The following is a 72,089-nucleotide window of genomic DNA, read 5'->3' on the forward strand; positions in this document are numbered from 1 at the left end:
AGCAGACTAGGTCACACCCAACAACTCTCTTTTATCAAGCCCCATCTAAAGAGGTTGTTGATATTCTGTCAGCCCAATCCCCCTCCCCCTCCCCACAGTTTAAAAATAGCTATTACTGGACCACAACCACGATCAGGTGACCGTGTTACAATGAATCAGGTGATACGTTTTGCTGAACTCGCCCATTCATTCTTAAAAGTACACAGAGTTTTATTGAATAGTTCACAATGTTGAATAGTACAGTAGTGGAGTATAATGCATTGGGCCGTGAAAATGCTTTTTTGCGCTCTTGAATGAAATTGTTGGAAAGCATAAACAATTTGTAGTTTTGTAAATTCCACAAATTCTTGTTAAATGCTTCATGACAAATTTACTTTATATATACTAAAATATATACTTTTAAAAAAACTTTTCAAGGCATTTCTACAGGTTTGATTATGTAGTTACAGGTGTATTTGTATGTAAAATTATCTATACAGTACACAGGATAGTGCACATACATGTACTGTACACCTGTAAATTTATATTTTCACCTTTTCAGTTTGATTTTTTAACATTCTAAGAAATACATAATACAAGGAACAATTGCAAACTACATACATATGTACCCAAGTAAATTTTGCACTGTGCATATTTATAAAGGCCTGTAATTCCTTTAATATCAATTTCTGTGTAAATAGTATGTTTGTTTACCCTCTCTGTTTTGGAGATGGAAGAAAAAGAAATTTCTTCCTTTCCAATCAAAGTAGAGCATTCTACCAAACAATTTGCAAAAAAAAATTTCTGAGAAAGAAAATTATGAAAGTAATGAAACATATTATTGTGTGATATATCAACATTTATCTGATTTTTTTTTCTTTCAAGTTTTGAGCGATGAATGACTAGAAGCATTTCCCCATTATTTTTTTCTGTCCTTTGCTGATGCTGGCTTGACACTGTTCAATACCTGTTCAATACAATATACCTGCATTAAATTATTTGTTAACATATTGTTGACAAACTAGAGCAATCCAAACAAGTGATGTACATGTACAGTTTGTTTGTGTATCCAAATTTGTACATAAACTCTATCCTGCCTTATGCTAGTACTGTACAACTACATTATTTGGTGGACAGCTTTACATGTTTGTATATCAATATAATGAATACAGCATTAACACTGAAGGCTTTAATGCAGTTTCAAACTTTAAGATGAATGTTTTGTGCAAACGTTAAATCTTACACAGGAGTGAGAGTTTATATCCCATGTACTTGTACAGTACACAGATTTCTTCATGTGAGCTGCATGTTATGACAGTCATGTGCAATACATGTATCACTCTTTTAGAGTACACTGTACATACATGAACCGGTAGGCTACATGTACATTGGCATGAATGCAGATTCTGGGGAATGTTAAAAATTTCTGTTCATTTTTTCCTCTTTTTTTTTTTTTTGGGGGGGGGGGCTAGACCCATATTGCTTTCATGAGTTTTATTGATTTTTCACTCTCATTTCACAAAATGCCACATGAGGCCTACATTGTCCATTTACAGTAGAAATACATGTAGACTACATGTACATGAATCAGAAAAATAGAAATTCACATGCTGTTGTAATGCGAACTGGATCAAAATATCAAGTGGTGCTCAAGACAATCTCTATTACCTGAATTGCTCCAAGGTTTGTCTCTTCATTTCAGTATATAAATGAATAATACATTCCCATATATTAAACTCATAGGGATAAAGAGCCTTAAATGCAATGTTTTGTCCCTTTTACACCACCCTGATCAGGAAAATACTTTTTTTGATGATTTTTTTTTTGTTTACAATTTACATATATATATATTTTTTACTTCATATTTCTTTTAATAACCTCTTATTTTTCCAATGTGAAAGTGATGCTGCTAGAAAATTGTCCAATCTGTAAACTAGCAGGTCATCCATGGAGGTAGGTATTGTTAAAAATAACAGGAACTTTTGCAGGGATGTCCGCATTCAACAATTGACAAACAAGAAATTTATGCAAAAAAGGTCATTGATAAAAATAGCTTGAATGCAATAAAGATCTCATATTGTTACTTGGGAGTTAAAACTTCATATAAGTTAAAGTATCTCAATTAAAAATGTATTAAAGGGCAGCTCATAAAAAGCTGAATTATCATTTTATTGCAATGGTGAATTGTTGATACATGTACATGTACATAGGCCTACATGTAACCTCATATTTTATGAAACCAATCTTATTCCTGTTATAGAGAATTCTTTCTAAATTCTTGGCAAAAGACGGTTGCTTTGCTACACGTAAAAAAACTCTAAAAACTATTAAAGCTTTTTTTTTAGCTGTATAATAAAAAAATAATTTTTTGATGAAGGTATGAGTTAAAACTACCTTTAGAAATAATCCGATTAATTATTTATGTCAGTTGCACTTGTACGCAAATTTGTACAGCCCAAATACATTCTTTTAATAGTACTTCCTGGGTCAAGTACTGCACAGTGGCTGGGCTTGAGAAAGGGAGAATCATAGATGGGTTCAGCCCGCCTCAAAGTTCGTCAGTTCCAGGTATTTTCTGATCGGGAAATTTACACCAATCAGAAAATATCAGGTAATTTTGGCAGTGTGAAAGCAATACTTGTAATCTCCTCGAAAGAAAATACCCGCTAAACAGTAAGTACTAGTCAAAATTCCAAGAACTTTTGCTAGGATTTTTTCAAGGTCACAGGTACGTGTAGTTTGGCAGTGTGAATGCAACTTACAAGAACTTTTAGCCCAGCGTGTTTTTGGGTGCGGGTGTGGGTGGGTGCTGAGCTAGTGATTTTGAATCTCGCGCCTTGCTTGCTTATCAGACTATACCGCGCTTGCTTGTAACTTCAGGAACTTATCCCGAAGCGAACATAAACATGTATGTTTCGGGGCAATGTGAATACACAAATAATTAACAGGTGTTTTTTAGCCTGTTAAATTTATTATTACTTTGTGACTGAGGCGGTTTGAAGCCACCTATTCATAACACATCAATCGAACGCTATTTAAAGCTATCCCAGAATACATGTTATTATTGTGATTGATTTGAAGTTTGAACGATACTAGTGATTGTGAACACACCCATTGTTGTTCAATTTCATTAATTACCGGTAGCAAGAAATAGGGCTATCATTTACTGTATTGCACAATGGGACTGCCTCAAGAAATACAGTCATTTCCATAATTGTAGGTTGTATTTCTTGATTTTCTTCCTCAGGTACAAATTGAAATTTCATCAGTATGTATGCTACTCCATAGCAGTGTTGAAAATACGAGCCAGCAATTTGCCAAAATTGGGTCAAATTTAAATCAATTTCCTTTATCACACATTTTGGGAGTACTGAATCTGAAGAAAGCATATACTGGGACATTTATTCAATGTGCACAGGGGCGTAGACAACGGGGGGGATGAGGGGGATGGCATGTACAATCATCCCCCCCAGGTTTTGGGGAATGATATTTGGTTACTTAATAAGTCATAATGATGATAATAATAGTAATAATAATAATGATAACAATTATAATATTAATAATAATAATAATTATGATGATGATAATAATAATCCTCATCATTATTGTAATTGTGTTTATTGTTATTAGCCGCATTCACACGGTGAAAGCCAATTCAGACGGTAAAAAAAAGAAAATCTTACAAGTATTTTGTGGTTATCTTGTGGTTTGGAAACCACAAGATAACCACAAGATTAATCGCGCATATTTTGCAGTGCGCGCAATCTCGTGGTGTGGAAACCAAAAGATAACCACGAGTTTTGCGTGTTCAAATGGGGCAAACCACAAGATAACCACAAGATACCTCTAAGATTGCAAACCACAAGATAACCACAAGATAACCACAAGATTGGCTTTTAACGTGTGAAAGAAGCTATTGAAAATCAGGGATGCGGATTACGAGCGTACGCCGTGTTATGTGCGCATTACGTGCGGGGAGAGAAGGGACGCGCTGTTAGCTAGAAAACAAAAACACGTGGTGAGTCCTTAACTTTTTAAGGGGGAAATGCATGTGAGTGTGTCACTTACATAATTCACAGCGTGAATTGATTTTAGGATTCTAGGATGGCTCATATAAAGAAGTTGAAAACATCAAAGATCACTTCTTTTTTCAAGCATAATGAGAAAGAAGAACGTGATGACGAACAGCCGTCTACATCAAAATCGGATGATGTCGGAGATAGGCCTGTTCAGAAGAAAGTGCCGTTGAGGGTGATGGAGCATTTTCATTCATAACCACATACCCATATCAAGACAACAAAGACTATACCTGCGTGTACACAGTTGACATTGGTTTTTTTTCTGAAGAGGTGTAACAGCAAAATTCACAGAGATAAATAAATACGTAGTGCGGTTCAATATGCAATACTATGTGTCAGTCCATTCTGTATTCGTATGCCACGGTGTGTAGATCTTGTCGATGTATGTCTGTCCATTCAAGGCGTAGTATGTGTGTGGTGCGCGCACCCGTGTGTGTGAGGGTGTGTGTGTGTGTAAGGGTGTGTGTGTGTGTGAGTATGTGTGTGTGTGCGTGCGCGCTTGTGTGTGTTATTTTACCTCATTAAGTATGCATCAGATTGCACGATTTCAAGTTCAAAATTGCAAAAGCTCCCTACCGTGGGAGGGGCGACACCCCCCTCCCACACCCTCCCCCCGCTCGGTCACTTCGCTCCCTCGCTCGGGCGCTTCGCGCCCTCACTAGCGTTGGCAGCCCAGTCATCCCCCCCAGGTGTACGAAATTGTCTACGCCACTGAATGTGCATGCTCGTACCATAACATTATAAATATACTAAAACACAAAATCTATTTATACATGTACAGCCATTCTTCAAGCACTTTTTAATACATGATGAATAAAACAAGAAGAAAAATGATACAGATCAGTAGCACCTGACTTTGACAATACGTAGAAGAATGGAACATTTGGCAAGAGAAGTTTAATTGTTCCAGGCAGAAGCCTGCAAGCTTCTTACTTGAAAAATCAAGGCGATTGAAAGGATTAATTGGCCCACAAAACAGATGATGACAAGCACCCTTAACGTAATCTGTATATTCAAAGATTAATGGTATACCATGTTTATTTGTGCACGAATTTTGAATGATTCATGAATGCAAATTTTATGAGGTCAATGTACTGTTTTATGTGTTCTCAGACAGGCTACAAAATGTGTCGAGAAATAATCTGCATGTGAATTTCTCAACAAATTAGATAAGGTACCTTTAAAATTCTGGCAGCAGTGGATAGTCTAAAATAAGGAGGTAAATTTTCTACAGTGATGATGAACTTTCATGATTGTACGTATGCATGGAGGCTACAAACTGTATTGACATACTGACAAATTAAAACTGTATACATTCTTGGTAATTTTTAGCGAACATATAGTGTCAATTAAGTTTGAGTACTTGATACTTAACAAATTAAAGCCCTTGCCTCTACAAATCCATGTTTGTTTCTTCTGTTTTTGTTTAATGCTTGTTTGGAAGGACCACTCTACACCTGAATTTTCTTATTTTTAGCAGAGGTACATGTAAATGTACAACTCATATCTGAGATTTTAATGAAAAAAAAGAATGTCCCCCCATCACATTCACTTGCCTCCGGCAAGCTGGTTTGTTGTGCCTTAAAGCCTTTCCAGGTGTTCTCTTTAAAGCAGTGGATATGTAGCTACAGAGCACTTTATTCTTTTTTAAAGTTGCACTTTTTTAATAGAAAACACCATGACCATATAATATATTGTCTAAAAATGCAATTTACAGTATCATCTCCATGAAATGACCAAACAAAGATGCACTCAATTTTTTTTTTTTTTTTTTTTTTTTTGGGGGGGGGGGATGAATCTAAAGCACCAATCCAGATATACATGTATGTTTTGAAATAAAACATTTTTTTTAATACATATTTTTTCAAATTTATCCAACAATTTTATAAAAATGCCAAGATATATTATAGGCAGGCACATGGTTGTTTCCAATAGATTTAGAACAAAGACATAATTCTCAAATATGTTTAGGAAAATCCTGAGCCTTAGGATAGATTCAAAATCATAGTGATACAAGTAGCCTATTGTTTATTAATTCAATTGTACTACGTGTGTGAGCTCTAAAATTGTCTGAACTCTGTTCTTTATCTGTAAATCTAAATCCAGAAAAAAATGGATTACTGAAGATGCATGTGTGTACTGAATCGCTTTCCACAGAACCTTTCTTCTGTATTGATGGCTTTCATGTAGGATTTGCATCCTAGATACTTTACTTGTGGCCAAGGGGGAGACATCTGTCTGCATAATTGTGCACTGGACAAGATCAATGTCAGAATATTCTAACCAAATTTGCTATTCACTGACCAAGGCATTGAATAGTAAAAATATTGCACCTTACTGCTCAGGGCAACAGATGCATACCACATTTACAGTAGCATGAAGAGTGGCACTTAAAAGATTTTCTTCAGTCTTTTTAAAAGGATTAACATTGGAAACGGCACATATTCAATAAGCTTTGAGGCTCTGTTTACTTTCAGAAGTTACTTTATTGGAGACATACATATTTGTACATGTAGTGCAATTGCATTCATTGTTCTATTACATGTATCATAATCATTATTAGTTTACCAAATTGTTTTGAAAGAAATTAGGAAATCAAGTTTTCTGAATAGTAATGTTCACAAACGGGATTTCAATATTTTTAGGGCATTACCACAATACCACGAGGCAAATTTCAATAATGAAAATTCAATTGTTGGGGAATAAAATAAGGCACAAGAAATCTCCAAGGACAGTCAGTGGGTATCCGCGGCCACAGCCATCGATAGCTTTCAATTTTTTTAGGCTTATATAATTCAAGCCCTGCAAACATTACTACATGATGTACATGTATGTACCCTGTATGATGTAGGCTTTCATGTCTACAATAGATGCAATATAAATTTAGGTCTTTGAATTAGGCTTACGTGGGCAATATTGCAAGCTGGTTGCATAATATACATGTAAATCCTCCAATATCTCCACACTATCTACAAATATATTGCAAGATCACATGGACAAACTGATCAATGTCTGAAGGTCATCTTTTTTATAATACAGTTAGTGAAGATATCTGGTTCAGGAAAACACCCTGTGTGTGTGGCATACGGTTATGAGTCACCACCCTGGCAATGTAATGTACAATGTATTGTTATTAGACTGGGACAGCTTACAATGTGGCGCAGTAAAGAACATGGAATGCACAGTAGACAGGCCAAACTTGAAGTGGGGGTGGGGTCATACATTCATGTACATGGTATATACTGTAGTGCCTGCATCCCACTTCTGTAGTAAACGTCCCCTGCAAACTGTGAAACAATATGTTTTTGTTACAGAGAGTCAGAGGCAAAACAAAAGGAATGTACAATGTATTGTTTGTATACCTGGGACATCAAAAACAGTATGCATTTACAATGTACAGTAGTTCAGTATTGATGCACACATTATCCAGGCCAGTATGAATGCTTTACTCACGTGACACAATGCCTGCTTCCAAGCTCAGAGAAAACACAAAATTAATTCATATGACGGAGATGAAACAAAAGGATAGCGCAGGAAAAGCATTTTAGCTTTCTTCTATTTGCCCTTCATCAGAAACATCTAAAGACAGACTGCAGGGAAAATCAGAGCGATATAGCTCCTAACATAATAAAAAAAGCCCTGGAAACTAATAAAAAGAGCTCTCGAATCAATTAAAAAGAGCGCTGGAAAATCCCCATTCATTACAATGAGCTACATGTAAGTGAATATTGTAGATTTATACAGTAAGTTGTAAACAGAAGCCGCCGAAAATAACAGATGCATTGTGAATCATACTGTCTTCCTGGAAGTCTGCACACGAATATGAAGTTCCCTAGACACTGTTTTTCTCTGAGTAATAGATTATAGTTCCCAATACCTACATTTTCTAAGACTGCATTTTGAGGTTTTGTGAGGCACATCCAAACAAATTATTATTCAAGTACCCCCCCCCCCCCTGCTACCATCATTACCAGGTCCCTCGGACAGGACAAAAGCCTTTGGTTCTCTGATTGCTGCATGTAGCTACATGTATGCAAGCATTCATGTTTTCTTTTTATAGCCATCAGGTAAAAATTATATTAGTACCACCATTTGTACGGATCATGTTTGGTTTTGTGTGTACAGAGCACTGGCCCCGTCTTACAAAGAGTTACGATTGATCCGATCAATCCCAAGTATATGGAAATTCATCAATGTCATAATTTTTCTTTAGGAAATTTACTCAATGTCTTTTGAAAACAACTAGCATACTGAATTGTCAAGAAAACAGTGAATGTATGAATGTACATCATTTCTAGAAAATATTTTGAACAAACATGCAATTTTAGATGTTGACGTTGCTGGCTGTCCATAGTTGTGTTTGATCGGATCGATCGCAACTCTTTGTAAGACGGGGCCCAGGTCAGCCAACCAGTAAGATTTTAATAGATTTAAAAGATTTTTTTTTTCTTTCAAATTAGCAAAATTAAAGCAAAAGTCAGATTATTTGAAGTATGAGTCATATACTTTTGATAGTGTGTACATGTAATTGCCCCAAATAAGATTTGTTTTTTTGTTTCAATAGGATTTTTAATTTCTAAAAAATTCATATCTCCATTTACAAAAATGAGTACAAAGTTTCCCTTTCTTTTAATAGCGATGTCGTTTTCAGTTTTCTTGTTACTCATTAAGTATTAAAGGGTTTTATCCCTTTTTCATTGATTCTGCAGGTGGGTTTGCCCTGGTCTTCCTGGTCAAAGGTCGCAATGGAGTACACTACGCCCTCAAGAGGATGTTTGTCAACAACGAGCAGGATTTGGTCGTCTGCAAGAGAGAGATCAAGATCATGGTAAGAAAGGAGAAGTTGGCCTCTCTTCTTCCATTTTTTTCTGCCAATAATACATAAAGTATGGTTGATTCCTCATCTTCAAGATGTGAAAACAATATCATACATGTACATGTATGTAATTCAATGAAAACGCCTTTACTGTCGGGTCTTTAAAAAAAAATTATTTCTCTCTTCCTTTGCTCTCTCTCTCTCGAGTAAAATCCATTACCATAAAAGTGCATATTCTTGGGGCCATGTTGCACTAATTCGATTATGATAGAACAATCAATTTTACCACAAAACACAGTTTTGCCCCCTAGTATTCTGCGCAGTTGAAAGGCACATGTATATGCAATCAGACAGTACATTGAGCCCAAAAAAATGAAGGTGGTATAAATTTTGATTTTTATTTGAATAAATTTTTGATGAAATCTTTTCAGAATGAAATGAAATATAAATCTTGCAATACTACACACACATTTCGTATGAGAGATCCTCTGTTCCACACTCTTCAAACATGGCTTTTTAAAAAGTCTCCCCCACAGAGATTACCTGTACACTGTGTGTAGCGTGGTATAATTTTTTTTTTTCCTTCAAAATTTTCTTGTAAACTTATGAAAACTTTAACAATATTTTGTTATGTACAGTTGAGGACAAAAGTTTACATGTACCCATGGAATTCAGTGAAATTCGTCATGATAGCACAAATATTTTATACATGTAAGATACAATAAATTTTATGATGTTTGGCAAGTGTCAACTTTTCTTCGAATTTCCTGGGTGTATGAAACTCTTGGCCTCAATTGTACTGCTTTTTTTCTGTTTGAAAGATTTCCAAGTCTTGATCATTACATGAAGAAATTATTATTATACCCACATGTTTATTTCAGGGAGAAGCTATCGTAACAAAACTGCTTTTACTCTGAATGTTTTATTATACTGTATGCTGAGCAAAAACTCTTGGATCAATAGAAAAAAAATCCACAAACCTGCCATCATGAAAGAAGTAACGGGGGGGGGGGGGGGGTTTGAATAGAATCACACTTGATTTTCGTCAGATACATGTATATCTTTGCTCGATAAAGTCATACATTGTACATCAAAACTCGGTCTTTATAAATTTCTCCTCAATTTCTTGTAGTGTGAATGGGTTGCCTATTAATGTTTCGCAAATCTGTTAGTATGTGCTTCCAGGCAAACAGGACAGCTTGAGCCTGGGTATCTTGGGAAATGTCTTTTCATGAAACCTGAACTGTTTTTCTTCCCTCCCCACCCTTCTCTCTGTCTCTGTCTCTCTCTATCTTTCCCTGTCTCTCTACATCTTTCTCTGTCTCTATATATCTTTCTCTGTCTCTCTATATCTTTCTTTGTCTCTCTATATGTTTCCCTGTCTCTCTATATCTTTCCCTGTCTCTCTATATCTTTCTGTCACTCTCACGCTTTTTCTCTGGATATGTATGTTTATATATCTCCTGGTGTCTTTCTCTTTCCATCTCTATTTTTCTCTCCGGCTCTCTCTCTCTATTTCTTGATCTAGTCTACACTGTCGGGTCACAAGAACATTGTGCCCTATGTCGATTCCAGCATCACACGCAGCAACAGTGGAGTCTATGAAGTCCTCATTTTGATGGAGTATTGTAGAGGTAAGCCAATTTTTTTTTGCTATTACCTTACCTGCTGTGGGAGATTAAAGGGGGAAGTCCACTCTGACAGGTTGGTTTTAATCATAAAAAAAGAGTGGTTTATTGTTTTAACAAATTCAATTGTACATAGTCAAGAGTGACTCTTTTCTATGCGAGTATGGCCCTCCTTTTTTACATTTGTTTTTGCGGGTTGACAAATTGCATCCTTTTGGAAGGTTGTGTATTCCATGTTTTATTTTGCATGTATATTTCATATCGTTTAGTATTTTTTCATATTCATTTTTATCATTACTTTTCCTTATAATGAGGCCCAGTTGCGGACCGTGACCCGGAGGAGACAATGATTGGAGGGGCACTGTATTGTTTGTGAACAATGCTGTGCCCCTCCAATGCTTTGTCTCCTCCGGGTCACGGTCTGCCACTGATGAGGCCTATTACTTTTTATCATTACTTTCGTATAATTTTTTAGGGGGGCGTGTAGCAACTTGTCAGAAATTTCTGAAGTTAATCGACTATATTCACGCCCCTGCCATTTATGAAAAGCTAGATCCATCCATGTGGTGCACTATTTCAACAATTTAAATAAATATTTTAATTGACCTAATTTGTATTGAAATTACTTTGGAAAAACTGAAACTTTGACCTATAATTTACAAGGGTAACAAAACTGTACCTTGGCAATTCCATAAAATATGTACGTCCGACTCCCTATATGTGGGACTTTAAAGAATTTTTCTGTCTCTGATTTCTTGTTCTTTTGACAGTTTGTAATGCTCTCAAATGACCATGACTTGGTCGGTTTATGAAGTGAAATAAAACTTGAGAAAATGGGGGTTGGACGTACAAAAGGTTGACTATTTTGTGGAATTGCCCACCTAGAAAAATTATATTTTTTCAGAATTAGGTCAGTTTGCAGATACTGATCATACATGACACATACCGTGTACATGGAGTCTACAAGTACAGTCATACATGTAGCAAATACAACCAAATCTTTCCAAGAGATATAGGTTACAATGCTTACAACCTAATTCATTTCACCAGGTCTTTCTCCCCGTAACGCATTATGCATATGTACCTACAGAACAACATGAGAAAAGTTTGTTGCCCTTTGCATTTGTAGATAGTCTTGAATCCAAACTTGAATGCTTTGAAAAGAGCAGGAGTTGGTCTATTGCATACATGTACAGTATGTGAGTTGAGGCAAATGAACTAAAAGCCCTGGTTATCTACACATCTAATGAACCTTTTTAGGAAACTCAGTTTATTAGCTCCTTAAATTTGAACTTATCCACTAGGCAACCAATTTATTCGTGGCCATAATTTGTTATGATTAACACATTCAACCTTTCCGCCCTTGGAAGTACCTAACGCAGAAGTGATTAGGTGGAGCATGATGTTGAGTTTTGCCTTCATTGATTTTCTTCGGTTTATTCAGCTTGCACCATCACTTAGTCTATTCTTTGAGACCAGACTGTGTATGTTATTTAGTACCAACATGTACAATGTACAAAAAAATGTAAACTTTCATACACATTAGGATTTATTTGTGATTGCAGTACATGTATATATAAAGAGATGAACATTAAATTATGATATTAAAAAAGATTTTTTTTCGGGGGGGGGGGCTATTTTTCCTCCACATGTAGGTCTACACGTTGAACCCATACAAGTATGAGGACTCTGCTATAGTACTTGACATTTTGCAGCGTACAAGGACTATAATTTTTGTTGATTTAAAAAGGACAAATTAGTCTTGCCTGCTGTTTTCCAGAGGCTATCATTTTCAATTGAAAAAAAATCTATATTGAAACATATCTTTAGTATATTTGCTTTTCAGCAAAAAGCAGTTCTTAGGTGCATCTTTAACAACTTTTTGCAATCTTTTTGAGACACTTTCCTTGATTACAGGTATTCAAGTTCAAAACCAGTGCTTGTAAATACTAGTAATGGTAACGATCTCAAAATGAGTTCGAAGAGAATCCAATAAAATTACCACCCAACTGATTGTATAAATAAAAACTATGTGCCTTATGTCTATTAAAAGCATAAAAATGATGGAAATCGTACAATGTCAAGCTGTGAATTGAGATCACTCCAGTGTGAATACATGTTAGAAACAGGCCTGTCATGGGATTCCATGGTATTTGCTCCGGCGACAATTGCGCTGCTGTAAATTTCATACATGAATGGAATGACCAAGTTTAACCCTGTATATAACACTATGCCCTATCCTAAACCTAATATAAAACCCTATTATATTCCTAACCCTATACATGTCCCTTAGACGAAATAAAGTCCGGAGCAATTGTCGGCGGAGCAAATGTTGTGTCACCTACCATGGTTCTACACTATTTGGGTTATACACGTACGTGTACACGTCCATGGCTTACCCAGGATTTTCTAGTTAGAAATTATCATGTTTACCATTCTGTTATCACTCTACCTGTATGTACCTTTAAATTCCACTCCATTATCGGATTGCCCCTTTGTGGTATAGAGGTCAACTCAAGGTGCAACAACAAATTTTATGAAGGGATGCCTGTATTGCCATAAAAAAAGTTTTGCATCATCAGCTGAATTCATAACAAATGATTTTGGGGAATAACCTACATGTAGGCTATATCATTCCAAGCTTCAGGGTTTTCATCCTTGCTTCATGTGCACTTGTTGTGTTCAAGCAGCCATTTACTCCAGAGAATGTTGGTTTCCAAAAACGTTTCTGCTTAAGTTCAAACAAGGTTGTGTTCATGTTCAAAGAATTTGTTGATTGTTGTTATAGTGAAAAAATTCTTTAAAAAAATGGGCAATTCCATAAAATGATAAACCTTTTTGTACGTCCAACCCCCATTTTTCTAAAGTCTTACTTCACTTCATAAACTGACCAAGTCATGGTCCTTTGAGAACATTACAGACTGTAAAAAGAACATGAAATCAGAGACAGAAAATTTCATGGAGGTCCCACATATAGGGGTTGGACGTACATATTTTATGGAATTTTTATGCTTAAAAAATGTAAACATTTCTCTAGAATTATAGTTGGTGAGTATTACGTATTTGAGTTGACTATTTCTTCCTAGGTCAAACTGAGCAGTAATGTGTGTAGTTGCACATCTTGAAATGAAAATAGCATTTAATTAATAATGCTCTCCTGTAGTAACTGCTCTTGATTTGACCTAAGTTATTACTTCCTGGGTCAAACTTAGTGGTATCTTGTGTAGAGAGTGGCCTGTCTTGAAATGAGGAAGAACCAGCATTGATTGATAACCACTTGAACTGCATGTGAGTTGACCTCAATGAATGGCCATTTGAATGTGTGTTCATACAAATTTTTTAACTCATGTTTGTGATTGTAGCTTTAAAAAATTGTTTGAACACACCCTCTTCTGACCAGCTGGTTTATGAAACAAACAACAAATCAATATCATATTCCGGAGGGTCAAGAATTTGTTTACTTGGTGCAGGAACTCTGTACATGTACTTGGTAGGACATTATACTGTAGGCTACAGTACATGGTAGCAAGGGATATCATGTGAAAGGTTTTATCAAAACAGGTATAATACATTTGATGCAGCAATAGACCTACATGTAGTACATTATGTTACTTGGACACTGTACATGTAGGCCTACAGTAAAATGAAATAGAAATTTCTGTCCTGGAGGAGGTGGGCGCTCATTTTTTTTAATTGAATTTGAAAAAAGAACAGTATGTTCGTATTGTACATGATGTAGTTCATTCCTGCAGTCTGCAGGCCTGCAAAATGATTGTTCAACAAGCTTTGTATTATTAGAAATTATCGCAAGAACTCAGAAAGACTCAAATCCTTCGATCAGGATATGATATGCCACATGAATCATGGAAAGGAAAGCTTGAAAATTTGGTCAGATGTCAAAAATGATCAAGGTTTTACCATTATTTCAGTATTCCTTTCGAGCTACATGTACATGTATGCATGAAGCAAGGACAAATTGTACCCTTCTCTGTGTCTCTTTATTTAGAATCATGATTAATATAGTATTGATATCTGATATTACCTACATTTATGTATGATTTTTGCCTGAATACATGTAGTATCATATCATTTACAAACGCCGAATATAAATTTGATATGGGAGTTGTATTTGATCACTGACAGGGATCAACATGAGAAGCTGCGAGTGATGACATGAGTAACGTGCAAATACTGATCTGCATGGTGATGAGTTTCATTCTCATGCCGACAATACTTTGTGAATCGGCATGTACATTTGACTTGCACATGCATGACCCCATCTGACTGTCAATTGCTGTCAATATAAATGTTGATGCAGATCTATGTTTAGCTATGGGCCCAAAATGGATTTAGACATGACTTTACATATGTACATATTATGTATTAAAATTAAAATATAGAATGCACAAATTGAAGTGTCAGCCCAAAGTAAACCCATATTCCCTCCTTACATTGGCAAATTTTACTCCGGTCTAACGGTTCTAACCCCACCCCATCTCCCACCCACCCTTGAAACGTCCATCCGTATCCTTGGGCATACTGTACATGTACATGTATGTGCTTTAAATATTCATGAAATCTTAGAATCTGGTATCAAAGACTAGCATTGACACATCTTGAGAGCTTCCAAACCACCTTGGCAAGTTCATTGCCTCTGTGTTCTTGAAAAGATAAGCCACAGTGGAAGCAAATTATCTTGCTTGGCCTTCCCAGGGAAATGTTAATGCATGCGTGAGGATGGACAGCAGAGGTGGGATGGTGCTGTCTTGGGATGCGTTCACTCGACCGTTGTTCAGCTTTGGTTTGCGGGGTTTTTCTAAGATGATGTTTATAAGTGTTTGTGTTATTTTCTGTGGTATGATGGTGGTCCCCAAGTCTGCGCACCTAACGATTTGAGTAAAGATTTAAAATGAACTTCTTTTTATTTCACAAAATCTTTCTGTTAATAATGTTCCTTATATTATCAGGAGTAAGTGTACCAAATATCTCATTAAAATTTGAAAGAAATATAAGATTTTCTTTGAAAAAATCTCGGGCAGTCATTTTCAGATTGAAAAAAAAAAAAGGTACCCCATGTCTGCGCACCCATTCACTTTGCACACAATTCGGGTATTTTGATGAGAAAGGCAGCATTTTGAGGCCGTCACATGAAATGCCAAAAATTCATTATTTTTCCATCATTTTGAGTCGGATTTCTTAATGAAAATCTGTCTATGTGGTGCATGTGTAAATTTTGTGTTCGTTGCGTATCTTCTTTTACTAGAATCACGCAGATACGCATGTGCGCAGACAAGGGGGACTGCGCAGACTTGGGGGAACTTGCCATACATGTAGTTCTTATGTTTTTTTTAATGCACCTTTCTGAATCCATTTGACATTCAAATGTGTTCATACAATAAATGAAGAATAACAAGTTATAGCAGACCTGTGTTTTGCTCAAATCACTGGTATAAATTGTACGCTTTTCAACTTTTCTCTTATAACAATATTATATGATAAAATAGACTTTAAGAGTCCCCTGTTTTGTGTTATCAATTTAATATTAGCATCAATCAATTCAAGCTTATTACATACTCTATGGTTATAAAGATGATGCTTTTTCTGTATGATTTAACTAACTGCATATTGGAAATTCTTTTAATGTATGTAAGTTAGGGCCTACATGTATATGGGAAATGAATGGATATCAAATAAAATGTAATCTAATGTTTTCTGATCATTACAGACGGCCATGTTGTCCAGCAGATGAACGAGAGGCTTTCGATAGGGTTCACGGAGCAAGAAGTCCTGAGAATATTCTGCAATGTCTGCGAGGCTGTCTCAAGGCTTCATCATTGTCAGACACCCATCATCCACAGAGACCTCAAGGTGAGAAAAAAAAACACCCCTTATAATCACAGTGGATCGGTCCATTAACCTATGTACCCCTTGTAATCACAATGGATTGGTTCACCAACCCACAAGCCCCCAGTGATTATGTAAATTGAGGTGTTGAGGCTCAGTGGATAATTCTCTGCACTTTGAACCACAAAGTCTGGGGTTCAAATCAAATCCCGTCCTTTGGCAAGGTGTTTATCTACATTTGCCACTCTCCACCCAGGTGTAGTAAATGGGTACCTTGTAGGAAGGAATTCCTTGAATGCCCCAGCGTCGGATCAGGATAGCTGTGCTAAAGCAGGGGTAATGTTACGCAGTGCTTTTAGAAACATTTGTAAAGCATTATATGAATGTCACATATTATTAAAATCTAGGCCGAGTCTGCAGTTTATTATTTTTGCTGTTATGCAATAAAACTGTAAGAAAAATGTCTGATGCGGAAGAGCTGTATAGTAGCCACTGCTTATACAGTGTACATGTACATGTAGATGCACTCGTGTCTTGTGTTAGTTGTTGTTTTCTTTTTATCGACCTTGATTCGGTGTGGGTTTCCTGTTACAAAACTCTGCCACTGGACATTCCTCGATTAAAAGAAAACAACAAATAAAAGCAAAACTGGAGTGTGACGCGACCATGCGTACATGTCGTCTTCCGCATCAGATGTATAACTGACGTTTCATGTTACGTTATCAGACTCGTAAAGGCAAAGACAAATGCTAGAGCCTCCGCCTAGATTATAGGCTAACACACACCCTGTAATAAAAATGGAATCATCCACTAACCTACACTCCCCTTGTAATCACAATGGATTTGTCCAATAAAAACCTTCAAGTTCAATAGCAATTAGCCCATTGCACCCATTGTCCAAGGACTTTTATGGAAAATGTGTTTTATACTGAAATAAAAACAGATTTTTGATGGTAATTAAAGTTTATAATTTCTTTAGATATAATAGCCAATAATGAATTTCTCTCTTCAACATAGCACTAGCACAAAACTACATGTATCTTTACATTAATCCAAGAAACTACACTCTATTTGATATTTTACAGGACTATATTCAGTTGATCCATGTACTGTACGTAAAAGATAATGCTAGCTTTTAATAGATTCTTGGATGATTTATTTTAAAGCTTCGCTATTGTGAAAAACTCATCGCCTTTTTTTATGATATAGATTGTGGCCTACACTATGAGTAGGTCACATCTGCACAGGCCATTGAAAGGCCATTAGACTACAGATCAAAAGGCTGATTAATGATCAAGATAACTGAAGAAAAGCACTAAATGAAACTATTCATCTTTGTATACATGCAAATCTCTATTAATGTTCCGAGAGGTTCATTGAGCCGGCCAGGGTCCTGTAAACAGAAAGGAATAGCGATAAATTGTACACTTGATTTTCATGATTAATTATGAAGTCAATGCAATCAGTCATAAAAAATGTTCTACAGTGATTGCTAAGCTTTGTGTTACAGGTCCCTGGTTTCCTTCTTGTTAGGACTTTCTCCCAGGGTACACTTCCTTCTCCTTCACATCTTTGTTTGCCATTTTGGGCTATTTATAACACGCTCTGAAACTTGCCTTGATGAAGACATAGTAGCCCCACCTCCATCAACCAGAGTTTTTTGATATTCCTGATCAGATAAATTATGTAGATTATTTATGAATGAAGATGCAAAATTGCAAATCATTCAACATTTTGAGTGAACTTATTTTTATGATTTTTTTTAATTTCATTTTCATTACCATATATTATTTATTTATCTTAATTTTATCATTTTTGTTTGTTTTTTGTTGGTTGATTTTGTATTACTATTTATGATATTTCTATTTTGTATTATTTATTTATTTTTATTTTAATAAATATTGATCTATTTTTATTTATTTATTTGTTTATTTATTTATTATTATAATTTTTTTTTTTTTTTTTTTTGGGGGGGGGCTATAAATCTAGAAATAACAGAAGAGAAATTCTTTAAAATTTTGTGGCAGCTGTATATTACAGGAATTTTGAGGAAAAACATTGTCTTCCGAAATGGATTTTGAGGATTTGGCTCATTTCGGGAAACATGTACAGTATGGCAAGTGCAAAATAAAATACATGTGTCATGTGTGTCAGCCTAGGCTGCATGTATCTTTTGATGTTGGCGCTAGACAATGCTGCTTCTGCAGCTTAACTAGTTTGCTCAATCCTGCAATTCTATCCCAATCAGCCGGAATGGGGGAGTTCTTTCTTGGGCTTGGAATATAACCTTTATGGAGCATGTGTAGTTTGGTTACCCCAATTGATTGACATGGTTTCATATATTTCCCCATTCCCAATCCGAAGTGCGTCTTCACTTGCCTATATTAGCTGAATAATTCATTAAGTATCATTTCACAAAAAATAATCATTGATTAAAAACAAGCCTGTTGATTGCATCTGCATTACAAATGTATGGCTTCCTCTCTACAGTGTTTTGGCATTAAACAAAATCCCTTCTACTTTAATATGAGCTCTAGAATAAATCAATTTGATTATTAATACATTTATTTTGTATACTACCCATTTTACATGAAAGCTCTAAATTAAGCAAGTATGTGTAATTTCATTATCATACTATGTATAGCATGCTGTAGTTGGGTATTTGGTGGGTATGTAGCTAATTATTGGTTTCATCCAGAGTATTCAAATTAAAGCTGATCAAACTGTAATTCTAGAGATTCTTCCCAATTGTCTCAAAATAACTACAATGAACAATTATGCGACATAAAAATACACATTTCTAAATCCAGTGCATAATGTGCTATTTTAGTCTTTCTGTGGGGAAAAGATAAAGAATCTATCTGTATAGGAAGGAGGAAATCAAACCTCTAAGATCACTGTTTGCACAGCAAACAAGAACAAGATTTTATGAGAAAATTTGCATAATGAACTACAGTCTAGCTCAAAATGACAGCCTGTACATGTACATCGCATGTGCTTTGTAGCCTCCATTTTAGCTTGATAATGATGATCAAGATGGAAAAAGAAAGGCTTTTTTCTCTTTGATGTGAAGAGCGGGGGCATACAATTTTACAAATCTACATGTATGCATGTATTGTACTGATGTACATGTACATGTAGGTCAAGTCCACCCTAACAATAATTTGGTTGAAAATTTAGGATGAGAAAAATAACCAACCTAAACACCATAAATGTCATCAAGTTTAATAATAAGAAAGGAATCAAATTTTAAAGTCTCATCAGATTTTATTAAAAAAGGTTACTATGCAGTGAAAAAGCTGAAGACCTCTGACATGCAATCAATATTTCTTTTATTCAAGTTTAATGTTTGTAGTCAAAAGTAAGAGTTGGGGCCACCCCTCTCCCTGTTCTACTGCTCTAAATCCACTGTATCCTCCTCCTCCCCTTATTATTTCTCTCAATCCTATGGTATTCATTTTTTCTCACTTTTTATTGTTAAATAGTTTCCATATTCTTTTTTATTTCTTTTGAAATTGTTTGACCCAGGTTGAAAACATCCTGTTGCATCGGAGTGGTAACTACATGCTTTGTGACTTTGGCAGTGCTACGGGACGTGTTCTGGATCCTAAGCTCCACAGTATCAATGACATTAAGGATGAGATTGAGAAGTAAGTAGTTCAGTTGTAAATGTCAGTCTTGACTTTTCAAATCATTAACGTGCGTAGTAAGCAGAAGACTGGTGACTTTCTGAGGGACTACAGCAGTGCTACGGGACGTGTTCTGGATCCTAAGCTCCACAGTATCAATGACATTAAGGATGAGATTGAGAAGTAAGTAGTTCAGTTGTAGATCAGTCTTGACTGTTATTAAATCATTAATATATGTAGTAAGCAGAGGACTGATGGCTTTAAGGTCTTTTCCGAGGGACTTTGGCAGTGCTGCCGGACGTGTATTGGATCCTACGGTCCACAGTATCAACGGCAGTAGAGATGAGATTGAGAAGTAGCTTTAATAGTTTGTGGATATTGGTCTGACTGTTAAGAAATGATCAATGTATGTAGTGAGCAGGGGACTGATGGCTTAAGGTCCTTTCCGAGGGACATGGTTATGAGTATAAATAATAATGATACAAATGCCATTGGTGGCTACATGCTGTGTGACTTCCCCAGTGCCACGGACCAGTGTCAATTTGACCTTTTCTCTTGGGTCAACGTAGCTTGTTCTCGGTTACAAAAATAAGTACAGGACTCGGTAGAAGTTCATTGATGGTGAGTGTTTATGATGTGTGTTTCAAAAATGCTCATTCTGCCATCACAAGGGATGCACAAATACTTCCCAAAACACATGTTTTAAAACGTCTCACTGTATAACATTCAAACCACAGATTTTGACCATGTCTAGACATACATGTACATGTAACCACCGGTAATGCAATCCAGGAAGTTCTATAGAGATATATGGTGTCATTGATTAATGGCATGGGTTAAATGACCTAAAATCATTGTTTTACTCTTTGTGTTTGCTGTCTGAAGTAGATCCAAAAATAAATGATTCCCTGTTTTAAAATTACCTGCCCCGGCTCTTGGGTTGAAATTTGATGTACCGACAGGCAAATTTTTTTTTAACAATAGAGCTAAAATTTGCTGAATATTTACAAGCTAGGAAAGTCATAGCTTTTACACAATGCACATCCTGCAATCATTATTTTGCCAAAGACGCTCAACATCGATCTTAAGAAAAATTATTTAGTTGTCTATCTTTTCTTATTTTATACCTAGCAAGCATTTTTGCTAGATTTTTAAGGACACTGTGTGGGGTCAATAGCAGTTGGAAATAGTAAATTCCCAAAATAGGCTGAAATTGTACTGTATTTGGAGGCAGCAGAGAACTATTTTAGAACATTAGATGAAATTTGCATGAACCATGGTTTCGACCATTGATTCAAATACAGGAGATACATGTGATACAAAACCCGATTACAAACAATAACAATATTAGCACACAAAACGATCAGACATCACGGCCCAGACATCTGGAATGATTTGCCCAATGATATTAAACTCACTGCATCTATCTTTTCTTTTAAAGCTTCATTAAAAACATATCTTTTATCGAAGTATTCTTAAATATCACACCTGCACGTTCACCCACTTGCACACACGCACACTTCATTTCTTCATTTATCTTTCTCCTTTTCTGATGATTTGTGACGTAACATTTTCTTCCAGACCTATGGAATATACATGTACTTGGTTTCCATGTAGCCCCTTCTCCCTATTGGCTACTGTTATTCAAGCATTTATTTTGCTTATATAGTTTGCCACTGCATTTGTTTTCACTACTTTGTCTTATCCTTAAATTGTATTCATGTCTAAATTTTGTTATCCCACTGCTATAAATTGTCACATTACAATGTACTTTAATGTCATACTACGATTTTGTTTATGTATTGTAAATTTACTTTGACTTTACAATAAATGCAGAAACTCCTGCAAAAAAAAATACAAAAATGTCGAAAGAATGCAACCTGAGAGGGAGGAAGGAGGGAGTGGACGAGGAAATCCTTGGCCCGAACCATCAAACTTTTCTGGCTCATTCTCAATTTTGTTATACATAGTATTGCAAAGTTTGAAGTGTCAGCCTACGTGTGTAAAGCTCCACAAACTACATTATATTCAATAATATATTCCTTGATTGTCTTTTATTTGCAAAATCAGCTCTCTTTAAGGTCAATATTATTTTCTTTTGTTCTTCAAATTGGCAGCAATGACTAAATTTCTGTTCGTTTTCATACTGTGAAAAAATATACATGTATATGGAACGTGAGCCAAAAGTAATGATAAAAATGATTTCAATGAAAAGTTGCCAATTTGTATTTTAAAATAGTGATTTTGTTGTGTTTCATTTTGTTGCTAATTCTATTGTAGCTCAAGTTGATTTTATTTAGGAATGGCCTCACATATTGCTCTAGAAATAGTGTCAATTTGATGTACATGTAGAATTTTGTTCTTAAGTTTCAAAATGAGACACTGTACACCTACATGTACATGTTCGTCTATGGTTTATTATAGATTTAATGAGAATGCTCAGTCCCGCATGGTCAAAAAGATGTGATTAGGCTTACTTTGCAAAATGCTTTATACCTAGCATTCGGAATACACATAACGCACCACTCATCAAAGTTGTTATTCCTTACCATTGACCTTGCTACAGCCACACATGACGAGTGACTTCCTATGAAAGCATTGTAGTGTACCAGTAAATATCTTCTATATCCACCTCAAGAGTGTGTCATAATAAGTGCTATTACATGCACCTTCTCTTCTGCCATTGTTTTTTCATGAAAAGCCAGACGAAACCACAAATTTCTTGTGAAAGAATATCTGGATGTTATGCAAATACTGCAAGGCAGCGTGCACTGTAAGCTGCTGATTGATGATATTTTGAGACTAAGTGCTTGTGCTTGATAAAATGGGGCCCATTAGTCTATTTTAATTGCCTCAAGAACATTTTGATGATAATGGTCGGGTTTTACTTGGCTAATCTAAGAACTCCCAGAGTCTAATTGAACATATTTCTTCAAAAACAAAAATTTGACTGCACTGGTTTTATACCATTTGAATTTTCAAAATTGAGAATTTATGAATATATTATAATCTGCAGATGTATGAATATGATAAAACGTTCTATCTTCTGAAGTGTCTCTTCATTTTACACTTCAATTGAAACCTTCATGTTAAATCATGTAATCAATGGCATCCAGAATTTGGAAAAACGGGGGGACAAATTTATAAATAGAAGGGTGAGCTCATCTGGATCTGCTATTGTCAAAATGCATGTGAAAAACTGAAATTATGTATTGAAATTTTGTAACCATCTTTTATCTTTCATTAACTATTTGTTATGTCGCAGATACACTACCGTGTCCTATCGTTCTCCAGAAATGATTGACTTGTATTCAGAGAAACCTATTACAACCAAAGCAGATATATGGGTAAGTAGAAAACCTAGTTGAAAGAACTTTATTTTATGGGTAGTTCAACCCGCCTTTACATTTGTAACGCTGGTTATGGGGCTTATTCATCCATTAGGAAAAATAACCCTGTAACAAAAAGCCCAGCTATTGATCCAATGGGCGATTTCTATGGTTGATTGTATTTGATTAGTGTGTATGATCAATTGTAAAATCAAACCCTGTTATCAATCGCTAAACTTTGTGTTAAAGGGCCCTGATACCGATACCTAGGAGAACAATCCCAAACCATCTTGCTGGTTTAGGTCTGGGCCCCGTCTTGCAAAGAGTTACGATTGATCCAATCAATCACAACTTATTGATCCAATCAATCACAACTATGGACGGCCAGCAACGTCAACTTCTAAAACTTATGTTTGTTCAAAATATTTTCTTGATGTATACATTCACTGTGTTCTTGACAATCCTGTATGCTTCTCTTTGTTTTCAAAGGTCCTTGTGCAAATTTCCTAAAGAAAAAATTATGACATTGATGGATTTCCATATACTTGAGGTTGAGCGGATCAATCGTAACTCAGTGTTAGATGGGGCCCTGAGCGAATTCTCAGAATTGACAGATATTTTCATGGTATTTTAGCATTGTGAAAGCAGGTTACTTTTGATATCCTGAAAGAAAATACCTGCAAATTATTTGGTAATTTTCAAAAGTTGAGAGTTAATGATCTGCATGTTATTCGAGTAACGAGGTCATTTGTCCTATCCTGTCTGAATGCAAACAAACTGCACTGTTTTTTGCCATGCAATATGGAAGCATAATTGTAGTACATGTATATAGTGTAAATTGGTTTATTTCATAAAGGTTTTGTGGATCAGTGGATAAGTCTCCAGATTCTTAACCCCTAGGTCCCGGGTTCAAATCCCACTATAGCACTCACATCGTGTGACAAGAAGATTATCCACATTTGCCACTCTCCACCCAGGTGTAGTAACTGGGTATCTGAAGGAATTCCTTGAATGTTTGAGCCCCTGATAAGGTTAACCTTGCTAAAACTGGGTTTATAACATGCAAAGCTTAAAACATTCCTAGTGCTATTCAAATGTTGCATACCATTATTATTATTATTGTTTTCATTTTCATACTTTTGTTTGTATGTTATGTCTTGCAGGCATTTGGTTATATGCTGTACAAATTGTGTTTCTCTCCTTATTTTTATGATATCCATCATTTTATCTACATTTTATATTTTGTATGCAGTTGGATATACATACTGTACAAGTTTTGGTTTCTCATTTTACGTTCCATCCTTTCTTACCTTGCAGGCATTAGGGTATGTGCTGTACAAGTTGTGTTTCTTGACTTGTTTAAAATTTTATCTCCATTTTATGTCTTGCAGGCATTAGGATGTATGCTGTACAAGTTGTGTTTCTTCACTCTCCCATTTGGAGAAAGCAGTCTAGCAATACAGAGTGGAAACTTCACGATACCGGACAATTCCAAGTACTCAAGGGAGATACATGCTCTTATACGTAAGAAGTTTTGTGCGTTTTTCGGTTCGGAGACTTGGTTTAAGATATGGAACTGGTACCAAGTGATTGATCATACAGTTCATTGGTATGTGGGGGCGTCGTGGTCTAGTGGTTATGACCCCCGTCTCTCAATCAGAGGGACGTAGGTTCGAATCCCAGCCAAGGCGTGTTTTCCTTCAGCAAGTAATGTACCCACGTTGTGCCCCACTCCACCCAAGTGAGGTGAATGGGTACCCAGCAGAATTAATTCCTTCAAATGCATTGAGCGCAGGAAGGCTGCTTGAGCTAAAGCTGGAGTAATGATAATAATAACAATGCACCTCGGAATAAATTATTTCTAGATAGATGGCAAAATGCCTATTATTATTATAAATGATGTACATTGTAAATAATACATTCAATGTTATCAGTCATAAACATCAGCCCTTTAAAAGTCCTAAGCTTAGTGTTACGGTTCCTTTGGAGGCTATTTCATAAATAGTTAGTTTTAACTTTAAATTTCACTTACATGAAAGTCCCATTTGTGTGAATCGTTTTAACACATCACTGCATATTTCAGATCGCTTAACCAGATTTGATGGGAGAGGGGGGTATTCTCTTGGAAGTAATTTCGGTTTCATTATCAAGAAGGGATATGCTACGGATATCAAAGAGACTCTTATCATGATACAACACTTATTGTACATGTAGGCTGATAACTAAAACCACATCTAGCTATATTCCTGTTAAGACATAATGTATCGAGGATACTGGTGAAACAATTCAAATTCATTTATTTCGACATCTCTAAAACACAAACAAGTTACAGTACATCAGGATAAAATCAATGAAATTATTCCATAATGAAGTAAATGAGTAATGACAATTGTGAAATATTGACAAAATAACAAAATGAATGGGATGTGAGGGAGTAGCAAAAAGCGTAAGATATCAAATCAATGATTCAACTAATTGCTTATAAATGATTATTTGTATTTAATTTTCTATTTTAAGGATTCATGTTGGAAGTGGATGTTGAGAAAAGACCAGACATATTCCAGGTTTCCTACGTAGCATTCAAAGCTGCTGGCGTGGATACACCCATTCAAAACCTACATGTGAGTACTCTCTGTTATACCACACAGTCACAGTCAAAACCGACTCCAGGGCCAAGTTACATAAAAGTTACTATTATGGTAACTTTGCCATCCAATGGTAACTATCATGGTAATGCTGATCACCAACCAATCAATATCAAGGATTCCAGACAAGTTACCATTGGATGATAAAGTTACCATAATGGTGACTTTTATGCAATGCGGCCCAGACAGACCAAAGCTATTATCTTATTTCTATTAACAAAGCATCTGTTGTTTTTAGTTAGTGTTTGCTTGTATGACTGAGTCATTAGTGATAGTATGTTACGTGACTGCTGAAAAAAGCATCAATTCTAATCATAATGCTGTAGATCCCCTCCAAGGGTCCTGGGAAACATTTTCATCTGACAACTTTTTCTTGATTTTGATTGGCTGAGAAGCACTGTTACGATGGATAACTGTCGGATAGAACAGGACTTGCAGATGAATCATCCGACAATTCCGTTCAGGAAACGCTCACCTGGTAACGAGGACTTTAAAAAAAATCTTTTGTACTATTTTACAAAAAAAAAAACAAACTGTTGCACTCAAGGAGTTATTACACATTTTTTAAATGATCTTGATATTGATAGCTGCTGAAAAGTAGTGATCTTGATAATCTGACCAGAAAAATCCTTTTAAAAGAGGGAAAGAAAAGGGAATTGAATAGACCTTGGGAGCATTTCATGAAGCAAATATTTATTGAATTTCTCTGATTATTGTTACAAGCTACTGGGAATCCTTGCATCTGATTGGTTGAGACCAAATTAGCCAGTAAAAATCAATGACAAAACTGTTTATGAAACGCTCCCCTGAATTACCAAGAGCCTTTGTGAAGAGTGTTTCCATCACAAAAGGCACAAGGCTTGTATCACTCACAACAATAAACTGCACTTCCTGGGTCCTTACTCTTTCAGAATAGTGGATTAATTTCCATTTTAATTGACTTCCTGGGTATTGTATTACCAAGAAGGGTTTATTGATTTTTCTCAGTTGTGAAGTGTTGAGGTGATGGAGTAGGATGTTGAGGATTTCATGGACTGACAAGATGAACAAGTCAATACTTATAAAACTGAGCTACTCCTTTGAGGCTATGGTTGTAAGACAGAGATTAAGATTTTTTTGGACACATCTGATCAAGAGGTATGGAGTAGGAAATCATGCTTGGGAAGGTACAAGGCAGAAGGAGAAGAGGAAGACAGAGGAATAGATGGCTGGAAGAAATTACTAAAGAAACTGGAAAATCATTGAGAGAACTGAGCTTGCTTTTACAGGGATTCCATGACATTTGCTCCGGTGACAATTGCTCAGATGGAAAATATGCATGATAAGCCAAATATAAAAGCTAACCTCCAAAACTGAATAAACCCTAACCCTTATCTTTACATTATTCTGAACCAAGAACTCTAAAACAATCCTGACTCTAACCCTGTACCCTCTGAGATATTAAGACAGGAGCAAATGTTGCAGGAGCATAATGTGTCACCTTCACAGGATAGAACAGTATGGAGAAAGTTTGTCTGTGGGGTCACCAGGGGCCCGTAACACAAAGCTTAGCAATGATCGTAGAACATTTTTCTACGATTAATTGCATTGACTACAGTGTACAATCAATCGTAAAAATCAAGCGTACGATCAATCACTAACCTTTATGTTACGGGACCCAGGAGTCGAGACCGACTCGCTGGCACTTAAAATCATCATCATCAAGATGGTGGCAACACAGAACATTTTATTTACCAAAATTTTTTTATCTATGGCAGCCATGGAATAATATACAATAATACACAATATCAAGGGCATTATTAAGAATTATGCACAGGGGTTACTTTTGGAACAGTTCCAACAGGCCTGAGGCATAGCTGAGGGCATTGGGCTGTTTCTTTATGATATGCATTGACAGTCAATGGCCATTATGGAGCATCAGGTGAGCGTTACATGGAAGTACATGTACTTGATAGATGTTTTATCCGAGAGTTACAATAGGAACTGTGCTTCTGAACCAATCAAAATGAAGGAAAATTGTCAGACAAAAAGACAATGTTGATAAAACGCTCCCATGAGAAACAATAGAAAAATGTAGTTTTTGCACAAAATCTACTATCATTCATTGAGAATCAACATAATAAGCAACCTAGAGGTCTTATATATGAATATATAAAGGTCACATACATGTAGTTCAAATCACCAGTATAGCAAAAATACCAAATCAGTTACATAATTCGAGTCATAAAATGATATAAGCAAGTAAATAAAGCAAATTGCATTGATAACAAAAAAGGAGGGTGGCGTAGGCAGTAAAAGAAGTACAGATGTACCCGTAATTAATTTTGTATATTTTACTTCTCCCAATAAATATAACTTCCTTTGGTTATCAAGAATTATTACATTATGAGTATGAATAATTTATAATAACCTGTAAACATGTGAATATTGTTTGTAAGTAAATAAATCATAAAAAATCATAATAATTGTTAATGAATGTTGAATTTGTTGTTTCCTCTCGTGATTTGTTTTTCTTAGAAATCGCCAGTACCTGATGGGAGCAAGCTTCCCCTCCCACTGACCGAAAGCGAACAGAGACAACAACATTCCAGGAATAAAACAAACAACCAAAATAGGTATGAAATCAGTATTAATATTCTGGTGCACTCTTCATGATTTGAAGTTGTAATAGCATTTGATATAAACATTCCAATAATATTCAATGTTCTGAGAAGTGTTATGAATACTTAACTTGAAATCCCATTCTTATACAAACCTTGTTATGTTATAGGAATAAAAGTGAATTCAATTCAAAATTGTAGTGATGACATAGCAATCTATGATTTGAAGCTAATTTGGGCTTTACTCCGACCACAAGGCTTGCAGTAGAGCAGAATGTTTATGTTAGTATTCCTAGCATGCATTCAAATAAAATTATATTTTTCATTTGAACGTAAATATGATTTATTACAAAGTCAGGTCGCAACAGATGATATACCCAGTTGTCTTTTATCCGGACCAGACAACAATTCCAGGAACTTTGTGTTCTATATTTAAAAGATTGTTTGAAGACATTTGAAATAATTTTACAACAAATAAACTTTCTCAATTGTATCTGCTCTTGGATGCAATTATGTTGAGAAAACCCAGATCAAATGTTAATGATTGTATCTGCTTGAAGTGTGTAGACATTGGACCCCCCCTCTTATAGAATAGAATGTGTTTCTATATATCCTCTATCAAAATCAAATTCCTTTCAAATGCTTTTGTCATGGTATAATTATCTCCTTGTTTAACAGAACCCCAGCTGGTCCCATGGAGGTCAGTACCTCTGTCACCCCCAGGCAGAGACCGAAGGCATCTCAACAGGGCATGGCCCCGGCCGCAGGGGGCCTCTCACTCCCGACCCCATCCTCCATCACCAGGCAACGATCATCAAAGCATGGGCAGCCACCGACGGGAGCAGCGGCGGCAGCAGCAGCACAGAGTGAGTCAGAGATTCAATGTTTCATGTCCCGTGTTAGTGGGAGCCACATCATTTGCACTTTAAAGGACAAGTCCACCCCAACAAAAAGTTGATTCGAATAAAAAGAGAAAAATCCAACAAGCATAACACTGAAAATTTCATCAAAATCGGATGTAAAGTAAGAAAGTTATGAAATTTTAAAGTTTCGCTTAATTTCACAAAGCAGTTATATTCACATCTAGTCGGTATGCAAATGAGGAGACTCATGACATCACTCACTCACTATTTCTTTTGTATTTTATTATGTGAAATATGAAATAATCCAGTTTTTTCCCTGTTGTCGTGTGAAACAACGCTTAATTCCCCCTGAACATGTGCAATTAGCATTGTTTAATACTATATGGTTCAATCAAGTTGGTCCTTATTGTCAAATCTGTAAAAAATGAAATATTGTATAATTCAAACAATAAAAAACAAAAGAAAGAGTGAGTGAGGAACATCATCGACTGTCTCATTTGCATGTCAATGAGTTGTGCATATTGCTGTTTTGTGATAAATAAACGAAACTTGAAAATGTCATAACTTTCTTGTTTTACATCCGATTTTGATGAAATTTTCAGCATAATGCTTGTTTGATTTTTCTCTATTTATTCAAATCAACATTTTGCTGGGGTGGACTTGACCTTTAAAGAAACTACTTCTCTGTTCAAACAGAGTAGGGAATCTTTCCCGGTGAAGCAGTTCACTTTCATAGTGTCATTAAATCTCAATCAATCAATCCAGAAAAGAGATTGATTTGCTTCATGAAGGTTCTAATTAGGAATTAAAATGACATATCCTTCTTACTGTCAGTAAATAATCTTGAAGTTCTTCTGTAGTAGTGAACCATTTCAGCGTGTTAGAATTAAGAATTGAAATGACTTGATGTGGTTCTGACTGTAGGTAAATGATGTTGAAGTTCGTCTGTAGTCATGAACAATTTCAGAGAGTTGGCTCAGTAGGTGAAGTGCCTGCCTGTCGAACCTAAGAGGATGGTTTTGAGTCCACCCCGGGTGGATGACTGAAGCCTGTGTTATGTGTGTTAACGTGTCCCTCCCATGTTCCATAGATTCAGCCTAGGCAACTCTATGTAATGTCAAAAACACTCTGTCCCTCCCATGTTCCATAGATTCAGCCTAGGCAACTCTGTGTCATGTCAGAAACACTCTGTCCCTCAGATAGGATGTTAAATTGAGGCACCATGAAAAGGGGAGTCCTACTTTTGCACATTAAAAACCCACTAGCATAGGGGGAAATCTTCGAGAAGTGGTCCACCTGGACACCCCCAGTCAGTCCCGCAGGTATTAGTGATTCAGTATGCATTTCACTTCCTAGGCACAGGTGATCTCAAACAAATGATATTAATGAAGTTTATTGTTTTTATGAAGTTTATCGTCAAGTTGGCCAAATTGAAACATGGTTTTATGAAATCCACACATATACTGAGACATACTGTGGATGATCTCAGTTATTTTCCTATTTGTACATTTGTGTTGGAATGTGTATGGATTGACAGAGCTATTATGACATAGCAGGTAAGATTTAAAATAATTATGTTATTAATTTCTGTTTGTGTTCTATCTTTTTCATTCCTTAGGGATCAGTCCCCCTCAAGTTCAAGCACAACAAGCAGCGCAGCAACAGCAACATCAGCAGCAACTGATACAAGAACAACAGCTTGCCCAGCAACAAAACAAACAAAGACTCCTTGCTCTTGCCCAACAACAGCAGCAGCAGCAGCAACAACAACAACAGCAGCAGCAGCAGCAGCAACAACAGCAGCAAATGGCATACAATAATGCCCAAGCCCCAGTTGCTTATGGACCACAGCAGCAGCAAGTTGCTGGGTTTGGGCAGGGGCAGCCACAGCAAGTTGCTTACGCCGGTCAGCAAGGTTTCCAACAGCCTTTCCAACAGCCACAACCGACTCCGCAGCAGCCCGGGTTTGGGCAACACGGTGCTTTTTCCAGACCCCCGCAACTTAGCTTCGAGCAACAAGCAAGCATTCAGGCACAGTATGCGCAGCAACAGGCTGCCTTGCAGCAACAGCAGCAGCAGCAACAACAGGCAGCACTTCAACAACAGCAGCAGGCAGCTTTGCAACAACAGCAACAGGCTGCTTATCAACAGCAGCAACAGGCTTTGTTACAACAACAGCAGCAGCAGCAACAGCAACAAGCAGCATATCTCAGTCAACAGGCTGCTTTAGAACAACAAGCTGCATTACAGCAACAGGTTTGTATTTACGACGTATATTTCATGCCAAGCATTAAGTCAACCTCCATAATCCAATAAAAAAAAAAATAATTTGTCTACATTTGCTATCTGTATCAACCGTGCCTTATAACAAAAATTTTTGGTAAAACCGTATAGATGTCTTCAAATAATCTAATACTCAATAACATATTATTTGAATGTTCATTATAAACTTAAACCTTGAACAGAACATACCTATTATTTTTAATCATTGGGTAAACTTATATAAACCTTTTATTCAACATCCTAACTTCTTCTTCAGCAGCAACTAGCATACCAGCAACAGCAACAACTAGCTGCACAACAACAACAACAGTACCAGGCCTCCTCGCCACCTCCGTACTCCCAGCCGCCACAGTTCATACCACCCGAGCAACAGGCGATGTACCAACAGCAACAGTCGGCTTTACAACAGCAACAGGCGCAACAGCAGCAGTTCCTTCAGGCCCAGGCCTTGGCCCAGCAAGCCCAGGCTGCTGGGGCCGTTGGCACCTTGGTAGAAGGTAGGCTGGACGATATCAATGTGCCAGTCTTGGAGGGGAAAAACAAATGTAATTATCACACACTTTTCAATTCCGCCTGCATGATCCTTCGACCGACCCTAACCTCTGATCCACCTTGCGGAGAGATGTCGCCTCGGCTCTAATCCACACGGGCATCTTGATTTGGTTTATATATAGGCACTTGGTCCAGTACCTAGGGACCTATTTCACAAAAATTAATCATAACTCAAGCTTGACGCTGCCATCTCTATGGAAAGCGTAACTGGACAATACGCTGATTGGACACAAAGCGAATGCATTGACTTTGTATATGGGTAGCATATGTCTGTTCACGCACAATTAAGTCCAGCTTGGTTTTCCATAGAGATGGCGTCAAGCCAGTGTTAGAACACTTTCATATGAAACGGGCCCCTGGCCTCTTAACACAAAGCTTTACATTGATTGTACTTTTCATTTTCATGATTGATTGTAAGTAGTAATCTACGCAATTGATCGGAAACATCATTCATATCAACATCACAAGTCTTGTGCATCTTGGCCCAAGGGAACACTTTTCATAAAGCAATTATCTTAGTGATTGTCCATGACAGCTGTTATAAGCTATTGAAATCCTTGCAACGGATTGGCTGAGAGCAAGTTTGTCAGTGAAAATCGCTAACTTAATTGTGAAACGCTCCTCAGTTTGTCTAATTCACACCAATATAACTAAACTCATTTGGGCCCAGTCTTATAAAGAGTTACGATTGATCCAATCAATTGTAACTCTATTGAAATCCATCAGTGTCATAATTTTTTCTACAGGAAATTTGCAAAATGTCCTTTGTAAACGAAGGAGAACACACCAAATTGTCAAGAAATCAATGAATTTATGGATATACATTTATATCTAGAAATTTTTTTGAGCAAACTTGCTTTTTTTTTTGGTTGACTTTGCTGGCTTTCCATAGTTGCGATTGATCGGATCAATCGCAACTCTTTGTAAGATGGGGCCCAGGTTTATATCAATTTGGTCTAATTGCCATCAAGTCTAACCGTCACTTCTGTCTAATATCCACACAGGCTTGTACTCACTTGTGCTAGTTGCACTTTGTTTTCTAATCATCAGTATAATCACCACTTTGCCAACTTAATTGTCCCAGTGCATCTATGAGTGATAAGGTCTATTACCAGTTTGTCTTATTAGGCTTTAATAGGGGCATCATTGTGGGACGAAATGGGCATAGCCAGCTTGCTTAGATACGTAAAACTGAGACAAAATCAAGAAATTCACAGAATTTCATGGATACCATATTTTTACCGGCCTATATATTGAATGACAAAAAATACAGTGAAAGGCCAGAAAAACAAAGCAAAATCCAATAAAATATAGCTGCATACGTTAAATATCTGCCCCTCGAACTGGTCTGCACTGTTTTGCATGTCTTTTACCTGCATGGAAACTTGTTTTTCTAAGAATTCTGATATTTACAATTATAAATACAATCATATTTACATTTTTGTAAATATTACCAAAAGAACACTGAATATAATGTTGAGAATGCCAAAGAATACAGAACTGGCACTTCAGGAATTGAAAACTGGATTCTATGTTCATATTAGATAGACTAATTGCCATAAGTGGGTATAAAACAAGATGAACTTAGCCCAACTTGAAAATAAAGGAAATACTGCAATGACGGAGTGGCAACTAGATCAAATGGTTATTTAAAAAACTGGTTTAAAGGAAAGTAGAAATGTTGGTTGAGATTGAATGGGCAGAAGATAAAATGGGGTTAGACCAAATTATGCTTCACCTATTCTCGTCACTTCGATTCTTAGCTTGCATTTTGCTGTGCCTGACTTATTAAACAGGTCATCCTGCAACCAAATTCTTGAGCTCAGTTTTTAGTTTTACCTTAAGTACTTTCATTCCCTCATACCGCATATATCCTCTGGTTTGGGAATGGTTCATTTTCATTTTTTGTTGTTACAAAAAGCCATGATATCACTCTTTGCTTCCCCTCCCCTTTCCTGAATTTTTGAAAAATGTGGTGTTTTGAGGAAATGAGAATGCATTGTGGGAAGGTTTCATGCATGTGTGTACGGGGGGAGGGGAGTTACTTTCAGCTGGAGTCAATTGCAATTGAGATAAAATCAATTTCATGGGATGCCAATGGTTCATATTTCCTAAGATTGATTTCCGCTGTTAGGAATACCCCAGATTATTCTTATATGAGGAGTATGATCAGTTGCCGATTTGGGAGAGGGGACGCCCTAAAAATAATTTTTAAAAGGAGTTGGGATCAAACTCCAACACTTCTTTCCTGTTTACCAGAGTCGCACAAGCAGGACAGTGGCGGATCTAGGCGGGGGGAGGGGGTAGGACGAATTACTTTGCAGCTCATAGTTTTTGGGTCAAACCAACTTGTCAACCCCCCTCTAAGCAAAAAGCTAGATCCACTACTGGTTATTGATTTCCAATGACATGCTTTCTTAATGAAATATCTATACTATATCGATACTATTATTCATCATCTATAAAACAAATTCCAAAGCATGTTCAAGAGATAACATACATTGCACCCATGCATCATTTGCACGATTTGAACTCATTACAATGCTTCTCTTTTTATGCCTCTACTTTTCTTTCTCAATTCTATTCATCATCACAGGAATTGAAAAATGAATTAATGATATTTTAACATATTGTTTTGTAGAACATGATACAAAACCAAATATTATCACAAGGATTATTTAAAAAAAAGTTGCAGAAAGTTCAGCAATTTTCATAATTCAAATAGAGATCTCACATTATACATAATTTTTACGATTTTACCTGTAACATAATAATCACATCTGGGAATAATTATTCCATACATATGGAAACTCTTTAGATTACATACATTAATATAATTTATTAATTTCTATCCTATTTGCTGCCTTCTTTAGTTGATGGTGACCATGTGAGTCCTGTCCAAGACCTTGCAAGTCCTACCAACCCATTTGGTCCGCAGGCTGCCATCTTGGCCTCCCAGCTTGCGGCAGGCCCGGGAGACGATGAAGATCTAGACAGTGAATTTGATCAACTAAGGAAAGTCAGTCCAGGTAAAAAACAAAAAACAGCCCCATCTTTTTGAGTGATATCATCTTTATGAAGAAATTTGAAAACTGTCTTTGTGTTCTACTGGTTAATGCATTGTTATATCACAATTTTGTGTTCATTTGTAATGGAAACATCAATGGTGAAAATCATGGTTCCTTCTAGATGTTGATGTTGAGGTTCTTGATCATGCATGGTGGTGGTGGTGATGGTGGTGGCGGTGGCAGAGATGATGATGGTGATGATGATGATTTTGTTGTTGATGATGTTGATGGATTAGATGATGATGATGATGACAGTGACAACAAGGATGATGACAATGATGATTTCATTGATGATGATGATGATGGTGGTGATGATGATGATTTAGATGATGATAATGTTGATGATTTAGACAATTTAGATGATGGTGATGGTGATGATGGTAATGATGATGATGATGATGGTGGTGGTGGTGGCGATGATGATGATGATGATGATGATTTAGATGATGATGATGTACTACAAAGTTCCAATTTGAGAAACTAAACTAGTTTATTTTACTTTTTGATTGGTAATCATGAAAATCTTTTATTTTTTTTTTTCAGAAACAACCACCAATGCCACTCAGCCACAGACGCCGGGAGTCTCCAACCCTTCCCACACTACCGATGTCTTTGGTGCTGTCCCATTTAATCTTGGTGAAGGTAGGTCGCAAATCAATTACTTTTGTAAATGATAACATATAAAATATGATATATCAAAACACAAAATGCAATTACAAATATTTTATTAAGATAACCACACAATATGCTTGAAATTTAGATTGCAAAAGTAATCTCGATTGGAAGTGGTGTAGGTTTAGGGATTGGGGAAGGGTGTTTCTGTAAAGTTATGATGAAGAAACAGAACAGAAATGCCTTGTTAAATTGCTCTCACCTTACAATTTCTTTATCTAAATGCTTTAAAATACAAAAAATATTTGAGTATGATAGCTGTTTAAAAAAATTTGATAGGCAAAAGACCAACATTACTGACAAAGAACAATGAAAATATAACTGAGCAGTAGATGAACTAAATGCTTCCTTCCAAACTTTTGTTTGACGATTCACTGTGCCTGGCCACAAAGGCTGCATTTTCAGTCTACATTCCATGAACCTTGGAATTTTGGATAAATCAATTTGTTATTATTTTTACCTTTTTGATGATCCGATTAACATTTCTTTCCAATGCTCAGGACGGCCTCACTCTGGAGGTGCAGCTGAGATGGAGCATATAGCCAGTGGTGCCGCTGGACAGCAGACCCAAGCCCAAGGGCACGTCATGGAGTCCTCACCGCCTCTGGTTGTAGGAGCAGGGGAGCCAAGGAAAGTGGGTGGTACGGTGGACGTCTTCGGAGCGACGCCTTTTGGTCTTAGCGGGGGCAATCAAGCTGCGCAGCCCTCGCAGACATACCAGCAGCAACGGAACATGAGCCCCCAGGAAGCCGACCTTCTAGGAGCCATGGCTCTCGAACCACAGCCAGAGTCGGCATCCACCCCTCGCATCAGGGTCGGGTTTGAGGATGACTTTGTTCGGGAGGGGAAGCAGGACGGGAGGTCGGAAAGACTGACCAGTACAGGATCATCCAGCAGCTTCGGTTTGGATAGGTCGATACGAGAGCTGGATGAATTCGGGGCAAAGCCATTCGGAACTGTCAGGCAGCAGAGGGGAAGCGAGTCGAGTAGCGATCACGAGGGGGAAAGGTTGTCAAGTAGCCTTCGAGATTTCAGCTATGATACCTTTGATAGTGATTCTATTGATATTCGGAAGGATGAGGAGCATGCTCACAGGGGGTTACTTGATCAGGAAGAGTCTTCGGAAGATGAATCCGATGACGATTCTGATCACCAGGACTTTGACGAAGTTGGTGCCCAGCCCCTGATGGGCGATGATGGCCACGGTCTATCGGATGCGGAGTTAGCCAGTCTGAATCTGCGTGAGGACCTGCCTTCTAGCAAAGTGCCGAAAAAATCTGAGCCGCCTGTTGCGCAGCTCATTGACATGACCGATGATGACCCCTTCAGTCAAGCCCCATTCAAAGCGAAGACTGGGAGTCTGAAACGTGCCACTGAGCCAGTGGGAATGTGTGCTCTCACCCCTCCTATTTCTCCCCCGATGCAGGAAGAGGATCCATTCGGAGAGGCCCCTTTTAATCCTCGTACCGGACTGCAGCGCGAGACCAGCAAGTCGTCCGTTGGCTCGGCCGGCTCGGATGTCTTCTCAAAGGCACCTTTCTCAGCTTCGTCCAAGAAGCGGCAGGGTACTGGGTCGGAGGTGAGGCGTGCCAAAACGCAGCATGTTTCCGGGGAACAAACAACAACACTTGGTAACCCAACACCGCCCATCTCACCAACTGAGCTAGGAGCTCAGGGGATGTCTTCTAAGATGGCCAAGCAAGAGCCTGATATGTTTGGTGCTGTTCCATTTCATGCTGTAACATCCCAGGGCTCGGATTTGGAGATGAGCGGTCAAGAAGATGCAAAGAAATCGGGTAAAAATATGTCAGATTTGCTCACATATGTTGCATAAGTCCTCTGCTACAAATTCAGAATTGTGTACGTAGTCGATGGGTTATGAGATGGCTAGAATTTTTTTTTGTTCTTTTGAGGCATGTTGAGACATTTTTTTGTCTCTTGGGTTCGGACAATTCAAAATATTCTTTGCAAAGTATGATTTCTGGAGTTGGTCCAGACATCTTTGGACTAATGCCTCCTATTTTAGATTCGACATTTGTTTGTGTGAGGTTACATGAAAGAAGCAGACATAGTGGACAAAATTTTGTGTTTTGGCAGTGGATCAATGTTTTCGTTTCTATTCATAACAACTGAAATTTCATCTCGTATTCATAATTTTTTGCTCGTCATTCAAATTGATTGTTTTGAATTCAACTTGGTTACATTTCTATATAGTATGCATTATCTGAACATTTTTTTCAATGATATACAATATATTAAATATATTTTTATTCAAAATTAGGTCCAGCCACTCACAAGCGCCCACATGTGGTGAGCACAGCTGTCGGCGTGCGTCGTTCAAGCAGGACTTCTTCTGGAGGCCGTAGACGTCGTAGCGGAAGCAACAGCTCTCGTTCCTCGCGTCGCAGCAGTTCCAGTTCTGCCTCCAACTCCCTCAAGTCGAGCCCGGGCAGCCAGCCCAGACTGCGAGGATCACAAGACAGTCTAGATGCATTCGGCTCGCGTCCGTTCGCACTAGGGGACGACGGACAGCCCAAGCCGGTCGATACCAAGCTTGGTTTTGAGGACTCGTTCGGGCGGAAGCTCACGCCACCCCAACCCCACAAACAGTTCTCCCTTCCTGTGACAAGGGCGGTTGATGACTTTGGAGCACAGCCTTTCACAAGTCCAGACTCGCCCGCCGCTCCGGCCGGGTTCGATGACGTCGACCCTTTCGGGGCCGCTCCGTTCAAGCCACCAGCAATTACAGGACCAGTGAAGCGGCAGGGTGCTAGGAGGGCGAGGGGTCCGTCGGGAGAGGAGAAGTCTCCAGAGAAGGTGAACTTTCCGTCCCGACAAAGACGTAGCTTTCAAACAGACCTGTGAACTCATCTTTTGCTAGCAGTTCGATCATAACATGAAAATATGCCATAGCAGATTGAACCTTGTTTCATCCAGTTGGTAGATTGTGCTATAAATCTCTGTTGCAGTTGTATGTTATTGAACCCGCAGATTTTTTTTTTCCAACCAGTATGGGATCCAGCATATCTTTTAGATCTGATTTTGCATGTACATTGTAATATGGGTCAATTATATTCTCTGTTCTTGGTCGAGGGAAAGGAAAAGGACAAAATGGGGATACCTATGAGATTCTATTAGTATAAAGAGAGAAGAGAGAGATATCGAAATGCATCAAAAACTTTTTTTTCTATTCTATTACAAGGCTCAGACTTGATGATCAATATAAAGTAGAATCCTTGGGGGGAGAAAATCACCAAAATTCTTTAATTTGTCGAATGGATTACATGTATGCCTTGTTTCATACCAACATTAGTTTGGTTGTTTGTTTTCTTTTTGCAGTTTTCCCTTTTTTTTTGTTATTGATATTATAGTCTTGATTTTCTTTACAAATTGAATGCTGGTTATAATTTCAATTAGTTTCTGATATTATCTCAACATTGTGCTCATATTCTTCATCGGTCTCTCTATCTGACCAGTGCAAGTTAAGGGGCAAATTGCTCAAGATATAGGTTCAGTAAAATCATGATAGGCCAATCCTTATTTAACTGGTGCTAAATCTAAAAGAGAAAAGAGTTGAAGATTATTTGATATTGGTCATTTAAAAGTGTTGGCATTGGTGTCACCTTTACTTTGAGCGAGCTATGTAGCTGTACAGTGAACATTTCTGTACATGTATATATAATTATATATATATTTGTATTAAAATTTCATACAAGAAACAATAAATTAGGAGCTAGTTTCATAAATTATTCTAGTGATCTTTGTTTCAATATCATAATTGTTTTTGGTTTGTCACAATACAAATGCAATTGACATCTCCACTAACAATTCTGTAAACATGTGACATATTAATGATTATATTGCACTTAGGACAATTATTATTATGATGTGGTGTATAGACCAAATATATCTTTCTGTGATGGAGAAAAATAAGTTGGCAGTTGAGTTGTTTTCCAGGAGCATAATTTTGAAGATCTATGTTGGAAATTATTACAGAAATTGCAGAGAAATTAAAATCTAAAGAGGTCTTAAATTCCACCGGACCTACTTCAGTGATCAGTTTATCTTCGTTCAAAGTTTATTTGAAGACAAATTTAAAGATTCTGTGCCATTTCCCCCAACTTGAATTATAAAAAGTTGTGCTCGTTGAATGCTCTTCAATGTTTAAAATTTCTATGATGTCACAGAGCGAAATTTGTAACAAATGGGAGGTATGTGCTCATATCAACAATAAAAACTATGCGACGGGCAACAGTGTATTTACTACATGATCCTGTATGCCTCCAGATTTTTCTTGATGATGTATAAATATATAGATCTTATATACATATTTACATGTAAATGAAAGTTGTATTTTTCCCATTGTCAATGTTTCGTCGTCTTTATATTGTAAGTTTTTAGATTGTTTTTACTCCCTATTATCCTGTTTTGTACAGAGTACAGATATCAATATTTCATTCTTTTCTTTTGAAGGGGTTTCATTGCTTATTGGGACAAAATGTGTTTGATGGTGCGGGGAAAATTGAGATGATTACGAAAAATATGATCTGTTCAGGAACATGTGCTTAAGTCAACAGGGTCCTTGGACGGTGATTTTACAAAACCTGGGAAAAATAAAAAATAACATGTGTAACAGTAGGTTTTATCAAAATGATTGCTTCTTGATACAAGAGTATTCTTTTCAGTTATTTTTTAATTATTGATTTGTTTTGTCAAGTGAAGTAAGTTTTGCCACAAAGAAAACTGAAACAATGTGTGTTGCTGCTAAATTATTAATTCTTGCCAATATGTTTTTTTGAACAAGAATCAAGCTAATCTCTTTTGTTGAAGCCTGTGACACTTTATAAGGTCATTCTATTAAAGACTTTAAAAAAAAATTGCAATTCATGAAATGTGTCTTACTCAACCATCTTATGGTCTATATATTTACCTATGGGATTTTATCAAGAAAATGACATATGTTTCACTTCATGGCTGTCCATATTTTGAAGTCGGGTTTAACGTAGACCCGGCTCTAAAGTTGAGGTTTAATTAGGGATAGCCAGTTGTGACATAAATCTTTAACAGTAATGATTCAATGTATCTGCTAATTTGACACTCGAATCATTTATTACTTTCTTTCCTTTTTTCATTACCATTAAAGAATTAGGAAAGAGATTAGTAAATATATGGGAAGAATACTGTCAACATAAATTTGACATTTTAGGCTTCCCATAATTGAACACAGTATAGACCATGGCCTAAATTAAGCTGGACTTCAGAATATGGGGCAATATCTTTGCTTGGCCAGATAAGCTATAACTCGCATCCAAAAGCAGCTTACGAACATGTTTGTTGTTAACATCTATGACGCACTCATTGGTAATCATGTCAAAGTGTAGAGATGTAGTGTTCTGCTTATCCATCTATGTTTAATATCTTGATGAAATGGCATAGAAATCGTACGGCTAGGCTTGAAGAAAGTTGAGGAACGATCTTCATGAATTGCGACGTCTCGTTTTGAGAATGAATGACCTTTTATCATTGTTTTCTTTGTATTTGCATTTAAGATGAACATGCAGTCATGTTGAGCAGCATTTTTTTAAACATTTTGTGCTTTTAGTGTAATGTGTCAAGCCTTGAACGTGCACCCCTTCCATGGTAAAAGGGCGCAAGTGGCGAAAGTGAAATTTCATATCAAGTACTAAAGTTTGACATTTTGTAATGATGAAAAATAATGAAACATACACGCAACCCAAATTCAACATGAGTTGTTTCATGGTTGCCCAAGGCATGGCTACAAGAATGCCTAACAGTAATTAGCCCCTTTGAAATCAGTATAAATTGATTGGTTCATAACTGTTCTTTGAGCCAGGACAAATACATTGATTTCAACGAGGCTCTTAAAGTAGTTCTTCACCAAATTGGGGCTGTGAATGTTTTCTCATTACACCCTTCCGAGACATGGTATCCAAAATGCTGACATGACATCGTCAGCTCTTTATTTTCAGTCATGACAAGTATACAACTATCTCATCGAAATAAAATTCGACAACTTCGCTATTGTTCATCCAAATTTGATGGAATTTTAATGTCTAATTTTGCGCTATTTATTGAAATTATTGTTTTCAGCATGGAGTATCTTTATTACCTGGTACTCAACTTTATGTTCACACATGTCACTTGCTCCCTTTTGCATTTCAAAGTTAGCATCTTTGTAATTATGCTATTATCACATAGTGCAACCTGGCCATTTATTTTTACACGTTATTATGAAATGTGATGACTATATACAGTAGTACATTCGTAGCTGCAGTTTATAAACCAAACTGCTCATTTTCCTAAAGTAATGAATGCCCCTTATATTAATACCTACACTTGTATCCAGTTGGTCTAACAACACTTCATCTGCATAATTACATGAACCGTTTTTGTACCAAATTTTTGTTTGACAAGTTGGAAATAATAAATAGATAAAGTGGAACAGACCAATTGGGTGTCAGACAAATAAAACCTTAAAGTGGGGTTTTAGGCCAAGTGCAGCATACTTGTATATCAAACAGCATTTTGTCCAATTTGATAGTACATTTACATTGTTGCCCTAAGCAGTTCAAATGAAATACTTGTTTGTAGGAAGCTTATTTAACTTCCAGCTGGTATATACATGTACCGTGAGTGCATATATTCACATAATGTTGAATACCAGCTTTGAATGATCATATAATAAGGTTCATATATATTGTGCAATTTTCTACTTTACTTTTTTATTTTGTTTCATAACAACCCTCCCCTACCCATTTAATACCCAAAGGTGTTTCCTCTTCTTTTAATCGTTTTTTTCATTGAAAATATTTCATTTACCATACTTATATATTCTAGGAAAGGTTAAGATGATGAGGCATTTTTTATTTTTTTCATAATAATCCTCCCTGACCCATTTTAAAGTTAACTTTTTCCCCTTCTTTTTATCACACTTTTCATTGAAAATATTCCATTTACCTGTAATTACCTTTATTTCTTAATAGGGAAGGTAAAAATAATGGGACATTTTCTATTCTTTTCTCCATAAGCAATCCTTCCCTACCTATTTAAAATCCTAACCTTTTTCCCCCTCCTTTTTTATCACACCTTTCATTGAAAATACTTCATTTCCAGATCCTAGGGAATGGACCATTTATCTTCAACTCATTTGATTGTTCGATCCAATCGTGTTCATTTTTAAGCCTTTGTAAAATCCTTCTACACCCACGTGGGGTAGATGAAAACATGTAATAAAGTAATGAAAAGTGCATATTTGTATGACTCGGTTATGATTTTGTACATGTATGCACCATAAGTGAAGGGGGCATTTGAAGCATACATGTACATGTAACGGAAGTGATATCGCATGCTCACTATTTTGTATTTTCTTTCATTCATGAAATATCGTGGCTAGGGTGATAAAACCTTGTATCTCAAAATTTAAATATTTTGGTGACAGCTCAGAAAAAGCTAGATATTAGAGTTATAACAAAGGTAGCAACCTTCTTTTGCCTCGAAAGAGTTCTTCACAGGTATCAGGAGACTGTTTTCAGACAATATGAGACTGCCACCATTGCTATATTTTTTATAATGCAGCCTTCTTTTAAAGCTGCCCTCAATTTTTTTAAATTTTGAGATACGAGGTTTTATCAGCCAGGATATGAAATCATTCATTTTTTTTAGATTTGATGAGACGTTCTTGATTGAATGATAAGTCAAAACCATGGAGATTCCACATGTTCAAGGAGGAATCAAATATTGTTAAACATTACAAAATTACTCAAATTTATATCCATTATATATGCACATGCATATTACAGTACAAAAGAAAACATGTGACATCGGTTCCATCATTTGCATACCACCCACATTATCCATATAACTTTTTTAAATTCCAATTTGAGAAAATTTTCAGTATTGTTTGAATTTTCTCTGCTTACCGGTAATCACCAAGTCATTCACAGGAAGGAGAGGGGAAGGGTCAAAGGTTATATAAAGAAAAAAAATGTACATGTAATAAGCAAACTCAAGTAAAAAAAAAAGTGATCTTTGTAATTATCAACCACTTTTATTTGTCAATAATTAAACTTGATCTTGCATAAGGTTGCAATAAATAAAGATTGATATATAAACCACATATTTTTTAATAGTAATTAACAATATTACTTTTCAATATTTAATCACAATACAATAATTTATTTGTCAATCTAAGATAAACAAAATTCTGTAAATTTTACAAGATTATATCCAATTATAAACAATAGTATACATAGTTCTCGTCATATCTCGATTCGAACAGAACCTACGTGTCTGTGCAAGTCCCTCCACCTTTAATTAAATAACCTATGTGGACATATGCATTACAATATTTTAGTTCCAAATGGCATTAAGTCCACCTTTGTGACAGAAAAGATAGAACAAATCATGCACCGATTAGTGCAAGAAAAAATTCAATGAAAACATTCATGCGTGATAAAATTTGACATTCCACTCACATTATCTAGTGACCTTTATCGTAAAATACATTTTGAATTTCACATATCCATGGTCACGTCCTAGGTGACATTCTTGTATTACACTATATGCACACAGATCACACATACATGTACAGGGCCCCGTTTTACAAAGAGTTTGATCAGATCAACCACATGTATAATCATACATTCATTTTTTGTTTTAAATTCAGTGTGCTTTTCTTTGTTTACAAAGACATCAAGCAAATTTACTGGAGAAAAGTTTATGTCAATGTTGGATTTCCTTATAGTTCAAGATGATTCGATTAATTGTAACTCTTTGTAAGACGGGGGCCCAGGCATTGGCAGGAATGGAATTCTCATTCCCACAAGTGGCTTTGTACATGACCATGTAACAAGACTTAATTTGGATTTTTACTCCCAACCATTTCTGAGCCAACATTGCTAAAAAAAAGTTACTTGTTTGTACTTAAAGAACAGCTAACAACTGTACGCATAGCCAATTCTGGCTGATAATTAAGTCATTTAATATCCATAGTGCTACCTCTCCCAGACCCATTACTAAACGATATCTTTAAATAGCTAATAATCAAAACAATGAGGAAAAAATGTACCTTTTCAAGAGAAGAGATGGAGAAATATTAAGACAGATGGAGGGAGAGAGAGAAAGAAGAGTAGGGCAGAAATACTAATAGACTTCAAAGACTTCACAAATATCTATATTAAAAATAATAAAAACATGAAAGCTGAAGGTACACTTCATTTTATACTTGCACTACCCACTTGGCATATTACTTGATAAAGCATGAATTTGAAAATCAAAGCTACACTACATAACTAAACAAAAGGAGGGTACAATTTCAAAATCTTAACTTTCATATTTTCTTATGTACATGTATTTTCCTTTCATATTAAATATATTTACACAAATCCCACTACACAAAGAAACTTTTTCCTGTTTATTTTTTGAAATTCTAAACAAATGGACTTGATACAAATAGATGGCATTTGCCACCCAGCAGTATCAAAGTTTCCAAAACATGTCATGATCCAGGCCTAATTTTCAACTCCTATAATTTTTTTTTTTTTTTGGGGGGGGGGAGGGCTACAAGACTGCAAACTCTGTATGGTTAAGACGAGCAAAACTACATAAAATTGGCACCTTCTGTTCTTGTGAGATGTAGTCCATAATTCTTGGTGGTAATAAAAAAAATCGCGATGATGATGATGATGAAAGTTAGATAGATAAAAGTAATAACAGTAATGCATCATGTCCTCTTGAATTGAAAGTATTTGATGCGCAGTAGTAAAAACAACACAAAACAGAAAGAAAGCACTTAAAGAATCTGCATATTATCATTGATATATAGAAGAAAATACAAAATAACCAGAACCAGTTGATCAGACACTTCACTAAACAGATATAACATTGAAAACTATTTTAATCACCAATAATCAGTGAAAGCAAGATGGGGATGAGCATTCCATGCCAAAGATCCTGTATGAGCAAAGGTCTCCCCCTTCCCCTACATTTACACGTAATTCATATTCATAGGCCCGTATTCTGAAGTCGGGTTTAACTTAGACCATGGTCTAACTCTGTGCTAAAATTATGGGAAGCCAAACGTGTCAAAATTTCTATTAAAAATATGTTTCTTGTGTTTACTGTGCTCTTTTCTGATTCATCGATGGTGAAGACAATCACCTATTTATACTTCCTAGACAATTATTAATGATTTTGAGAGCCAAATGAGCTGAAATATGGTATCTCTACTGTTGGCGATTTATGTAACAATTGGCCATCCATACTTAAACCACAACTTTAAACCTGAGTTTAAGTTAAACCCGACTTCAGAATACGGGCCATAGAATCAAGTACCCTACACTCCCATACATGCTGTACAGTATATTGCACATTGAATGTGGGGAGGTTGAGTCCAAGTGTCCAAACACTTCCTATTTTTCACTTTGAATTAAACAAAAACTCATTGATAAGTGTTTACCATCAATAATATCACTGATACACTATTTTCTGATGAGACTGATCGAGGTGTCCATCCATATACTTTTCTTTTTATTTTACTTCTGATTAAATGAAAAAGGTAAATAAAAGCACTAATCATCGATAAAAATACTAATGAATATTTTCTGATGAAATATTTCAAAGCATCTATGTAGTTTCCTACTTTTTTTTTACTTTCAGTAAAACAAAAATAGTCATAATTACCCATAACAATATTCATGAACATTTTCTGATCAAACTGTTCAAAGATTTGAGACTTATAACTGGTAAACCTCTTCAAATTACTGTTTTAAGATCAATTGCCCGGATACAATCAGCTTGGGACATACTAGGTTTGGGTTAAGCTAGCAGGTCTGGTTAAGCAACGCTTCATGCTTTCTCCCATGTCAAGCTTTGTGAACCACAAGTAACGTCGTCCATCTACTGCTACTGTCACATCCTCTGCTATCCTCTCTCAACCATGGTCCATATTCATATCGTGGCGTAAAGCTTGGCCCGGGAGATGTTTCGCTTGAGCGTGACGTCCTCTTCCCCTTTAACATAGATCTGGGTCTTTCTCGCGCACTTCCACATGGCGGCGAGTATCCTGCTGAGGCCGAGCTCCTTTGGCTTGTCCAGACCGCGTTGGACGCGGTGTTTCATCACCGACACAAATTCCTTGTTACTGAGTTTACCGTCATCTGCAGGGAAAGAAGAATGGAAGCCTTAAAGATAAGTGAAAGTAAACACTGATTTCACAAGAAAGGCTGTAAAACCAAGATTAGTTATCACTCCACGATCGTGGAACTAGATCTGGTTCAGTTTGATCTTTGTGACATCCTCAAACTAAGCTAAACAAGTGGAATGCCTCTGGCCGTCTCACCTGCATCACGCGATTCAATATAGCAGCAGTGCTGATTTTGAAAACTACTATAACTCGCACAAGATGTTCAGTGATACTTGGTTACTCTTATTTCCACGTTTTATGAACTAGACCAATACACTTATAGAGATATGATGGCAATTCAACAAATACCCCCAACGTGGCCAAAGTTCTTTGACCTTACATGACCTTTGACCTTGATCATGTGACCTGAAACTCGCACAGGATGTTCAGTGATACTTGATTACTATTATGTCCAAGTTTTATGAACTAGACCAACACACTTTCAAATTTATGGCTGTAATTCAACAAATACCCCAATTTGGCCAAAGTTCATTGACCCTAAATGACCTTTGACCTTGATCATGTGACCTGAAACTTGCACAGGATGTTCAGTAATACTTGATTACTATTATGTCCAAGTTTCATGAATCAGATCCATAAACTTTCAAAGTTATGATGGTAATTCAACAGATACCCCCAACTCGGCCAAAGTTCATTGACCCTAAATGACCTTTGACCTTGGTCATGTGATGTGAAACTCATGCAGGATGTTCAGTGATACTTGATTAACCTTATGTATAAGTTTCATGAACTAGGTCCATATATTTTCTAAGTTATGATGACATTTCAAAAACTTAACCTTAGGTTAAGATTTTGATGTTGATTCCCCCAACATGGTCTAAGTTCATTGACCCTAAATGACCTTTGACCTTGGTCATGTGACAGGAAACTCAGGCAGGATGTTCAGTAATACTTGATTAACCTTATGGCCAAGTTTCATGAACTAGGTCCATATACTTTCTAAGTTATGCTGTCATTTCAAAAACTTAACCTCAGGTTAAGATTTGGTGTTGACGCCGCCGCCGTCGCCGTCGGAAAAGCGGCGCCTATAGTCTCACTCTGCTATGCAGGTGAGACAAAAACGATCGCACTGTAGATTGCCAGCACAGATTAGCACATGCGGGACAGTGTATTATTATTGCTTGGAAGAATAACTTGACATTTGACTCAAATCACATGCTTATTGTGTAAATTTCTCAGCAATTACACAATTACTTCCAGAATCCTTTGGCACATATTTTTTCATTATTATGCACCTTCACATCATTATCTATATTGTCATCAGCATCATCAGCATCATCGTCATCATCATCATCATCATCATCATCATCATCATCATCATCATCACCATCACCATCACCATCACCATCACCATCACCATCACCATCACCATCACCATCACCATCATCATCATCATCATCATCATCATCATCACCATCACCATCATCATCATCATCATCATCATCATCATCGTCATCGTCATCGTCATCGTCATCGTCATCATCACCATCACCATCATCACCACCATCATCATCATCATCATCACCATCATCCTCCTCTTCATCATCGTCATCATCATCATTATCATCAAACACAAAACCTTACCATTTTCATCAAACAGTGTAAAACAGATTCCAATCACTCTGTCCGACAGATCGACATTGGCTACCATCTTAGCTACATGCTTGAAGGTCTCTGTCAATTCAAGGAGTAAAACAGAGAAATATATGAATCTATAAAGAGAAGTTTCCATAAAAAGTTTCCATAATTCAAAAAAAAAAGTTAGAACGAGATTAAAGTTCAAAATAATCCATCATACGATGATCGTAAAAAATGTAAACAAGGCGCTAGCAGAACTGAGGTGCCTATAGTGTAAACTCACCTGGATCAATGGCCGCTCCTGCTACATGGTAGAACGACAGGGCTGTGTCCACATCATTGATATTTCTCAAGAAAGCTTGCAGAGCTTCAAACTCTTCAAACGTTACACCCTGCATAAAACACATGCAAAGAAACATTCTAACTGCATAAATGAATTGATGAGATACATATGTCAGTGAATCACATCAAAATATTTTTTCGCTTTCTTATTTCAATGAGCCCATAATGATATTCTGAAATCCATTTGAACCAAGTATTCATTTTACTCCGTGCTTAAATTATACATTTCTTAAATTTATTTTTCATTCCTTCCCAATCAAGCAAATTCTTTCATGTTGAGAAAACTATTTAAACTACCGGTATATTCCCAGACAGTTATAAATTACTTGAGTGTCAATTGTGCTGATAAATACAACCTGTACTGTTAGAGATTTGTGTCAGAATTGGTTATCCATTGTTAAACCACAACTTTAGACCAGGGGAGGTGTTCTGAAAACTTTCTTATCTCAAATATGTTCTTATCTACATGATCTCAAATTGGTATTCTAAAAATGCTCTTATCTTTTTCCTATCTTTTCTCTCTTTAAAACCTAGGCTGAGCGCATAGATTTATAACTTGCGCATATAATATCAACGCATGCTAAAAAGATAAGAACATATGTGCATGTGGAATTCTGAATTATGCGCAATTATGTAATTACACCAGTATACGCACAGAGCGCATATTCTCTTGACATAAGAATGCTTCTATTGGTTAAACTGCCAATATAAAGTGAATTTTGATTGGTAATATCTAAAAAACAGGCATGTTGAAGATAAGAAAGGGGCAGATCTTACAGAGATAAGAATGCGTTAAAAAGATTTTCAGAATTCAAAGATTTGCAATGATTTTAGCGTCTTCTTATCTCAGAGAGATAAGATAAAAGATAAGAACAGAGATAAAAAGGTTATCATAATACCATCCTAGAGTTTAAATTAAACCGAAGTTCAGTATGTGAGCCACATTCTCCATTCATGTGTTACCCTGATAGAGATACAAGTTCTCCCAATGTCTCCTTTAGGAGTGGAGAAAAATTTGGAGTTTATCATCTTCATGAATGCTAGCAATCACAAAAGGCCTATGATTAGAAAGAGAAAATGTATATAAAATGCGGATTCAATTTCCAGAGCAGTATATATAAATGCATGAAAATCTGTAGTGTGCAGGGTAATTGTTTAGTGACACGACATTTGCTCCCGCTGAGATTTCTCCGGGCTTTATTTCTTCTAAGATGTAGGGTAATGGACGGGGTTGCAACAGGGTTTTAAGCCACATTTAGTGTTAGGTTAAGGGTAGGGTATAGAGTTAAATCCAGGCTTGAAGTTAGAGTGTGGAACTTAAAGTGTAGCAATTCTCACCCGAGCAAATGGAACCAATTATTAGATCAACAAGTGGAGCGCCTCTGGCTGTCTCACCTGCATCGCGCAATTCAATATAGCAGCAGTGCTGACTTTGAAAACTACTATAGAATAATTATTTTTAAAAATACCATTCATATAATGATAAAATACTATGTTCATTGACAATAACTGACATTTGACCTTGATCATGCGACCTAAGACTTGTCAGTGATACTTGATTACCCCTATATCCACATTTGATAAACTATATCTTTAAACTTTGAAAGTTATGACAGCAATCTAATAATTACCTCCAAAATGGCCAAAGTTCCATGACCTTAGATGACTTTTGACTTTGGTCATGTGACCTGAAACTTGCATGAGATGTTCAGTGATACTTGATTACTCTTATGTCCAAGTTGAACTAGATCCATACACTTTCAGAGTTATGAAGGTAATTCAACAAACACCCCCAACATGGCCAAAGTCCATTGACCTTTGACCTTAGTCATGTGACCTGAAATTCGCACAGGATGTTCAGTGATACTCTATTACTCTTATGTCTGATTTCTATTAACTAGACCAATAAACCTACAGAGTAATGTTGTTGATTCAACAAATACCCCCACCATGGCCAAAGTTCATTGACCTTAAATGACCTTTGACCTTCATCATGTGACCTGAAACTCGCACAGGATTTTCAGTGATACTTTATTACTCTTATGTCCAAGTTTCATGAATCAGATCCATAAACTGTCAAAGTTATGATGGTAATTCAACAGATACCCCCAACATGGCCAAAGTTCATTGACCTTTAACCTTGGTAATGTGACCGGATATTCGCACAGGATGTTTAGTGATACTTGATTACTCTTATGTCCAATTTTTATGAACTAGACCAATAAACTTTCAAAGTTATGATGGCAATTCAACAAATACCCCCAACTTGGCCAAAGTTCATTGACCTTACATGACCTTTGACCTTGGTCATGTGACCTGATATTCGCACAGGATGTTCAGTGATAATTGATTAACCTTGGGCCTGTGGCATAAAACTTTTTACCTGAGAAAACTCTGGTAAGAACTGAAAACTAAGGTTAGTCTAATTTCTGCCATTGACTTTAACACAGGGCAAAAACTCTGATAAAAACAACCTGAGTTTTCTCAGGTAAAAAGGTTTATGCAACGGGCCCCTTGTGTCCAAGTTTCATGAACTAGGTCCATATACTTTCTAAGTTATGATGTCATTTCAAAAATTTAACCTTCGGTTAAGATTTTGAAGTTGATTCCCCCAACATGGTCTAAGTTCATTGACCCCAATGACCTTTGTCATGTGACCTGAAACTCAGGCAGGATGTTCAGTAATACTTGATTAAGCTTATGTCCGAGTTTCATGAACTAGGTCCATATACTTTTTAAGTTATGATGTCATTTCAAAAACTTAACCTTCGGTTAAGATTTGGTGTTGACGCCACCGCCGCCGTCGGAAAAGTGGCGCCTACAGTCTCACTCTGCAATGCAGGTGAGACAAAAAATGAAGAAACTTCATGTTAGAAATGCAGAAATTTTAGATTATGAATTACTTATTGATCAAATGTGATGAACAGGCAAATAATGATTTTTTTTGTTCATTAATGAGGTTACTTGAAACAACCTACTCCCTAAATCTGCAACACTAGATAAGCGTTAATGGTGCAGTGAATGGAGGATTTCCCGCGGCTCATTTAATATTTCAAAGGACTCTTTTTAACATTTCAGGCGTGAAATAGCCCCAAGCTATTAGGTAATTTTTTTCCCTGATGACGAACCACCCACCTGAACATCGTCTTCATATTTCTTCTTGACTCTTCTCAGCATACGAGACGTCCTCTGCTTGGGCAAGTTGGCGTAAACCAGGAGGAGCTTGGCCAAGCTCTTCTCCGTGATGCGGCCGTCTTCCGGTTGGTAGCGCTCAAACTGAGGCAAACAGGAAATAGAGGCAAAAATAAAAATAATGGTGAAAATCTAGACAACACAAAAGACAATAGGGAAACAACGGACAGATACATAACTGAAGAATTTATATGGAAGAATATATGGAAGCAAGTTGCGGAGGATAAATATTGAAGGTCTGGGGGAGGATGGGCAGGGGGAAAGGGGGTGACCAAAGAATATATGGAAGAATCAAGTGGTGGAGGAGAGTAGGTGGTTAGATTGAAGGTTTGGAGGGGGATGGTCAGAAAGGAAGGATGACCCAGGACGACATGTAAGAAGCAAGCAGTGGATGAGAAGCAAGTGGTGGACGTGGGTTGGGTTAAAGGAAGAGGATGCAAAGAATAAAGCAAAGTTGAGGGAGAGGTTGATAAAAAATTCATGAGAAAACCAGAACTAATATCTACCTCTAGCTTAAGAAGATCAAGCCTAAGCTTCCGCTGGAACTCGTTGAACTCTTCAAAGGTCAGCTTCCGACTCTGGTCGGCTCCGAAGAAGAATGTCGTCAGTGAGCTGTTGAACGGTTTATCTAGCGTATTCCCTGTCGTCTTCCTGTCCCGATGACGCTTCCCTGTAGCAGTCTGTGCTCTCATCACATCAGTTACCTTAATTTTACAACAGAAGCAGCGAAAATATTCTACAATTATCTCGGCATAAAGCGCATCTCAACTTAGGGCTTAGTGTTCAAGCAAATATTAAATCTCAATGTCAATTATACTGGAGTATCATCTAACAATCCAATATTACAAATATGTAGTGGTTATTGAATCTTTTCTCATCCGCTGGAATTCAAATATGGTATCTAGCACCCTCTCTTTGTAATGTTTTAATCTGTATATTTACAAATAGCATTTTGAGCACTTGACATATTTACTTTACCAATTTAGTAATTGGATATAAGAAAGCTACAAACAAATAGTATATTCTGAAATTTTCATTCAACTGAGCCCTGTCTTACAAACAGTTGTAATTGTTAAGCCCAGCGCACACTAAGCGACGTGATTAAAAAATCCAATATCAACAGCTCTGCAACACGCTACATCTTACCACGCCTCTTCTTTTGTGCTTATGTTGTCTGCACCACAGAAGCACAGCATCTAGGAGAAATCTGTTTGGCTGAAATTAGCAAAATCGCAGAGAGATTTGACATGTCAAATATCTGCGATTTGGTCCGCGATCCTACTGCAACAAAGCAGGTCTCGGTTGTAGGTTGGCGCATACTCTGTGGTGCAATTGCATCGCATAGTGTGTGCAAGGCTTTATGATCAACCTGTATGTAACTATGGAAATCCATCAATGTCATAATTCTTCAGACTATTGCAAGCAAAGAGCAGCAAACTGAACTGACGAGACATTGAACCTTGTATAATTACACATTATTATTTAGAAAACATTCTGAATGGAAATTGCACTCTAGATGTTGGAGTTGCTGGCTTCCCATAGTTGTGGTTGATTGGATCAATATCAAAGTATGTAAGACATGGACCTGGGCCCCGTTGTACAAAGAGTTACGATTGATCCGATCAATCGTAACTATGGCAAGCCAGCAAAGTCAACATACGAAATGCATGTTTGTTCAAAAAAAATTCTAGATATGAATGCATATCCATAAATTCATTGATTTCTTGACATTTTGGGGTGTTCTCCTTTGATTACAAAGGACATTTTGCAAATTTCCTGTAGAAAAAATTATGAGACTGATGGATTTCCATAGAGTTACGATTGATCGGATCAATCGTAACTCTTTGTACAACGGGGCCCAGGTGTATGTTGCAGATGTGTTGTAATGTCACGCTTACCTGGGTAAATTCATCACAGGACACATGGCCATCTCCATTAAGGTCAAAGAGTCTGAACGCAATTTCAAAATGGCGTTCTGGCGCTGTAACATACAAAAGAGTACATAGTATTTGATTTATTTGAAAAGAAAATAATCACGGTATCGGGAATAAAGCTTTAGATACCATCAAATCTAGTCATGCCATCTGCAATGTACCACATATAACTGTAGGAGTTGGGGAGGGGGGGTCTGGGAGGCCCCCATGATCATGGCTATTGCAATAAAAAATAAACATATCACTGATGACATAATCTGTAATAATACTGCAGTCTATTACTCTAAAATTTTTCATAACTAATTTTGTTCTTTTCAATTCAATTCAAAATTTATTTCAATCAATAAAAATAATACAGGTATATACAAATTAGATAAAAACATGGGATTGGGAGCCCCTGGAAGTTTTCATTAAAAAAAACTTGTGGGTGGGGCACCACCTTGATACAATTAAATACAAATAAACAAGACATACCGTAAGGGCACTAGTATTCAACCCGTTTGGAGAGTTTCCTCAAATATATAGAAATATAGAATTTACCTGAATTTCAGACCCGTCTTATTTCCAAGAGCAAATGCTGGTTATTCTTTTTCCGTTATTTTTTTCTTCAACCTGTCGACTGTGTGCGCGGGCGATCGAATTATACGGCGATGGTTTTTGGCACTAGTATTCAATCCGTCGGCACTAGTATTCAACCTAGCGATGAAAGATGGCCCTGTCTTTCAATCTGCCCTTGTCCCATCCGACTATGGACTAGACCAAAATGAGATGAGACCAAAAAGGGAATTAATCAAAGCCAGAGACTTACATATATCTAGATCTAATTTAGCAATCTAAACCATTTTGAAATTAGCCATCTATCATCACTAGGTTGAAAACTAGTGCATTTCAGTGCAAAAGGTCATCGCCGCATTATTCGATCCTTCGCGCATACAGTTGACAGATTGATAAAGAAAATACCGACAACAGATTACACTGGAAATAACAAAGGTATGAAATTAAGATAAATTCCCTATTTCTAAATATTTGGGGGAATTTGTCAAAATCTTTGAATTATGCCAGGTTGAATACTAGTAACATTAAAATACAATTTTTAAAACAAATCAAAAACATAAAATAAGATATCGATTATATTCTAAATCATTTATATTTAAAGAACTCAAAATGTCAATTTTTGGTCTAATTGATCTTTATAGGGTGAGATTCTGATCAACTTTTCTTTTCGGTATGAACTTTTATTCTACATATTTCATTTTATGATTTCTGATTTTTTCATTTTTATTTTTTTATCTATTCATTCATCTATTTGGGGGGGGGGGGAGAGAAATTTAAAGCAACACAAGAGAAAGTAACCAGAATAAAATCATTTGATTTAATTATTGAAGAAAAATAATCTACAAATTATGAAATGCTGGGTAGATTGATTTTCATAATGTGGACATATCGCATAATACATTTTTGGGAGAGACTTTAAAAGCCATCCCTCAGTAACTCGATGGATAGCGTGCTGAAACTCTACCATCACCATCATCTTCATCATCGTCGTCGTCATCGTCGTAATCATCATCATCAATCATCATCATCATCACCACCACCACCATCATCATCACCACCACCACTAACATCATCGCCACCAACATCACCATCGTCACTACAACAACAATCATCATCATCACCACCACCACCACCACCATCATCATCATCATCATGATTCATCATCACCACTAGCATCATCGCCACCAACATCACCATCACCATCATCACTACAACAACAATCATCATCACCATCATCACCATTTATTTCAGTCAGAAATTTCCTCATGAAGGGTTACCAACTCTCACACGAGGACACTCCCTTCTTCCACGTCTTTCGGTCTTGAGCATCCTTCCTCCTCGTTCAAACCAAACTTACTGCTTTCCTTCTTCATCATATGTTTCCATGTCATCTTCAATCTTCCCTTTTCTCTTATACCATCTACCTCCAGATCCCTTGCCCTATTCAAAGTTTCATCTTCCCTCCTCAGCACATGGGCCATCTATCTCCAACCACTTCTCTTTACCACTAACAGAACAGCTTCTTCCCACCTCAACATTTCCATGGGCTCACTGCTGTTCTTTATATCAGCCATTTTAACTTTATCCATATCAATCATGAACTTTTTCAAATGCAATCTAAAGAAGAGAATACTCACTTGACAGCACAGTGAGGAGGAACATGTAATCAGCAAATGAGATGAGACCGCACTGTCCAAGTAGTCTGAAGATACTGTCTTCACCAAGACCTTGAAAATCATCTGCTTTGTATTTCTGAAAGTAAAACAAGATTGAGACAAGTGGTTGATACACTTTAAATGAAAATGGTATGGTAGCTGACGATGGTGATGAGGAAGAGGATAATGATGGTGGTGATGGTGATGATGAGGATGATGATGTTGATAGTGGTGACAATATTGATGGAGCTACCGATGATGAGCATAATGATGGGATGATGGTGCTGGCAATGATTAGAATTATGGCCGCGATAACGATGACGATGATAGTGGTGGGGATGATGGTGGTGGCGGTGATGATGATGATGGTAGTGGTGGTGATGATGACAATGATGAGGACTATGACAGTGATGATGATGGTGGAGGTGTGAAAATAGGCCAGTCTCGCGATCATATGATGTAAATATAATAATCAAGTGGACTCGACACTAGCTTACACAACGGGAGTGACATGAAACACCAATGGCAGCTCATGAATTGGCAATGGAAGTATAATTGAAATTCTGCGATCTTGGCTTTTAACTGCAGCCATGAATCCAGTCCCAGGATCAGCTTTCAAAAACTTTACATGTGTATCAGGGATGGTGTAGTGGTTTCATAGCACACCATGTATTCTTTCAAACGTATTTGTTTCTAAAAGTGTGTTCCTGTCGCCTTCAGGGGAACATAAAGTTTCGAATAGTGCTTCCTCGTTGTCTTCAGGAGAAGACGACACTCTCCTGAATACAACAAAAACACACTTGTCGAAACGTCAAGTTTAGGTGGTCCTTTTCAGGACCAACATATTCCCACAAAAGAATACACAGTGACCCTGAATCCACTACACTCTTCTCCTTTGCCATGGAAACCTTCAGATGTTACATGTATCAGGGATCTTATATAATAAGGCTAAAGTGACGTCCGCTGAAATAGTACGAAAGGACAAAAGCCACCTAGTATATCAATTCTTCCTCTTACATTTTCACTGAGAACAAACAGCAATGACACATACCTTAGGATCAATCTTTTTAAACTGGTCCAGGCCTAAGCCATCTGGTTGCTTCTCGTCCGGTGTGATGGACCGGATGAAATCAGCCGGGGTCATCAGGACCTCGTCCTCATTGTACACCTTCAGGGTAGCAAAGTAACGGAAGATCTTGTCCGGCGTGGAGTAAGCCCTGATGCGGTTCTCATACTCAATGATCTATATATGTAATACATATAATAATAATGATCAATAATAATTTTTTGAATCTATATTGTGCAATTTCTATATGGATATACTCAACTGTGAATTACAATCAATACCCCCCTCTCTCTCTCTCCCTCTTTCGCTCTCTTTCTCTCTCTCTCCCTCCCCTCCTTCCTCCACCCGCTTCCTTCTCTATTCCAATCTATCTATTCACATCCACTTTAGCACCCATCTATCTCTGAGGCCTGGCCTTGTTTTCTTCTTCCTATCTGACTCCTCTTCTTCTTCTCCATCTTTTCCTCCCTTCCTCTCTTTCAATCCCTCTATTCACACACACTTACCCTCCTATCTCGGAAGCCTGGTCCTTTTCTTTTCTTCTTCCCGTCCGGCTCATCTTCTTCTATTTCTCCTCCATCTTCATCGACGCTCTTGTCATCCCCTTTGTCTTGAGCTTGAACTGAAATACTGCTGGCTCTCAATGTCCTAACAAACAGAAAGAAATAACCCCAAATATATTGAGCTTGAACTGAACTGTTTAAAATACAGGTAACTTTACCTTTAGAAGTCAACTCTATTGGGACCCCCCCAAAAAAAAAAAAACTTACAAGAGGTATATAACACTAGACTTAAACACATGTTGTGTGAAATATTGCCTCGATTTAGGCAAATATCCAATGTATAAAACACAGATTTAAGCAAATATACCCATATTCACAATACAGCATTAGTTGTAATTCCGTGTATCATCACTTTCTTTAAGTACATATAAATCAAATTTTGTCAAGTCAAAGTAACTTTAAACTTACAACAAGTGGAATGCCTCTGGCCGTCTCACCTGCATCACGCTATTCAATATAGCAGCAGTGCTGATTTTGAAAACTACTATAACTCGCACAAGATGTTCAGTGATACTTGGTTACTCTTATTTCCACGTTTTATGAACTAGACCAATACACTTATAGAGATATGATGGCAATTCAACAAATACCCCCAACGTGGCCAAATTTCTTTGACCTTACATGACCTTTGACCTTGATCATGTGACCTGAAACTCGCACAGGATGTTCAGTGATACTTGATTACTATTATGTCCAAGTTTTATGAACTAGACCAACACACTTTCAAATTTATGGCTGTAATTCAACAAATACCCCAATTTGGCCAAAGTTCATTGACCCTAAATGACCTTTGACCTTGATCATGTGACCTGAAACTTGCACAGGATGTTCAGTAATACTTGATTACTATTATGTCCAAGTTTCATGAATCAGATCCATAAACTTTCAAAGTTATGATGGTAATTCAACAGATACCCCCAATTCGGCCAAAGTTCATTGACCCTAAATGACCTTTGACCTTGGTCATGTGACGTGAAACTCATGCAGGATGTTCAGTGATACTTGATTAACCTTATGTATAAGTTTCATGAACTAGGTCCATATATTTTCTAAGTTATGATGACATTTCAAAAACTTAACCTTAGGTTAAGATTTTGATGTTGATTCCCCCAACATGGTCTAAGTTCATTGACCCTAAATGACCTTTGACCTTGGTCATGTGACATGAAACTTAGGCAGGATGTTCAGTAATACTTGATTAACCTTATGGCCAAGTTTCATGAACTAGGTCCATATACTTTCTAAGTTATGCTGTCATTTCAAAAACTTAACCTCAGGTTAAGATTTGGTGTTGACGCCGCCGCCGTCGGAAAAGCGGCGCCTATAGTCTCACTCTGCTATGCAGGTGAGACAAAAAATAGTACTATGATCCTACCATAGACCACATGTTAACTGGGCATAAAAGGAGACTTAGAATTAGTGTCCACTGTCCCACTTGTGTAAGGTGGTAAATTACAATACTCGTACAAAAATGCATACCATTTTATAATCAACATTTAGCCATTGGCTATCTTTAGAATTAAAATAATCCAAAAAATGAGTTATGCAAATCATAAATGATTATATTCTACAAAGTTTTCATGAACTTTTTTTACAGAAAAAATATGCTTCACTCTGATATTCCCTTCCACTATGATCTATATTTCCACCTATGAATTGATCCTCTCTTAAATATCATAAGGAAAATGGACGATCGCCGCACTTACTTCTCCCACACAAAGCCACCCATCACAATGCCAGCTGTGCCTCCGACCAAGGCTGCCGTAAGCCTGCGGTTTGACGTCCCTTGCGCTATTGTGACCATGCGTCTCCATTGCTGCTGTGTTAATACGTGCAAGCCCCTCCGTGCAACAAGACGCCACATACTGTAACCACGGCTAATGTCAGTCTACCTGTAATGTATGCAAACAGTGCATGATTAGAACATCCATTTATATCCGGGTCTTGCTCTCTGACAAGACGAATATATATAACTATATATATATATATATGTATATATATATATATATATATATATATATGTATATATATATATATATATATATACATTATATTGCGCTACATGTTTCTTTATTACATTTCAATTGTTATAACTGTATTTATGGTGGATTTTGTCTACTGTTTTGTTGGAAATGAGAAAATAAAACTGATACTGAAACTGAGAAATTCTTTAGGAATTATCCTTATTATCCTTAAGAAGAATTGTAAGAGAAAATATATATCCATTCATCCAGTTAGTTTTTTTTCTAAGGAAGCTCATTGCATAATAAGAACATTCCAGAATGTCTTAGTCAAGCTTCGGTATGTAGGCACGAGACAGGGGACTTGCAGGGGACAGGGGGGATCCCCCCCTGTAGTTAAGGGGAGGGAGTTGAACTCATTCTCGTTCGATATTTGGTGACTTTACTCTACTCACGACTAGCCTAGATTATGTACGGACAGGAGATGGGACTTCTAGGAAAGGCTAGCTACAGCTATGGTTGTGTCTGAAGAGTTCTACTATTAAAAGTGTTATATTTGTGACTTCAAACTATCCTGTTTGAAGTCATTTTGTTCTGGTTATTAATCTGGATCTTTTCAACAACAACAACAGAAACACACAACAAGTGGAATGCCTCTGGCCGTCTCACCTGCATCACGCGATTCAATATAGCAGCAGTGCTGATTTTGAAAACTACTATAACTCGCACAAGATGTTCAGTGATACTTGGTTACTCTTATTTCCACGTTTTATGAACTAGACCCATACACTTATAGAGATATGATGGTAATTCAACAAATACCCCCAACGTGGCCAAAGTTCATTGACCTTACATGACCTTTGACCTTGATCATGTGACCTGAAACTCGCACAGGATGTTCAGTGATACTTGATTACTCTTATGTCCAAGTTTCAAGAGAAAGATCCATCAACTTTCCAAGTTATGATGGTAATTCAACAGATACCCCCATTATGGCCAAAGTTCATTGACCTTTGACCTTGGTCATGTGACCTAAAATGCGCAAAGGATGTTCAGTGATACTTCATTACTCTTATGTCCAAGTTTTATGAACTAGACCAACACACTTTCAAAGTTATGGCGGTAATTCAACAAATACCCCAATTTGACCAAAGTTCATTGACCCTAAATGACCTTTGACCTTGATCATGTGACCTGAAACTTGCACAGGATGTTCAGTAATACTTGATTACTATTATGTCCAAGTTTCATGAATCAGATCCATAAACTTTTAAAGTTATGATGGTAAATCTACAGATACCCCCAATTCGGCCAAAGTTCATTGACCCTAAATGACAATTGACCTTGGTCATGTGACGTGAAACTCATGCAGGATGTTCAGTGATACTTGATTAACCTTATGTATAAGTTTCATGAACTAGGTCCATATATTTTCTAAGTTATGATGACATTTCAAAAACTTAACCTTAGGTTAAGATTTTGATGTTGATTCCCCCAACATGGTCTAAGTTCATTGACCCTAAATGACCATTGACCATGGTCATGTGACATGAAACTCAGGCAGGATGTTCAGTAATACTTGATTAACCTTATGGCCAAGTTTCATGAACTAGGTCCATATACTTTCTAAGTTATGCTGTCATTTCAAAAACTTAACCTCAGGTTAAGATTTGGTGTTGACGCCGCCGCCGCCGCCATCGCCGCCGCCGTCGCCGCCGCCGCCGTCGGAAAAGCGGCGCCTATAGTCTCACTCTGCTATGCAGGTGAGACAAAAATTGTAACTCAAAGAGTAGACCAAAAGCTTCAGTCTCTGTATTTGGTTGTTCCGCTGAACTGCGTTGGCTCCACTCACCAATACATAGACTGAAGAACTTGGAGGCCTGTACGTAAAGACAACGTATTAGCAGTAACGTTAGATCTAACAATCGGCAGAAACCAGATTTTAGGATCGTTTTTTTAATAAAAAAAGTCACATTATAAAAATGAAATTACATCCAACATGACAAGAAAATATATAAAATTCAGAAATATCGTGCCTTAGACCCCACTTACCGCTAATTCCTTTCAAATGATGATCAAAACATAGTCATCCTCGATCCTTTCGTTGGTCATTGTAAGTTGCCATCTTGGATGATGTCAGCATCCTTACAGACGTCTTTACCAGTCGTCATATATCGCGATTCGTGCCACTTCATTGTGCTTGTCTATGTGCGTGCGCTCGGAACTAGTCACTTGCATTGATTGGCCAGGATAAACAGAAAGCCTTCATAAAAGCCTAACTCAACGAACGTAAAGGGCAGCAACACACGGCTGCCATTTTTTCCTCTCCGGCAATAAATTAAAAAAAACAAGGAATAAATCATCGGTAACGTATATTTGATATTTTCTTGGAATATGCACGTATCAAAAGAAAAATTAGAGTCTAACGAAAAAAATAGTGGGCCATCGTTCAAGATTTTAATGTCATTTAGACCTAGGCCTGACTAAAATGATGGATCTAGACTAGATCTCTAAAGCTAAATAAATTGTAAAAAAATTTAAAATCTCAATCTATTCTAGATCTGGACGAGCACTATCTAGGCCCGAAGCACTCACACAAGTACGAGGTTAGTATGTATACTAACCTCGTACAACGGACCGCGTTTGACCCTGGATTTCGAAGTAGTCGGCAAACATCGCTTCATTGCAGAAGTAATATTTGCCTAAACTCCTTCTCGCTACTCACCGGGGTGCTCTTTCCGGTAAGTAGCAATACAATACTGATTTAAAATTTAATTTGGAAATAAAAATCGTACAAAAAAAGCAAATGTGCTTACCTCGGCCTGGAAAGTGACTTCTCATGTCTCTTCTACGGAAATACAAGGAAGCCCGTTGGTGGCGCTAATAAATTTCACAACCTTGATTCAGCTCCTCGGTAATTTTATAACTGTGTCTAAATTCTTTGAATGCTCAATTCTTATGATTACTTGACTAATTATGGGCACCAATAAATGAAATACCTTCAAAAACATAATTCAAGATTATTATTGGGGATGATAACACTTTTTTGCAAATAATTGAAAACGATGACTAATAAAAAAATTGAAAAAAATCTACGTACCTGGAACGAAACCAGTAGTACAAGCTTTTAACAAACGTCAATAATATGGTCTACCAAAGTCTATACAATGAAAAGATTGGACACTTCACGGACTTCTCATAATGCTTTGCGTCGATTTGCATGTAAAATAGTTTAGGTGCCTAGTCTTTCCCTTGTCATGTCTTTGATATGAATATAAATCGTGCGCCCTCTTTAGGCCGAAATTGAGGTTGCGGATCGGCAATAGGCAGCGACGTCAAGAGCAAGAAAAGATGAGGAACAGAGGGGAATAGAGTGCTCAAATAAGTCACCAAATGGACTTCATATGGATCGGTAAGTGAATTGGAACAATTTATAAGATTATTGTACATGTAGAAATATCGATTTCGTGCAATTGCATGGAAGTGGTTTATCTGGACTCCAGGAATCTCCAAATTCTGTGGAAGGATCAGCTCATAGAGAGAGTTGCATGCGTCGTGCCTTGATTTTACTGTGCACGGCGGCAGCGATGCACCCATGAGTGGGCCCGATGTGGGCACATGATTACACATGCAGGTTCGCACTAACACACTACCGTCGGCGAATGGGGATAATAATAAAACGTCAGAAATTGTTAAATCCCCAGAAACGACGGTTATTCCTGTCTACTAATCGAGTTATGGTGGTGTACTTGAACTGGATGGACTGTCATGTGGTAAATAACCAACGTAATGCTTCAGCTATCTCTTTTCTTAACTGCTTGCAGGATCTGTTTCTCCACCAACTGGTTTATGAGCCAACTCGTTACAGACTTTCACAAAACTGTAACATTCTTGACCTTGTCATAACAAACAAACCTGAACTGATATCTGACATTAGCTATGGTTCACCCCTTGGGCGCAGTGACCATTGTTGCCTGTATTTTGAAGCAGATTATGAGTCATTCACTTCTGATCTTACACAATCTTCATCACTTTTGTTTAACAAAGGAAACTATGACGATATGAGATTAATGATGGCTAATGTAGATTGGGAAGATTGCTTATCAGGTACGAGCTGTTTAGAATCTTGGCATACCTTTTCTACGTACTTGCATAGTGGTATTAAACAATATGTTCCAGTTGGTAAAGCCAAGTCTAGTGGAAAGAAGAAAGTATACTCGACGAGAGAATCTGTTGCATTGAGTAAAAAAAAGCTCAGAGCTTGGAAACGTTACAAGTCAACGCTCAACCAGGAGGATTTTCAATATTACCGTGATGTCAGTAATTCTCTCAGAAAACTGACAAGAACTCTTAGTACTGACTTTGAAGAGAACCTCACTTTTTCTATTAAAGATAACTCCAAGGACTTCTGGCGTTATGTTAACTCCAAAGTGAAGACAAGAAGAGGGGTTGATGTACTGGTGACGGAGAATGGTGAGAAAGTGACCACAAATACTGATATTGCTGAAGTTTTTAATACAACATTCTCCAAAGTTTTTACAAAGGAAGACCTGAGTAGTTTACCTAAACCTGATAAACAATTTGATGGACCTTCCTTGAGAAATACCAACATTACACAAGAAATGGTGGAAGAGCAATTAAAGAAATTGAATGTAAATAAGTCTGCCGGACCTGATAATTTCCATCCAAGAGTTTTGAAGGAGTTATCATGTGAGATAAGTCTCCCACTAGCGATCATCTTTCAAAGATCTCTAAACGAAGGAGTCTTACCAGTGGAGTGGAAGATGGCAAATGTAACCCCAGTACATAAGAAGGGGTCTCGGCAGCTTGCTGGTAACTACAGGCCCATAAGTTTAACTTCAGTAATAGGCAAAGTCATGGAGGCCATTATACGCAATGTTTTAATAGACCATATTGACAGTAATAAATTGTTACACAATGCCCAGCATGGATTTACCTCTGGAAGGTCATGTATTTCGCAACTTATGAGACAAATGGAGGACTGGACATATCTTATGGATAAAGGGAGACCTGTAGATGTAATATATCTTGATGTTAGCAAGGCCTTTGATACTGTACCTCATCAGCGACTACTTAATAAAGTACAAGCATATGGCATCGAGCACAGAGTTTTTGAGTGGATCAAAGCCTTTCTAGTAGGACGTGTACAGAGAGTGTCGATTCGTGGGGATTTCTCCCAATGGACCCCTGTGATTAGTGGCGTGCCTCAAGGGAGTATTCTCGGACCTCAACTCTTTGTCTTATATGTAAATGACCTCCCAAATGTGATTAGTAATGACATTCAAATCTATGCTGATGACACTAAGATATATGGTGATGTCTCTGTAAACCAACAAACCTCGCTACAGGATGACTTGGACGCAGCAACCTTATGGGCCCAATCCTGGCAACTCTCCTTCAACCAGGCTAAATGCAAAACCATGCATATTGGAAGAGTTAATACTAGAACAACATACAGTATAAACAACCAGATTTTACAAGTATCTGTTGTAGAAAAGGATCTTGGAGTCATGATTGATGAGGAGCTGAAATTCCACTTACATGTAGCACATATCGTGAATAGAGCCAATCAGATGCTTGGACTAATCAAAAGAACTTTTACTGTCATCTCAAGTACAACATTGCCAACCTTGTTCAAGACATTAGTACGTCCTATTTTGGAATATGGAAATGTAGTGTGGCATCCAAGGTTCAAGGAGGATGCTGTTAAAATCGAAAAGGTACAGAGAAGAGCTACAAAGCTAATTCCAGAATTGCGACATTTACCATACCAGGATAGACTTGTAAGCCTTGGAATGTACTCACTACACTACAGAAGACAAAGAGGAGACATGATCGAGGTATTTAAGATTTTGAATGGACTTGTTAATGTTGACTCTTCTGTATATTTCATCCCTGCCATTCAAGACACAACAAGAGGACATCATCTAAAATTGTTTAAACAGAGGTCTTATACCACTTTAAGGAGGAACAGTTTTAGTCAGAGGGTTGTAGACCTATGGAATAATCTTCCTCCATCTGTTGTGTCGGCACCCTCTATTGACTCTTTCAAACATAGGCTGGACAAACGTTGGTCTTGCCATCATCAAATTCTTCCCTAAAAAAAAAATAAAAAGAATCCGTCCACCCTCCACGCAACATGCATGCATGTAATTTTACAAGACATTTAAAATAGTCAAGTTGGAACAAGTACTATCAGAAGGAACGACCGGAAGTCTCGACAGGCTTGCCTTCTTCTTCCGTACACTGATGATGATGATGATGATGATGATGCGATAAAAAAGCTAAACTAGAATGGTGTGACCTTAATTCGCACGTTATCTAATTTTGCACAAGGTCGAATATCCCAATATCGAAAAACTAATATCACCAACAGAAAAAGCGACCCAAAATTACTTAGTATGGTAATTTTCTTGAAGGTAAGGTCTCATTGTGAAAATATTGGCAAAACATTGGCAAACTTTGTTACCTACACTATAGTTTTACGTCTGCTCCGAGAAAATCCGAACTTCTCGACAAGAAATCACCAGTTTGCAAGCAGAGCCAGAGGTATCTAAACAAGAAGTAACCAACCGAATTCATAGCATTTTGATATCCATCTGATACAAATTAAGGTCACACTTTTTTCATGACACTTTTTCAGCCGAGCGCGCACTAACTTTTTAGTCGATCCTCATGGAATTTTGAGATCGGGATACCGGCGAAACCCTGGCCTGGGCTTGGCTAGACAGGAATAACCATCGTTTCTGGGGATTTATTCAACAATTTCTGACATTTTACTATCATCCCCATTCACCGACGGTAGTGTGTTAGTGCGAGCCTGCATGTGTAATAATTTCTTCCAATTTGGGGGACCGGGTTTGTCTATATATTTTTTTTTAATTCTAAATGACATTATATTATCTTGAATGAAGGCCCACTATTTTCGTTAGACTCTAATCTTTCTTCTGATTATAGAAATATTGCAAGAAAAGTACGAAAATATACGTTACCGATGATATATTCCTTATTTTTATAAATTTCTGCCGGAGAGAAAAAAATGGCAGCAGTGTGTTGCTGCCCTCTACGTTCAACGAGTTGTGCTTTTATCAAGGCTTTCCAATTAAATTTTCGATATCCTGGCCAATCAATGCGAGCGACAAGTTCCGAACGCGCGCACATCAACAAGCGCAAAGCAGCCGCACAAATCGCAATATATATAGCGACTGGTAAATACGTCTGTAAGGATGGTGACGTCATCCAAGATGGCAACTTACGTTGACCGACCAAAGGATCGAAGATGACTATGTTTTGATCATCATTTGATAGGCATCTGCGGTCTAAGGTACAATATTTTTTAATTTTATATATTTTTTTATAAATTTGAATTTTGATGTAATTATTTTTTCATGTGACATTTTATGCACCAAAAAATGATCCGAAAATCGGGTTTCCGCCGAATGTTAGATCTAACGTTACTGCTAATACGTTGTTTGTACGCACGCACTCACACGTATTGCGAGGTTAGTATATATACTAACCTCGCACAACCAACATGTTTACACGATGGATTTTAGAGTTGTCGTTAACATCGCTTCATAACGTGAATGTTAGCCGAAACCCATTCGGCTACTAACCGGGGCTTTTTCTGGTGAAAAACGTTCCATTTTCAATTTTTAACATATTTTTTTTTATTTAAAAAGGACACAAAAAGAGCAAAATCGCTTACCTCCGCCTGGAAAGTGGCTTCGCATGTTTCTTCCACGGAAATAAAAGGAAGGTCGTTGTTGGCGCTAATACAGTTCTCAACCTTAATTCAGCTTGTCGGTATTTTCAAAACTAGATTTTTGATTCATTGTATGCGCAATTCCAATGATTAAATAAAATAGAGACACCAATAAATGCAATAACTTAAAAAACATACTTTTTTATTATTTGTGCTGACGATAATACTTTTTGGAAAGTATTCAAAGCGATGACAAATTTAAAAAAAAATATAGAAAATTCTACGTACCTTGAACGAAGCCCCGCAAGTGCTACCGTTCATTTGTCAATTAACGTTCCACCAAAGTCTTCACAGTAAAAAGATTGGACACTTTGCCGACTTCACGAAACGCTTTGCATCGATTTACGTGTAAGATAGTTTTTGTGTCTAGTCTTTCCCTTGTACAGTTGTAGTGTCTTTGATATGAAGATAAATCGCGCGCCCTTTCGCTCATTAGACGAAAAATTTGAGAACTCGCAAGGTTGGGCCGTATTTTGTCAACGAGAAGAAAAATCAACGCTTAAATGACGCTATTTGAGGGATATTCATCATATCAGGAGGAATTGACTTCACATCGTTTGGTAAGTTTCGTAGGACTTCATAACATAAGTTCATTCTGTAAATCCTCTTATTAAATTTGCGGGAAATGTTTAGTACTATTAAAGTAATACTATACTATTATTGTTGAATGTGCCGTGCCTTCAATTCAATTTTCCTGTACACGGCGGCAGAGATGCACCCATGGGTGGTACGCACGGGCCTCCAAGCTCTTCAGTCTATGTATATTGTATTGGTCAGAGAGCCAACGCAGTTCAGCGAAACAACCAAAATACAGTCTCTTACAGATACAGAGACTGAGCCTAAGGCTGAGGTCTGAAGGCAAGCTTTTGGTCTAGCCTAGGGCCACTCATGGGTTTAATGCATCTCGGGTGCGAAGGATTCATATGCACATGGTGCACGCGAATCTTTCACACCCTTTTTACTAAAATAACTATGCCATTACAGTTTACCTAAAGTTTCTAATTGTGCTATGACACTTACCGAACCATATGGATCGTTTGTTGACTTCTCTTTGCTGTTTTTTTAAGAAAAAAAAGCATTTTCTCGTGATCTTCACGTAGATGCCGCCGGATCATCGTGGATATCAACTTTTGCCTAAAGAGGGCGCGCTATATTATTCACAAGACGTTTGTTTACGGTTCTGCAGCTTGTACTGCTAGCTGCATTTTAGACGCTTAGCATTATTTTCCTCTTTCTGTTTTTTTTTTTTTTTTTTGCTGTCAAGCGGTATTTTCTATTGTAACGCCATCAGCAATGATGAAATGTAAAGAGTCGCCTTGAAATGAAGAAAAATTGTGTCACATTAATTCGTTAGTTTGTTTCCTATTATTTTGCCCTTTTTCTTCTTCCTCATCTATGATCAAAGGTGAATACCTTTTTTTGATATCTGTTCTAAAAGCTGGACATTTTAAATATTTTGTTCAAATAAATAAATCAACAGGATAGTAATCAAAATGCGATAGAGCTGCCCGAGCTGAAAATTCTGATACAAGGACTTGAAAATAAAACATTCTGAGCACTTTTTATAACCATGATGAGGAGACCTAATATATATATATATATATATATATATATATGTATATGAAATAAGCTAACACGAAAAAAAGACGTTTTGGGGACTGTTAAATAAGAATTCATGAGTGGGATAGGTAACTATCTATTCTATTCTTGTTCGTTTTCTATTATTATTTGTCTGTTGTGTTTATTTTTCTTGAAGCACCAAAAGGTGGACATGTCCGATAAAATATATTAACGAAGTCATGCACCATTATTATCATAAGCTAACGGATCAAAATGCGAGCGTGAAACGTGAGCTTCTTTTTTCCTAATTCAGTCTTAATGATACTTTTTCATCATATTTTAAAGGTGAATCTCATGATTCAAAATGATAAATGCTTGTCGCACGGGCAGAAATAGCGGGACCAACAGTTATTTTCAATATTCCGAACTGCATTCTGGACGTTGTATAAGCACCTTTGTATAACAATTAAAAGGGTAGGCCTATTTACCTTACAAATTATGCGAGCGCTGAACTTTTGGACATTTAAACCTCAACAAATGGACATTCTAAGCATTTTTAAAATATGAACAACATCATAACTGTCACTTACAAAAATGATGCCAGCGCGAAGCTCGCACTTATAATTTTTGATATTGATGACAGGACTGTGTCTAAATGAAAAATAATGCGAGGGCATTTGCGTTTAAGATTTAAATTTGGGATTTGAAAAGTCCGACAGATTACCTATACTTTTAAAAAAGGAATGACATCCAGGATTTAACCGCAAAGCGCCAGTAGATTTATGTTGAAGTTAGACCTAGAACAGGGACGTTGAACCTTTATAATCATGAAAAAGATGGTATTTTTATAAATAAAACATGGAAGTCTAATTTTGTTTTAGTGTTAATATTCAGATCTTCAAACTTGACATTTTCCTATCCCCTTCATCATTCTCTCTCTCTCTCTCTCCCTTTCCCCATTTTCGTTCTGCCTTCTTTTCTTCTCTCCCTTTCCCTTCCCCTTTTCGCTTTTCCTTTCCCTTCTTTTCTTTCCTTTCTCCCTCCCCTACACTTTTCTCGCTCTTTCCATTTTTTCTTTCCCTCTCCCTTCCCCTCTTCCTTTCCTTTGTTTTCTTTCTATTTTATGGTCTCCTTTTCCCTCTCTCTCCTCTACCTTTCCCCCTCCCTTGATCTGTCTTTTCTTGTCTCTCTTTCCCTTTCCCGCCCCCTCCATTCCCTTTCTCGCTTTTCCTTTCCCTTCTTTTCTTTCCTTTCTCCCTCCCCTACTGTTTTCTCGCTCTTTCCTTTTTTTTCCCCCTCCCTTTCCCTCTTCTTTCCCCTCTTCCTTTCCTTTGTTTTCTTTCTATTTTATGGTCTCCTTTTCCCTCTCTCTCCTCTACCTTTCCCCCTCCCCTTTTCCTTTCCCTCTCCTTTTTTGTGCAAACATTAACACGAAAATCTTGCTTCCTACACACACACACACAAACGCCCGCAATCTAACACACGTTATGCGAAACAATCGGGACATTATCATTTTGTTCATATATATATATATATATATATATATATATATATATGTATATTTTCTCAATGAACATTTTCATCTATTTAAAGCTTTGAAAATTAATAGACAACGATTCCATAGGCGAAATCTCAATGATCATTAGGAAGGTACTTTACCCATTTTCATTTTATGTCATTGTGATTATTCCATACTAAGGCAACATATTTTGGATATAAAAATACGTGAAGGAAATGTTCCTCTTCTGTTTTATACTTTAACAGAAAACATTTTGTTCAACCAAATTATGATTTGTATTTCCAAGTTCCATGTAGTATTTTCATTGGAAAATCTCTTAAAGGTCAAGTGCACCCCAGAAAAAAAATGTTTGAATAAATAGAGAATTATGAAACAAGACTAACGCTGACAACTTCATCAAAATCGGATGTAAAAATAAGAAAGTTATGACATATTAAAGTTTCGCTTATTTATCACAAAACAGTTACATGCACAATTCATTGATATCTAAATGAGAGAGTCAATAATGTCACTCACTATTTCTCTTTTATTGTTCGAATTATACAATATTTCAATTCTCACGACTTTGACCAAATAGGACCCTCTTTAAGTATATACATGAGATGCAACCTGTTGATTTTTGGTACAATTTCCTATTATGCGCCGACGACTTGAATCGAGAATGTTCGATAGGAAAAATTCGCATTTCGATTTTTGTTTGCGTAATTTCCACCGCAGTATGAAGGATGACTAAGGACGGACCGAGCGAAGTATCCTGGTTGAGATTTGGAGGTAAGCGATAAAAACACCTTTATCAATAATTTCTAATTCATTTTTAAAATGAACTAAATCATACGATCAAGATTAACATAGTGGAAAAATATTGAAAGATTTGGCGTTTCATAGTCCCTCACATTCGTGTGATGAATGAAAACGTCAAAATGCACTATGAAATCACATGCGTTGTGCGAGGTTAGTATACTAATAGGGATCTTAAAAGGAAAATCTAATTTTTTAAATCTATGTTTAAAAGCATTGAAAAGTACCTCACCTGAATCAGCATATTAAAAAAACCCAAGTGAATGACTTTTAGTGTTCCAAAGAGATCTAAATATCTGTTAATCTGAGGCGAAATTAGGTCCGAATTGTGACAGATTTGTGTACAAATTTCTCTTTGAAATTTGGTCG

The 72,089-nt window shown here is 37.0% G+C and overlaps 2 protein-coding genes across 6 annotated transcripts; one reads left to right on the forward strand and one right to left on the reverse strand.

Moving 5' to 3' along the window:
• Positions 1-8,218: 8,218 nt before the first annotated feature.
• Positions 8,219-40,594, forward strand: LOC129282255 (BMP-2-inducible protein kinase-like). 3 transcript variants are annotated; one of them, XM_064112711.1, is made up of 15 exons: positions 8,219-8,886; positions 10,403-10,508; positions 16,228-16,370; positions 19,875-19,996; positions 23,241-23,322; positions 24,696-24,828; positions 25,822-25,925; positions 28,467-28,564; positions 29,228-29,415; positions 31,031-31,668; positions 31,955-32,240; positions 35,121-35,276; positions 35,859-35,957; positions 36,488-37,783; positions 38,269-40,594. In XM_064112711.1, exons 1-15 carry the CDS (start codon positions 8,830-8,832, stop codon positions 38,850-38,852), a joined length of 4,092 nt encoding a protein of 1,363 aa, XP_063968781.1. In that variant the 5' UTR covers positions 8,219-8,829; the 3' UTR covers positions 38,853-40,594. The 3 variants fall into 3 exon arrangements, with proteins under 3 accessions (XP_063968781.1, XP_063968782.1, XP_063968783.1); XM_064112712.1 differs by having other exon boundaries at positions 31,955-32,192; XM_064112713.1 differs by lacking the exons at positions 8,219-8,886; positions 10,403-10,508; positions 16,228-16,370; positions 19,875-19,996 and adding an exon at positions 20,015-20,158 and having other exon boundaries at positions 31,952-32,240.
• A 3,437-nt stretch (positions 40,595-44,031) lies between these two features.
• LOC129281985 (calcium uptake protein 1, mitochondrial-like) lies at positions 44,032-59,991 on the reverse strand. 3 transcript variants are annotated; one of them, XR_010296416.1, is made up of 11 exons: positions 59,803-59,983; positions 58,040-58,181; positions 57,519-57,710; positions 56,450-56,564; positions 54,222-54,304; positions 52,830-53,027; positions 52,267-52,407; positions 49,073-49,181; positions 48,796-48,885; positions 46,429-47,164; positions 44,032-46,025 (listed from the first exon to the last, which is right to left on the reverse strand). XR_010296416.1 is itself a non-coding variant. In XM_054917916.2 (10 exons), exons 1-10 carry the CDS (start codon positions 59,958-59,960, stop codon positions 46,956-46,958), a joined length of 1,437 nt encoding a protein of 478 aa, XP_054773891.2. In that variant the 5' UTR covers positions 59,961-59,991; the 3' UTR covers positions 44,032-46,955. The 3 variants fall into 3 exon arrangements, 1 of the variants encoding a protein (XP_054773891.2); XR_010296417.1 differs by having other exon boundaries at positions 44,820-45,166; positions 46,356-47,164; XM_054917916.2 differs by having other exon boundaries at positions 44,032-47,164; positions 59,803-59,991.
• Between the last annotated feature and the right edge of the window lie 12,098 nt (positions 59,992-72,089).

This window comes from Lytechinus pictus, chromosome 18 (assembly GCF_037042905.1).
Source record: "Lytechinus pictus isolate F3 Inbred chromosome 18, Lp3.0, whole genome shotgun sequence".
Classification (NCBI taxonomy): domain Eukaryota; kingdom Metazoa; phylum Echinodermata; class Echinoidea; order Temnopleuroida; family Toxopneustidae; genus Lytechinus; species Lytechinus pictus.

Coding starts and splice junctions, on each gene's coding strand:
- LOC129282255 (XM_064112711.1), top strand. CDS start 8,830: ATGTTTGTCAACAACGAGCAGGATTTGGTCGTCTGCAAGAGAGAGATC. Junction 16,371..19,874: donor TCATCCACAGAGACCTCAAG/GTGAGAAAAAAA, acceptor TGTTTGACCCAG/GTTGAAAACATCCTGTTGCA. Junction 28,565..29,227: donor AAAACAAACAACCAAAATAG/GTATGAAATCAG, acceptor CTTGTTTAACAG/AACCCCAGCTGGTCCCATGG.
- LOC129281985 (XM_054917916.2), bottom strand. CDS start 59,960: ATGTGGCGTCTTGTTGCACGGAGGGGCTTGCACGTATTAACACAGCAG. Junction 58,182..59,802: donor GGTGGCTTTGTGTGGGAGAA/GTAAGTGCGGCG, acceptor TCTGTTTGTTAG/GACATTGAGAGCCAGCAGTA. Junction 47,165..48,795: donor TACACTGTTTGATGAAAATG/GTAAGGTTTTGT, acceptor CTTTCCCTGCAG/ATGACGGTAAACTCAGTAAC.